The sequence below is a fragment of the Salvia splendens genome, chromosome 17 (assembly GCF_004379255.2).
Source record: "Salvia splendens isolate huo1 chromosome 17, SspV2, whole genome shotgun sequence".
In the NCBI taxonomy this organism is placed as follows: Eukaryota; Viridiplantae; Streptophyta; class Magnoliopsida; order Lamiales; family Lamiaceae; genus Salvia; species Salvia splendens.
In genome coordinates, this window is record NC_056048.1 from 5,117,353 (window position 1) to 5,188,194 (window position 70,842).

Genomic DNA, 70,842 nt, shown 5'->3' on the forward strand with positions numbered 1-70,842 from the left:
TAGTTTTCCCTGGAGAGGGCCGGAGTCCGTTATCCGTCATCCTCGGCCTGAACCGTTGGACGAGCTCGATGGCGAGCTCAACAAGATTCCCATAGTTAGGAAACAATACACGGAGTCTGAGCTCGTCAAGGGCGACGTCGTGTTCGACATCTCGTCTTCGGACGAAGAGGCCGAGGGTGAGGATTTCTCTTTATCTTTATGCTCTACTGCTTTAACGAAGAAAATCTGACTTTGCTTTCTTGCTTTTTGGCAGTGTACATGCTGAATAAGGCTAGCCGCAAATCTTCGGAGTCCAAGGAGCCGGAGAGGCCGAAAACCACCAGCTCGGCGTCTGATGCCGAGAGGACTCCGAAAAGGCAAAAAACCTCTTCGGATCCGAAGAAGCCGGAGTCGACTTCGGCAAAGGGGAAGGGGAAGGCCCAGAAGCCCCCGAGAGCGCCAGAGAAAGATGTGGTCTTGGCGCCTCCTTCGGAACATATCTGTGAGCCGTTTTTATGGCCCACGGACTTCGCCGAGGTGAATTCTCTTCTTGATTTTCTGGCCTTGCTTTTTTCCTGTATTTTTTGTGGCCCCTTTGTTGACTTTTTTCTTTATCCATTTTCAGAGGAACGATATGCTCTCCAAGCTCGTCGCCGTCGAACTCTCCAAAGCGTCCAATGACTATGCTGAGATGCAGAGGAAGTTGGCGGCTGCTTGTCATCGGGCCGAACAGGCTGAGGCTAACTTTGAGAAAGCCAGAGCTGCTAGGATTTCGGCCCAGGATGAAGCTCAGTTTGCCAAAAACCAGCTCGTCATCCAGCGAGAGCAGACGAAACGGAGGGATGCTGCCGCCGTGGCTGCCCAGGGGGAGGCTTTCCGTGTTTACACGGAGAAACTCTTTTTGAGCAGCCAGTTCTCGGCCTTTGTCGGTAGTCTGGTAAGGCTAATTACCGATAAGGGCGAGCAGGGGGCCGACGTCGTGCTGCCTCTGTACAGCCGAGAGATAGCAGCTCGGCTTCAGAATCTGCCGCTCCTTGAGGAGCTCGCTTCATCCTCGGTCCTGCTTTCTGCAGACCGAGTCCGGAGTTGTCGAGCTGATCGGGACGAGAACCTGGAGGCTATCTTTGCCTCCGTGGGACCCGTTTCACCCGCTTCGACTTACAACGGAGAGGGTGAGGCCGAGCCGCTGGAGCTGGAGGCCGAAGTCGAGCGGGCCGGGCATCCGGAGAAGGAAGCCGATCAGGAGGCGGAGGCGAGGCCGGCAGGAGGCGAGGCCGAGGCTGAGGTAGCTCAGGAGAAAGAAGCTGAACCAGACCAAGGAGCCGGAGACGAAGCTGGTGGAGTATGATTTCGTCTCCCTTCTCTTAGTCTAGTTTCTTCCTTGTAAAATGGCCTTGAAGCCCTCCTAGTGTAAAAATTTTCCTTGTGAATGAAAAATTCTCTACACTTGTCTTCGTATAGCTTTTCGTACTCGCCTTTATTCCTGTTGTATTTTACTATCTGCTCGGTACAGCTGCCGAACTAATATAGCTGCTTTGTACTCAAGGAGATGGAGATACTTCACTGGAAACGGCTGTACTCTTCGGCTTTAGACGAAGCTGAGAAAAGAGCTATAGCCGATCAGACGAAGAATGACGAGCTTCTGGCTCGTTTAGTGAAGCTGGAGGCCGATAATAAGGACTTAGAGTCCGATAAGAAGGATCTGGAGGCCGAGCTGAATACGACCATTGCTGAGAGGACTGCGTACGAGGATTACATCCGTGTGCGCGGGGGAGTGACCATATCAGATGTTCAGAGTCGAGTTGACGAACTGTGGGAGGAATATCATGTACTCCGGAGGAACAATGCGCTGGAGAGCTCGGCTTGCCAACAAGTTGTGAAATCATTGCGGCGCTGGGCTTCTCGGTACAACATTGTTCTTTCTCGGCGCCCCTCCATAGAAAGATTCCTTCGGCATATCGTGCCAACAGATGCTCGCACTCCAGATCAAACCTCTGGTTCCCTTGTTCAAAATCCTACTCCCAGTCAACAACGAACTCCGGAACAGCCGGAAACGTCAAGACGAGAACGGGCTCAGGAGCAACCGGAATCGTCAAGACAGGGACGGACTGAAATTCGCCGAGGAGTTGTGACTATGAGCGAGCAAGATCAGCAGATGCTTATTGCAGAGACTCTTCATCGCCGAGGTGTTAGGACTTCTCGGGCTCGGGGAAGAGGCGTTGGGTCGAGGATAGCATCTCGTCGACCTGCTTATTCTTCATCTGCTCGGAACAACCGAACTCGGCTTCCAGAGGATTTTGCAGATAGGTGGCTTAACTTCAGCAACCCTGGACAGTAGAATAGTCCTTTGTAATAGCGTAACGCCATTTTGTAGGGTAGCGGAGTTGTATGCCGAACAAGATTTGAAAAATGAAATTTTGTTTTCGCTTCTAACACTGTATTTACAGCTTAGCGAAAAAATTTCATCGTACTTGTCCTCGGTCTTATGAAGTAAACTTCTTTGACCGGACTTGGTCCTTGGTCTTATGAAGTAAACTTCTTTGACCGGACTCGTCTTTGGTCTGATGAAATAAACATCTTTGACCGGACTCGTCTTTGGTCTGATGAAATAAACATCTTTGACCGGACTCGTCTTTGGTCTGATGAAATAAACATCTTTGACCGGACTCGTCTTTGGTCTGATGAAATAAACATCTTTGACCGGACTCGTCTTTGGTCTGATGAAATAAACATCTTTGACCGGACTCGTCTTTGGTCTGATGAAATAAACATCTTTGACCGGACTTGGTTTGTGTTCTAATTTGGCGATTTGTCGCCGGGATCGAACTTTCCCTTGTCCTAATTCGGCGAGTTTTATCGCGTGGATCGGACTTTCCCAGTTAACCGAAGTGGTCTTATGCAGTAAACCTCTTTGACTAGACGTGGTCGTCCCCGGTCTTATGAGGTAAACTTCTTTGACCGAACTTGGTCGTCCTAATTCGGCGAGGTTTATCGCGTGGATCGGACTTTCCCTTATTGCAGTTCGTTTCAGACGAAGTGCTTATTTCTTAAGCCGAATTGTGGTCTTGTATCTTCCTGAGAAGCTTGGACTCACAATCGTTGGCTTATTGCAGTTCGTTTCAGACGAAGTGCTTGTTAAGCTGAATTGCGGTCTTGTATCCTCCTTGGAAGCTTGGACTCACAATCGTTGGCTTATTGCAGTTCGTTTCAGACGGACTGCTTGTTAAGCTGAATTGTGGTCTTATATCCTCCTTAGAAGCTTGGACTCACAATAGTCTTTAATAATCGATCTAAAAAGGGGATCAGTCTTTAAAGAACGATATACCTTGGTACCATTTGTAAGAGACGACAAGCACATAGAGACAAAACACATAGAAAAAAAATGAAAAAGATGAAAGAAAAAAACTTTAAACTTTTTATAAAACGACAAGTAAAAGGTACAAGTAAAAACAAACAAATAAAAACATGTACCCCTATGACCGAACTAGACACAAGACAGACTGACCGGACTTTGTCTCTTACAAGTGGAACTTCTTGAGGTTGGAGACGTGCCATGTTCGGGGTACTTGTTCTCCTGACATGTGAGTCAATTTATAAGACCCTTTGCCGAGGACTTCTGACACCCGATACGGACCCTCCCATGTGGGCTCGAGTTTGCCCAGCTTTTCTGCTCGGCTTACTTCGTTGTTTCTCAAGACGAGATCTCCCACTTGAAATTGAAGCTTTTTCACCCTTTGGTTATAATACCGGGCTACTTGCTCCTTATACTTGGCTGCTTTTATGCACGCCAATTCTCTTCTTTCTTCGGCGAGATCTAGTTCTGCTCTCAGTCCGTCGTCATTCATTTCTGAGGAGAAATTTAGAGATCGGGGACTGGGTACGCCGATCTCCACCGGAATTACGGCTTCAGTGCCGTACACCAGACTATACGGAGTTTCACCGTTGGAGGTTTTGGGTGTAGTTCGATAGGACCATAGGACTTGAGGGAGATTTTCTACCCATTGTCCTTTGGCTTGTTCTAACCGAGCTTTTAACCCTTTCACCAGAATCCGGTTCGTTACTTCCGTTTGTCCGTTTGCTTGGGGATGGGAGACCGAAGTGAACCGCTGTTGAATGTTCAGCTCTTGGCACCAATTCTTGAACGTCTTGTCGGTGAACTGAGTCCCATTATCCGAGATGAGGATGTGAGGTATGCCAAATCGGCACACTATGTTCTTCCAGACGAAGTCCAATGCCTTTGAGCTCGTTATCGTAGCTAATGGTTCAGCCTCCACCCACTTCGTGAAGTAGTCCACGGCAACGATAAGGAATTTCATTTGCCGAGGAGCTTGAGGAAGTGGTCCCACTATGTCTATGCCCCATTGCATGAAAGGCCAAGGGCTTTGCATAGTGTATAGATCGGTCTGCGGCATCCTTGGGACATTTGCATGAATTTGGCACTTCGTACACTTCTTGACGAGCTGCACTGCCTCTTGTACCATGGTTGGCCAATAATATCCCCATCTCAGAACTTTTTTAGCTAAAGCTCTGGCTCCGATGTGGCTACCGCACGATCCTTCATGAACTTCTCTGAGGATGTAGTCCGTCTCTTCTGGTCCTACGCACCGCAATAACGGCTGGAGGTAAGACTTTCTAAAGAGGACTCCTTCATGAAGTTCGTACCGAAGTGCTCGGCACGTGATCTTCCGAGCTTCTCTCTTATCCTCGGGCAATTGTCCTTGATCCAGATACTGCAAGATCGGCGTCATCCAGTTCGGCGAGCTGGATACTGAATGTACCTCGGCTTCATCAATGCTTCGATGCATTAATTCTTCCGCCTTTGAGCTCGGATCTGAGGCCAACTTACTTAAGGTATCTGCTCGGCTATTTTCCGCTCTGGGAATGCGGATTATCCGAAAATAGGAGAAACTTCGGCTGATGCTTTGCGCTTTGTCCAAATACTTCTTCATTCTCTCGTCACGAGCTTCACTTGTACCCAACATGTGATTTACTATGACTTGTGAATCACAATGGACTTTGAGAGATTTGACGAGCAGACTTTGCGCTAGCTGGAGTCCGGCCAGGAGGGCTTCGTACTCGGCTTCATTATTAGTAGTGGGGAATAGGAACCGAAGTGAGTAGGTTACCTCGTGTCCGTCGGGAGCGACAAGTAAAATACCAGCTCCACTTCCCATCTTGTTTGAAGCTCCATCTACGAATCTGCTCCAGCAGTCCGGCGGCTCTACTTCGAATTCCAAGGGCTGTGCTAGTTCGGCATTGGCAGAATCCTTCTGTTCGGCAATAACAGGAATTGCTTGATCGAACTTTGCCTCTGCAAGAAAATCTGCCAAGGCTTGTCCCTTGATGGCTTTCCGAGGTAGATATTCAATTGTGTGCTCTCCCAACTCTATAGCCCACTTGGCGATTCTGCCTGATGCTTCTGGTTTGGTCAACACTTGCCGAAGTGGCAGATCAGTTAAGACGCATACCTTGTGAGCATAGAAGTATGGCCGCAGTCTCCTTGCTGCATTTACTAATGCCAGAGCAATCTTTTCCAGAGGTTGATACCTGGTTTCTGGACCTCTTAATGCTCGGCTTGTAAAATAGATGGGAAGCTGCTTTAGGCCTTCTTCTCGTACAAGCACCGCGCTGATGGTTTGATCCGATGCCGCTAAGTATAAGAATATTACTTCGGCTTCGGTTGGAGCAGAGAGAAGAGGAAGCTCGGCTAGATAACTTTTGAGCTCGTCAAAGGCCTTTTTCTGCTCGGCTCCCCACTCGAACTTTGGTGCCTTTTTCAACACCTTGAAGAACGGCAGTTGCTTTTTCGGCTGCTTGGGAAAGGAATCGATTCAGTGCGGCTAGACATCCGGTTAGCCTTTGCACGTCATGTATGGACTTCGGCATTGCCATGTTCTGAACGACTTGAACTTTTGAGGGGTTTGCCTTGAGTCCGTCCTTTGAAACCCAACAACCCAGAAACTTTCCCGAATCTACCAAAAAGGTACACTTTTGGGGATTAAGTTTGAGGTTGGCTTTCTTGAGCACGTTGAGAGTGGACTTGAGGTTGTGTTCGTACTCCGAAGTGCTTTTGCTTTTGACGACTATATCGTCAACATACACTTCGACCTCCTTTCCAATCAGGTGCCGAAAAAGCTTGTCTACCATCCTTTGATAAGTGGCTCCGGCATTCTTTAAACCGAATGGCATCTTTTTATAAGCGAAAATGCCGAAATCAGTAATGAAGGCCGTTTTTGAAGCGTCAATCTCATCCATTAAAACTTGATGGTATCCTTTGTACAGATCAAGAAAATAAAAAATTTCAAAGCCTATCAAAGCTTCTACTTTTTTATCTATGTTCGGAAGGGGATAGCAATCTTTGGGACAGTGCTTATTTAGATCGGTGAAATCTATGCACATCCGCCATCCTCCTTCCTTTTTCTTGATCATGACAGGATTGGCCACCCACGAAGGATACTTCACTTCGAATAACACATCCGCCTTCAATAATTGACGGACTTCGTCATGGATGACTTGACTTCGTTCTGCCGCAAAGAGTCTTTGCTTCTGTTTTATCGGCCGGACTGAAGGATCAATATTTAACCGATGAGTGATTACCTCGGGGGGCACTCCGGTCATGTCCAACGGAGACCATGCAAAGACGTCTTTATACTCCTTGAGGAGCTGGATGGTTTTTTCCCGAAGTAGGGGCGTTCCCGCGAAGCCGATCTTAACCGTTCTGGATGGATCGTCTTCGTACAGCTGAACTGTCATCGAGTTCGGCTCCAGTATGACTTCGGTCATCGCCTCTGACTCCGGCTGCTGTGATTGCTATGCTTGGTGGTGCCGATCTGACTGCTCGGCACTTCTAAGCGCAATTTGCAGACATTCCTTTGCTCTCTTTTGGTCACCTCGGATGACCGCTATCCCTCCTTTAGTAGGGATCTTGATGGTGAGGTGATAGGTGGAGCAAACGGCCCGAACTGTGTTGAGCCAGTCTCTTCCCAGGATGACGTTGTACGGGGACCGAGCTTTCACCACGAAAAACTCAATCATCGTACTGGAGCTAGTAGGCGCTTTCCCCACCGTGATCGGAAGGCTGATAATACCTTCAGGGCGGGTGTCCTCCTGGGTGAAGCTCTTCAGGGGAAGCGGAGCCGGACTGAGCCGAGCTGGGTCCACTTCTAGTTTGTCGAAGCACTCTTTAAAAAGAATGCTAACCGACGCTCCTGTATCCACAAACACCCTGTGGATCAGTTTGTTTGCCACTCCGGCTTGGATGACAATGGCGTCTTGGTGAGGAGAGATGGCCGGGACGGGATCAGCAGCCGAGAACGTAATCACTTCGTCCTGCTTCAGCCTTTTATGCGTTGGCTCCTCTCGATTGGAGCCTCTGCGTTCTGACTTTAGGGACGACTTGGTCTTCCCGGCAGGGAGCGCGTCAATAGTCTGGATTACTCCATCATATTGCGGCTCGTCATCGTCTTCGGGATCCGGCTGCCTTTTCGGATCCTGAGGAGCGCAGTTCGCACCACTCTGCTTTTTATTCTTCTTTGGCTGCTTGCTTCGGTATTTTTTCAATGTCCCTGCCTTCACAAGAACATCGATACCTGCAGCCAAGTTTCTGCACTCCTCAGTATCGTGACCGTGGTCTTGATGGTAGGAGCAGTAGCTATCCTGTGGTCGGCGCGCAGCTGATTTCGTCATCCGCTTTGGCTTTTCGAATAGGTCAGAGTGCAGTTCGAAAATTTCCGCTCTCGGCTTGTTCAGCGGTACGAACTGGGCGGGCGGCTTCTCGGGATTGAGACGAGGTCCCAATCTGTCTTGCACCGGAGCCCTTTGAATTCTTTCAAATGGAGTCCGGCGAGGATGCCCCTGATCGCTATGATCGGGCTTCCTTCTGTCTCCTCGGGTCGATGAGCTGTCTAACGACCGTTTGCGACGGTCTGCCTCATCGGCCCGGGAGTACTGGTCCGCAATGTCCCACATTTCCTGAGCTGTCTGCGGACCGCACTCAACGAGCTTCCTGTAGAGAGCTCCGGGCAGGATTCCATTTTGGAATGCCGAGATGACAAGCAGATCGTTGAGATCGTCTACTTGCAGGCATTCTTTGTGGAATCTTGTCATAAAGTCGCTGATTTTTTCGTCGCGACCTTGACGAATGGAAAGCAGCTGAGCCGAAGTGATTCGGGCTTCCGCTTTCTGAAAGAACCTCCTGTGGAAGGCATCCATTAGATCTCGGTAAGATCTGATGCTGCCCTGGGGGAGGCTATCGAACCACCTTCTCGCGTTCCCGATGAGCAGCTCGGGAAACAGCTTGCACATGTGGACCTCGTTGAGACCCTGGTTCGCCATGTTATATTGATAGCGCCCCAAGAAATCGTGAGGGTCCACGAGCCCGTCGTAAGTCATCGACGGAGTTCGGTAGTTCTGTGGTAGGGGAGTTCGGGTGATGTCGTCCGAGAACGGAGTCTTCAGTGCTCCGTACACGGCGAATCCGATATCTCGTCGGTATGGAGGAGATTGAGTTCTCCTGTGATTCCGGTACCGAGGAGGAACAGGAATATGTCGGGGTTGAGGATTCTTCTTCCTGGAAGACACGGCACTACTGCGGTAGTGACTTTCTTGTGCGGAGGGAGAAGGAGAATCCGCCGATTTCGTCTCCGGCTGCTTTTGGCCTTTTCGCAGGAAGGTTAAGAATTCCTCCTACTTCGCCGCCAAAAACTGCTTGACAGCCTCATTCAAATCGGGCTGCTGGGAAGACTCAGTGGGACGATTTTTGGAGCGGCTTGTTCCTTCGCCATGAGAACTGGTGGTGGATTTATCCCTAGGCTGTTTTCCAGACCTATGGGATGGATTGGCTTCCTCCTGGTTCTCACGGGCAGGAATACGGGTACTCTGCGATCTGGTATGCATTTTTTGGGTGGAAAAAATGGATCAAAAATTCGCTTTATCACAAATTTTGTTCTCTGGTTCCCACAGACGGCGCCAGTGATGGATCCGCGAATTTCTGATGTTAGTAAATGCTGGTAGAGAATGAAGATTACGACACAAAGAATTTACGTGGTTCGATTTACTGAAGTAAATCTACGTCCACGGGAAGAAGGGAGGGCAAGATTGTATTGCTTGATCTGGGATTACAGCTTACAACACAGACTTGCTATATGGTATTTTATCTCTAGAGAGCTTAACCCTTTTCTATCTGATCTAAGTTCTATTTATACATTGAACTAAGGTCGTGGTTTGCAGCCCCACTAACAAGATCGTGGGTGAGCAATAACTGCTCAATAACTGCTTCGTACCACTAAATAGATCGTGGGTATAGCGGAGGTCGTGGAGGCCTTTCATGAGTCCACTAACTCCTAGTTCGGTCGAATGCTGAGACCGAACTGCTGGACTTTACCGATCAGCTCTTGCCGATCTGAGAGGAGAGCTTGACTGGTCGGCTTTTACCGAGCTGTAGGCTGAGTCCGAACTCTTTGGTCGTGCCGAACTCTTTGGTGCCGAACAGATACTCTTTCTTGGGCTCTGGGCTGATGGGCCGTCACTGTTATTGGGCTTGCCATTAGGGTTTAGTTCGTACCCCATCATTGTGTTATATCAATTCTCTACAAATTGTTAGTGTTATATCTGTAATATTATCTTCATTAGCAATTTAGCATACATAATATTGTGACATTAATTAATTTCATATTAATATGATCTAATTACGTATTTTCGTAACATTTTATCGATTTGTACAGCTAACGTACATTTGAACAAATTTTATTACTCGATTCGCCCATTATGAATCATTTCAATATGTCATTTTCGTCTATTCGTGAATAATTATCTTATTTTCTTTTAATTATTACTAAAAGTATTTCGCAATTCCAAAAAATCAAAATTTTAAAACATGTGAATTTAGCCAAAAATAAAATCAAATATAGGGGAAAAAATACAATTCACCAAATTAAAATTGCAACAAATGAGCATTAGTCGTTGAAATCATCGTCCATGGAGTGGCCGGGTTCAGCTAGAAGCAGGCGGCTTGTAGGGGCTCGGAGCAGGCCAGGGAGATGGTTGAGGCGACGACCAGGTAGCTTGTTGAGGCGACGACCAAGTAGCTTGGGCTGGTGATTGAGACGAGGGCGGGGGAGCTTGGGCTGGTGGTTGAGACGCCAAAGCATCGGATACGCTGTTCTTCTTTTTTTTTGCTGAAGAGACCCATTTTTGTGGCTTAGGTTTCTTTTCTTGCATGTATTTATAGGGGAAGGAATTGTGTTAATACGGAAATAATGTCAATATTTTGAAGATTATGGTAAGAGATACTGTGATTTAGTTATTGATTTAGTAATGTCAATGAGAAGGTTGGTTTTTAAGATTATAATTATTAGTGTTTTTTAAAAGTATAGAAACGATAGTATTACACATTTGAGGAAATGAATAGAAATATCGGAATTGTGTACACATTCGATGAAATGAATTTATACATTTGAGGAGGGGGGGGGGGGGGGGGGGAGAGATCGTACAATTGGTTATGGGATGTAGAAGTAATTTGAAAATATTCCACTTTGATGACCAAAAAGGTGGTACTAATAAACAATATTGTATTTTACATTATTTAAACATTTTATAAATATCATAAAAACTGAATTTAAAAAAGATTTTAAAATATCTTTTTATAAAAAGAAAAATTGATTTTTATAATTAAATGCTGAAAATTAAACGTTGCATCGTCCGTGGTATCGTTCGCGTCGCCCTCAGTGGGGCGGACGATGCGTGCTCCAACACCTATCGTCCGCGGACGAAGCATAGGGCGCGGACGATGCATCGGGCATCGTCCGTCCCACTGTGGATGCTCTGAAGAGATCTCAAAAATCGTGCACGACGTCATCAACCGCCAACACATAGTGAATTTCAACGCCGAAATTGTAACCGTCCCGGCAAGAGAGAAAGGGACGACGAAGAAAGCGATGACGAAGAAGTGATCGAATTGGAATTGGAAAGGGCTGTGGACAAAGTCCACACACACACTCCAGATTGCCCTAATTGTAGTAACCAAATTACTAAAGTAATTCTTCGAAGAAAGAAAAAGGCAAGCCCTCGTCCAGACAAGCCACTTGACCTATTGGGATGCTTGAGTTGCTTCAGCATATTCATACCTTCAGGTAATTAATAATGTGGCATTATAAATTAATACTATAGTCTTGATATTTTTTATTTAATTTATAGCATATGATTTGGGATTTAAGAAAATTAATGTGGGGTTTGTGTTTATTTGAAGCAGGGGATTGTTTGAATCCTTTTAGGTTGTTTAAATCCAAACCAAAATTGGAAAGTCACGAAATAGAAGATGGGCAGCCACCAATTTCTGTAGGGGGTACAACTGCTAATGCGGGAGGTACTTTTCTTCATATACATAATCATACGATCTTAGTCATCTACTATTACGATTGGTTAATCGGTCGATTTAGTTATTAATCAAATTGATTAGTCAATTACTCGGCTAAGAAATTCTTCCAGCCTAGGAATCACAATTGAAATGATTGGGCCAAAAATCTCGAGTTCGAGTCATCCATGGCACGGCCTTTAAATTTACATGTTTATTTACACATCAAAAAATTTTTGAACTGATTAGTCAGTTAAACGATATGCATGTCTACAGACCATTTTCAAAATGTGTGTATATAAATTTTAGGAAAGCCCTTTTAATGTTTCTCAGGGTCCAAACAAGGCCTACAAAGCCCAAACATTGGCCCATCAACTGCTAATGCAGCAGGTACAATTGGATGATACAAATTTAATGCAATCGATATTTTTCATTCACAACTTCTCGGTCTAAAATAATTAAAATTTTCCACTTTCATTTTTCCATAATTCATCTGATACAATTGGGTTTGAATTGATACATAGTTTTTTGATTCAAAGAATTGAAATGGTTATTGATGGGGTACGAACTAAACCCTAATGGCAAGCCCAATAACAGTGACGGCCCATCAGCCCAGAGCCCAAGAAAGAGTATCTGTTCGGCACCAAAGAGTTCGGCACGACCAAAGAGTTCGGACTCAGCCTACAGCTCGGTAAAAGCCGACCAGTCAAGCTCTCCTCTCAGATCGGCAAGAGCTGATCGGTAAAGTCCAGCAGTTCGGTCTCAGCATTCGACCGAACTAGGAGTTAGTGGACTCATGAAAGGCCTCCACGACCTCCACTATACCCACGATCTATTTAGTGGTACGAAGCAGTTATTGAGCAGTTATTGCTCACCCACGATCTTGTTAGTGGGGCTGCAAACCACGATCCTAGTTCAATGTATAAATAGGACTTAGATCAGATAGACAGGGTTAAGCTCTCTAGAGATAAAATACCATATAGCAAGTCTGTGTTGTAAGTTGTAATCCCAGATCAAGCAATACAATCTTGCCCTCCCTTCTTCCCGTGGACGTAGATTTACTTCAGTAAATCGAACCACGTAAATTCTTTGTGTCGTAGTCTTTATTCTCTACCAGCATTTACTAACATCAGAAATTCGCGGATCCATCACTGGCGTCGTCTGTGGGAAACAGAGAACAAAATTTGTGATAAAGCGAATTTTTGATCCATTTTTTCCACCCAAAAAATGCATACCAGATCGCAGAGTACCCGTATTCCTGCCCGTGAGAACCAGGAGGAAGCCAATCCATCCCACAGGTCTGGAAAACAGCCTAGGGATAAATCCACCACCAGTTCTCATGGCGAAGGAACAAGCCGCTCCAAAAATCGTCCCACTGAGTCTTCCCAGCAGCCCGATTTGAATGAGGCTGTCAAGCAGTTTTTGGCGGCGAAGCAGGAGGAATTCTTAACCTTCCTGCGAAAAAGCCAAAAGCAGCCGGAGACGAAAACGACGGATTCTCCTTCTCCCTCCGCACAAGAAAGTCACTACCGCAGTAGTGTCGCATCTCCCAGGAGAAAGAATCCCCGTCCCCAACATGTTCCAGTTCCTCCTCGGTACCGGAATCACAGGAGAACTCAATCTCCTCCATACCGACGAGATATCGGATTCGCCGTGTACGGAGCACTGAGGACTCCGTTCTCGGACGACATCACCCGAACTCCCCTACCACAGAACTACCGAACTCCGTCGATGACTTACGACGGGCTCGTGGACCCTCACGATTTCTTGGGGCGCTATCAATATAACATGGCGAACCAGGGTCTCAACGAGGTCCACATGTGCAAGCTGTTTCCCGAGCTGCTCATCGGGAACGCGAGAAGGTGGTTCGATAGCCTCCCCCAGGGCAGCATCAGATCTTACCGAGATCTAATGGATGCCTTCCACCGGAGGTTCTTTCAGAAAGCGGAAGCCCGAATCACTTCGGCGCAGCTGCTTTCCATTCGTCAAGGTCGCGACGAAAAAATCAGCGACTTTATGACAAGATTCCACAAGGAATGCCTGCAAGTAGACGATCTCAACGATCTGCTTGTCATCTCGGCATTCCAAAATGGAATCCTGCCCGGAGCTCTCTACAGGAAGCTCGTTGAGTGCGGTCCGCAGACAGCTCAGGAAATGTGGGACATTGCGGACCAGTACTCCCGGGCCGATGAGGCAGACCGTCGCAAACGGTCGTTAGACAGCTCATCGACCCGAGGAGACAGAAGGAAGCCCGATCATAGCGATCAGGGGCATCCTCGCCGGACTCCATTTGAAAGAATTCAAAGGGCTCCGGTGCAAGACAGATTGGGACCTCGTCTCAATCCCGAGAAGCCGCCCGCTCAGTTCGTACCGCTGAACAAGCCGAGAGCGGAAATTTTCGAACTGCACTCTGACCTATTCGAAAAGCCAAAGCGGATGACGAAATCAGCCGCGCGCCGACCACAGGATAGCTACTGCTCCTACCATCAAGACCACGGTCACGATACTGAGGAGTGCAGAAACTTGGCTGCAGGTATCGATGTTCTTGTGAGGGCAGGGACATTGAAAAAATACCAAAGCAAGCAGTCAAAGAAGAATAAGAAGCAGAGAGGTGCGAACTGCGATCCTCAGGATCCGAAAAGGCAGCCGGATCCCGAAGACGACGACGAGCCGCAATATGATGGAGTAATCCAGACTATTGACGCTCTCCCTGCCGGGAAGACCAAGTCGTCCCTAAAGTCAGAGCGCAGAGGCTCCAATCGAGAGGAGCCAACGCATAAAAGGCTGAAGCAGGACGAAGTGATTACGTTCTCGGATGCTGATCCCGTCCCGGCCATCTCTCCTCACCAAGACGCCATTGTCATCCAAGCCGGAGTGGCAAACAAACTGATCCACAGGGTGTTTGTGGATACAGGAGCGTCGGTTAGCATTCTTTTTAAAGAGTGCTTTGACAAACTAGAAGTGGACCCAGCTCGGCTCAGTCCGGCTCCGCTTCCCCTGAAGAGCTTCGCCCAGGAGGACACCCGCCCTGAAGGTATTATCAGCCTTCCGATCACGGTGGGGAAAGCGCCTACTAGCTCCAGTACGATGATTGAGTTTTTCGTGGTGAAAGCTCGGTCCCCGTACAACATCATCCTGGGAAGAGACTGGCTCAACACAGTTCGGGCCGTTTGCTCCACTTATCACCTCACCATCAAGATCCCTACTAAAGGAGGGATAGCGGTCATCCGAGGTGACCAAAAGAGAGCAAAGGAATGTCTGCAAATTGCGCTTAGAAGTGCCGAGCAGTCAGATCGGCACCACCAAGCATAGCAATCACAGCAGCCGGAGTCAGAGGCGATGACCGAAGTCATACCGGAGCCGAACTCGATGACAGTTCAGCTGTACGAAGACGATCCATCCAGAACGGTTAAGATCGGCTTCGCGGGAACGCCCCTACTTCGGGAAAAAACCATCCAGCTCCTCAAGGAGTATAAAGACGTCTTTGCATGGTCTCCGTTGGACATGACCGGAGTGCCCCCCGAGGTAATCACTCATCGGTTAAATATTGATCCTTCAGTCCGGCCGATAAAACAGAAGCAAAGACTCTTTGCGGCAGAACGAAGTCAAGTCATCCATGACGAAGTCCGTCAATTATTGAAGGCGGATGTGTTATTCGAAGTGAAGTATCCTTCGTGGGTGGCCAATCCTGTCATGATCAAGAAAAAGGAAGGAGGATGGCGGATGTGCATAGATTTCACCGATCTAAATAAGCACTGTCCCAAAGATTGCTATCCCCTTCCGAACATAGATAAAAAAGTAGAAGCTTTGATAGGCTTTGAAATTTTTTGTTTTCTTGATCTGTACAAAGGATACCATCAAGTTTTAATGGATGAGATTGACGCTTCAAAAACGGCCTTCATTACTGATTTCGGCATTTTCGCTTATAAAAAGATGCCATTCGGTTTAAAGAATGCCGGAGCCACTTATCAAAGGATGGTAGACAAGCTTTTTCGGCACCTGATTGGAAAGGAGGTCGAAGTGTATGTTGACGATATAGTCGTCAAAAGCAAAAGCACTTCGGAGTACGAGCACAACCTCAAGTCCACTCTCAACGTGCTCAAGAAAGCCAACCTCAAACTTAATCCCCAAAAGTGTACCTTTTTGGTAGATTCGGGAAAGTTTCTGGGTTGTTGGGTTTCAAAGGACGGACTCAAGGCAAACCCCTCAAAAGTTCAAGTCGTTCAGAACATGGCAATGCCGAAGTCCATACATGACGTGCAAAGGCTAACCGGATGTCTAGCCGCACTGAATCGATTCCTTTCCCAAGCAGCCGAAAAGCAACTGCCGTTCTTCAAGGTGTTGAAAAAGGCACCAAAGTTCGAGTGGGGAGCCGAGCAGAAAAAGGTCTTTGACGAGCTCAAAAGTTATCTAGCCGAGCTTCCTATTCTCTCTGCTCCAACCGAAGCCGAAGTAATATTCTTATACTTAGCGGCATCGGATCAAACCATCAGCGCGGTGCTTGTACGAGAAGAAGGCCTAAAGCAGCTTCCCATCTATTTTACAAGCCGAGCATTACGAGGTCCAGAAACCAGGTATCAACCTCTGGAAAAGATTGCTCTAGCATTAGTAAATGCAGCAAGGAGACTGCGGCCATACTTCTATGCTCACAAGGTATGCGTCTTAACTGATCTGCCACTTCGGCAAGTGTTGACCAAACCAGAAGCATCAGGCAGAATCGCCAAGTGGGCTATAGAGTTGGGAGAGCACACAATTGAATATCTACCTCGGAAAGCCATCAAGGGACAAGCCTTGGCAGATTTTCTTGCAGAAGCAAAGTTCGATCAAGCAATTCCTGTTATTGCCGAACAGAAGAATTCTGCCAATGCCGAACTAGCACAGCCCTTGGAATCCGAAGTAGAGCCGCCGGACTGCTGGAGCGGATTCGTAGATGGAGCTTCAAACAAGATGGGAAGTGGAGCTGGTATTCTACTTGTCGCTCCCGACGGACACGAGGTAACCTACTCACTTCGGTTCCTATTCCCCACTACTAATAATGAAGCCGAGTACGAAGCCCTCCTGGCCGGACTCCAGTTAGCGCAAAGTCTGCTCGTCAAATCTCTCAAAGTCCATTGTGATTCACAAGTCATAGTAAATCACATGTTGGGTACAAGTGAAGCTCGTGACGAGAGAATGAAGAAGTATTTGGACAAAGCGCAAAGCATCAGCCGAAGTTTCTCCTATTTTCGGATAATCCGCATTCCCAGAGCGGAAAATAGCCGAGCAGATACCTTGAGTAAGTTGGCCTCAGATCCGAGCTCAAAGGCGGAAGAATTAATGCATCGAAGCATTGATGAAGCCGAGGTACATTCAGTATCCAGCTCGCCGAACTGGATGACGCCGATCTTGCAGTATCTGGATCAAGGACAATTGCCCGAGGATAAGAGAGAAGCTCGGAAGATCACGTGCCGAGCACTTCGGTACGAACTTCATGAAGGAGTCCTCTTTAGAAAGTCTTACCTCCAGCCGTTATTGCGGTGCGTAGGACCAGAAGAGACGGACTACATCCTCAGAGAAGTCCATGAAGGATCGTGCGGTAGCCACATCGGAGCCAGAGCTTTAGCTAAAAAAGTTCTGAGATGGGGATATTATTGGCCAACCATGGTACAAGAGGCAGTGCAGCTCGTCAAGAAGTGTACGAAGTGCCAAATTCATGCAAATGTCCCAAGGATGCCGCAGACCGATCTATACACTATGCAAAGCCCTTGGCCTTTCATGCAATGGGGCATAGACATAGTGGGACCGCTTCCTCAAGCTCCTCGGCAAATGAAATTCCTTATCGTTGCCGTGGACTACTTCACGAAGTGGGTGGAGGCTGAACCATTAGCTACGATAACGAGCTCAAAGGCATTGGACTTCGTCTGGAAGAACATAGTGTGCCGATTTGGCATACCCCACATCCTCATCTCGGATAATGGGACTCAGTTCACCGACAAGACGTTCAAGAATTGGTGCCAAGAGCTGAACATTCAACAGCGGTTCACTTCGGTCTCCCATCCCCAAGCAAACGGACAAACGGAAGTAACGAACCGGATTCTGGTGAAAGGGTTAAAAGCTCGGTTAGAACAAGCCAAAGGACAATGGGTAGAAAATCTCCCTCAAGTCCTGTGGTCCTACCGAACTACACCCAAAACCTCCAACGGTGAAACTCCGTATAGTCTGGTGTACGGCACTGAAGCCGTAATTCCGGTGGAGATCGGCGTACCCAGTCCCCGAACTCTAAATTTCTCCCCAGAAATGAATGACGACGGACTGAGAGCAGAACTAGATCTCGCCGAAGAAAGAAGAGAATTGGCGTGCATAAAAGCAGCCAAGTATAAGGAGCAAGTAGCCCGGTATTATAACCAAAGGGTGAAAAAGCTTCAATTTCAAGTGGGAGATCTCGTCTTGAGAAACAACGAAGTAAGCCGAGCAGAAAAGCTGGGCAAACTCGAACCCACATGGGAGGGTCCATATCGGGTGTCAGAAGTCCTCGGCAAAGGGTCTTATAAATTGACTCACATGTCAGGAGAACAAGTACCCCGAACATGGCACGTCTCCAACCTCAAGAAGTTCCACTTGTAAGAGACAAAGTCCGGTCAGTCTGTCTTGTGTCTAGTTCGGTCATAGGGGTACATGTTTTTATTTGTTTGTTTTTTACTTGTACCTTTTACTTGTCGTTTTATAAAAAGTTTAAAGTTTTTTTCTTTCATCTTTTTCATTTTTTCTCTATGTGTTTTGTCTCTATGTGCTTGTCGTCTCTTACAAATGGTACCAAGGTATATCGTTCTTTAAAGACTGATCCCCTTTTTAGATCGATTATAAAAGACTATTGTGAGTCCAAGCTTCCAAGGAGGATACAAGACCGCAATTCAGCTTAACAAGCAGTCCGTCTGAAACGAACTGCAATAAGCCAACGATTGTGAGTCCAAGCTTCCAAGGAAGATACAAGACCACAATTCGGCTTAAGAAATAAGCACTTCGTCTGAAACGAACTGCAATAAGGGAAAGTCCGATCCACGCGATAAACCTCGCCGAATTAGGACGACCAAGTTCGGTCAAAGAAGTTTACCTCATAAGACCGAGGACGACCATGTCTAGTCAAAGAGGTTTACTGCATAAGACCACTTCGGTTAACTGGGAAAGTCCGATCCACGCGATAAAACTCGCCGAATTAGGACAAGGGAAAGTTCGATCCCGGCGACAAAAATCGCCAAATTAGAACACAAACCAAGTCCGGTCAAAGAAGTTTCCTTCATAAGATCAAAGACGAGTCCGGTCAAAGAAGCTTACTTCAAAGTCCAAATACGAGTCCGATCAAAGAAGCTCACTTCATAAGACCGATGACGAGCACGATGAAATTGTTTCGCAGAACTGTAAGCAAGCAGCGATAAAAGCGAAAGGAAAAAATTTCATTTATTAAATCTCGTTCGGCAGACAATTCAGCTCCCCTACGAGAAGGCATTACGCCATTACAAAGGACTATTCTACTGTCCTCGGTTGCTAAAGTTAAGCCACCTATCTGCAAAATCCTCTGGAAGCCGAGTTCGGTTGTTCCGAGCAGATGAAGAATAAGCAGGTCGACGAGATACTATCCTCGACCCCACACCTCTTCCGCGAGCCCCAGAAGCTCTAACCCCTCGGCGATGAAGAGTCTCTGCAATAAGCATCTGCTGATCTTGCTCGCTCATAGTCACAACTCCTCGGCGAATTTCAGTCCGTCCCTGTCTTGACGATTCCGGTTGCTCCTGAGCCCGTTCTCGTCTTGACGTTTCCGGCTGTTCCGGAGTTCGTTGTTGACTGGGAGTAGGATTTTGAACAAGGGAACCAGAGGCTTGATCTGGAGTGCGAGCATCTGTTGGCGGGAAATGCCTAAGGAATCTCCCGATTGAGGGACGCCGGGAAAGAATGATGTCGTACCGAGAAGCCCAGCGCCGCAATGATTTCACAACTTGTTGGCAAGCCGAGCTCTCCAGCGCATTGTTCCTCCGGAGTACATGATATTCCTCCCACAGTTCGTCAACTCGACTCTGAACATCTGATATGGTCACTCCCCCGCGCACACGGATGTAATCCTCGTACGCAGTCCTCTCAGCAATGGTCGTATTCAGCTCGGCCTCCAGATCCTTCTTATCGGACTCTAAGTCCTTATTATCGGCCTCCAGCTTCACTAAACGAGCCAGAAGCTCGTCATTCTTCGTCTGATCGGCTATAGCTCTTTTCTCAGCTTCGTCTAAAGCCGAAGAGTACAGCCGTTTCCAGTGAAGTATCTCCATCTCCTTGAGTACAAAGCAGCTATATTAGTTCGGCAGCTGTACCGAGCAGATAGTAAAATACAACAGGAATAAAGGCGAGTACGAAAAGCTATACGAAGACAAGTGTAGAGAATTTTTCATTCACAAGGAAAATTTTTTACACTAGGAGGGCTTCAAGGCCATTTTACAAGGAAGAAACTAGACTAAGAGAAGGGAGACGAAATCATACTCCGCCAGCTTCGTCTCCGGCTCCTTGGTCTGGTTCAGCTTCTTTCTCCTGAGCTACCTCAGCCTCGGCCTCGCATCCTGCCGGCCTCGCCTCCGCCTCCTGATCGGCTTCCTTCTCCGGATGCCCGGCCCGCTCGACTTCAGCCTCCCGCTCCAGCGGCTCGGCCTCACCCTCTCCGTTGTAAGTCGAAGCGGGTGAAACGGGTCCCACGGAGGCAAAGATAGCCTCCAGGTTCTCGTCCCGATCAGCTCGACAACTCCGGACTCGGTCTGCAGAAAGCAGGACCGAAGATGAAGCGAGCTCCTCAAGGAGCGGCAGATTCTGAAGCCGAGCTGCTATCTCTCGGCTGTACAGAGGCAGCACGACGTCGGCCCCCTGCTCGCCCTTATCGGTAATTAGCCTTACCAGACTACCGACAAAGGCCGAGAACTGGCCGCTCAAAAAGAGTTTCTCCGTGTAAACACGGAGAGCCTCCCCCTGGGCAGCCACGGCGGCAGCCTCCTTCTGAGCCTCCCGGTGCTTCGTCTGCTCTTGCAGGATGATGAGCTGGTTTTTGGCTGACCGGGCTTCATCCTGAGCCGAGATCCTAGCAGCTCGGGCCCTCTCAAATTTGGCCTCAGCCTGTTCGGCCAGACTACGAGCAAGATGCAACTCCTTCTGCATCTCCTCGTAGTCGTGGGATGCTTTGGAGAGCTCCACGGAGACGAGCTTGGCTCTCTGAAGATGAACAAGGAAAAAACTCAACACAATGGCCATCAAAAAATGTGGAAAAGAAGCCAAGTCAGAAAGCGTACCTCCACAAAATTCATCGGCCATTGAAAAGGCTCAGGGACGTGTTCCGGGATGTCTGCAACCACCTCGGAGATGACCAGGTCTTTCCCCGGCACTCTTGGGGACTCATGAAATTTCCCCTTCCCTTTAGCCGAACACGACTCCGGCACTTTCGGATCCGAAGAAGAGGTTTTTTGCCTCTTCGGATTCTTCTCGGCTTCAGACGCCGAGCGAGGGGCTCTCTGCCTCTCCGGCTCCACAAGCTCGGAGGACTTTCGGATAGCCTTATTCAGCATGTACACTGCCAAAAAGCAAGAAAGCAAAGTCAGATTTTCTTCGTTAAAGCAGTAGAGCATAAAGATAAAGAGAAATCCTCACCCTCGGCCTCTTCGTCCGAAGACGAGATGTCGAACACGACGTCGCCCTTGACGAGCTCAGACTCCGTGTATTGTTTCCTAACTATGGGAATCTTGTTGAGCTCGCCATCGAGCTCGTCCAACGGTTCAGGCCGAGGATGACGGATAACCGACTTCAGCCCTCTCCAGGGAAAACTAGGAGCCGCGGTCCTATCATAATAGAAGAAGCGGTTTTGCCACTTCGGCCACTTCGTTTTACAAAAGGCCCTAAAGGGCTGTACAGGGGTCAAGTAAAACCAAGACCCCTTCCTCTTAAATTGAAAGAATTTAAGGATCGCCTTCAAAGACAAATCCCTTCCTAACTTACGGAGTTCGGCAGCGAAGGCCGACAAGTGCCTCCAAGAGTTCGGAGTCACCTGGCCTAAAGGAAGCTGAAAAAAATCTAGTAAATCTATAAAGGCAGAAGGGAGGGGGAAACGAAGCCCGCATTCTAAGCAGGCCTCGTACACGGTGGCGTAACCCTCCGGCGGGGAGTCAGCCCTATGATCACCGTCAGGTACCACCGCCTTCCCCCCAGGAAAAAAGTATTTTTCGGGTAGGGACATCACAGTATCCTTACTCAAAATACTATGGAAATACTCTACGGTCTTCTCCCCGGACTCTTTCCGGCCAGAAGACCCCTTACCGCCTCTCCTACCGCTACCCGACTCCGAAGAAGAAATAGAAGCCATTTTCCTTACTTTTTGAAGGTGAAGAAAGTCTGAAGAAGCTCTTGAAAGCGGAAGAAAATTTCTCGAGAAAGAGAGAGTATAGAAGACGCAACAGCAAAAGTGTTCAAATGAGGAAGAAAGAGCATATTTATCAGATTCGGGAAAGATTTCGAGATCGTTGCGCTGTTTCGAATCCCACCTTTTCAGGATTCAACGGCCGGATTTTACTGTCGCATTTAATGCAGGCACGCGCAAGGCACGTCCCCTGACGTCAGCCTCCCCCTTACCGTTATCCAGAATGCCGAAGTGACTCACCTCGCCGAAGTGATTCACTTCGCTTTTCGGGGGGGGTAGTGATGGGGTACGAACTAAACCCTAATGGCAAGCCCAATAACAGTGACGGCCCATCAGCCCAGAGCCCAAGAAAGAGTATCTGTTCGGCACCAAAGAGTTCGGCACGACCAAAGAGTTCGGACTCAGCCTACAGCTCGGTAAAAGCCGACCAGTCAAGCTCTCCTCTCAGATCGGCAAGAGCTGATCGGTAAAGTCCAGCAGTTCGGTCTCAGCATTCGACCGAACTAGGAGTTAGTGGACTCATGAAAGGCCTCCACGACCTCCACTATACCCACGATCTATTTAGTGGTACGAAGCAGTTATTGAGCAGTTATTGCTCACCCACGATCTTGTTAGTGGGGCTGCAAACCACGATCCTAGTTCAATGTATAAATAGGACTTAGATCAGATAGACAGGGTTAAGCTCTCTAGAGATAAAATACCATATAGCAAGTCTGTGTTGTAAGCTGTAATCCCAGATCAAGCAATACAATCTTGCCCTCCCTTCTTCCCGTGGACGTAGATTTACTTCAGTAAATCGAACCACGTAAATTCTTTGTGTCGTAGTCTTTATTCTCTACCAGCATTTACTAACATCAGAAATTCGCGGATCCATCAGTTATTTAATTTATAGGAACCGGGCATCGTTTAAATCCGTTTTATTACTTTGGATACAATTACAAAGCCCCAAAAATTGAATTTGAGCAGCCATCAAATGATATCGATGGTAGTACAACTACTAATGCACCAGGTATCAATCTTGGCGTGACATATTATATGCAATTCCATACACATGTACTTTAAGAAATATAATCATAATTATTGTTTTTGCTTTTAATTATCAGGGATTTAGGAGAAGCAAAACCAGAGCATAATCCACGTGATGTGATGATTGATATTAAAGATGGACCAGGTGAAAATTTCATTCACAATATACTTGTTAGTTGTTAGGTTTGTTGCCATGGTAGAAAATAATCGCTTGTGAAAATTTCATTCACAATATACTTGTTAGTTGTTAGGTTTGTTGCCATGGTAGAAAATATCTAGCGATTAGTAGTATACTAGTATATTACTTTATTTCAAAAATAGCAAAATAACATGATAATTTTTTTAAAATAGACTTGGTAGGAGGAAGACCTGCTCTACAGGAACCATTAATTTTCGAAGCGGTTGGAGGTTGGCCTCCTTTACAAAAACCATTAATTTTAGAAGCAGTTGGAGGTCAGTCTCATTTACAAAAACCGTTAATTTCAGAAGCAGTTGGAGGCCGACCTCCTTTACAACAACCACTAATTCCAGAAATGATTGGAGGGCGGTCTGCTTTACAACAACCACTAATTTCTGGCGGTCGGCGCTCTAGATCGCTTGAGTTTTGGAAATGCATCGTGTATGGAGGTCTGATCTAGTCAATCGCAAGCCTAAGCATAGTCTCTTCTACAGCCGCTTCAGACGCCAATACACGTACGTGTTTCCATCGATTTTGCATAGAAAAATCATTATGAAATATGTAGCATAGAAATGTATTTCAACTCTAATGGATTATGTCTCTATGCTAGTGAACGTCGTCGTCATTGGATTGGCAACCCTACTTAGTGGCCTCATCGCATTTGGTTGCAACGTAAGTAAACTTATATATTCCATTTAAAATATTTATGACATGTTTGGTTTGAATGATAAGACATGATTAATATATAAAATTAAAAAACCAAATAAAATAAAAAAAAATATTTAATCATGCTAATCACAATTATCAGTTTATCACATCCATCAAATCAAACATCCCAAAATCTTTATAAAATACTAAATCAAATGAGTCAAATTATTTTCCTTCTAAAGATCATATTATATATAGTCTCATTTAATGAATATTTATGCGTCTGCCCTTGCCTACAGCTTGTGGAGTTACGAAATGACAACTAAGTACCAAGAATTACTTGGTCAGAGAGGGCACTTTCTTTTCCACTCGACGTTTGCCATTCTTTCCTACATCATTTTTGGGCTCGTGACGCCCGTTACCTACGGCTTCGCCTTCCATGACAGCGACGACAAGGACTACAAGATGCTCGCAGTAGCTGCTGCTGGTTTTGGTTGCATATTCGTCCTCACAATTGCCAAGGCTTATGTGAAAGGGATAGACAGATTTGGAGGCTATGTTAAGACAATATTGTACTATGTTACTATGGCAGTGAGTGCATCTGGTGTCGCATATGCTACAGGAGATTTGTTCGGAAAGCTTTTGGATGATCTTGGCTGGTTTCAACCGGCTCAAGTTGATGCTTCTCGAGTTTCTTCGTGGGCCTCGTACTGATCACCAGGGCCGGAAACAGAAAAAAATTTAAGTGCGGTTTATGTTTTTAATTTTTTGAGTTTGAGATTCCAAGAAGAGAATTTGCTTACTATTTCTTGTGATGATTGTCGATTGATGCTATTGTAATAAAATTTTCCTTGCTAAATCATAAATTTTTTGTTAAACTTTTGAGCATTCTCATGACTTTTTATCTATGTGAATCAAATTTAATCATAATTTTACTATTTCTGAATACGTTGTATCACTAAACAAAGAGTAAATCCTAATTATAAATCGAAATTGCGGTCCTAGGAGAAAGTTCACATGGTGAATGTAAATGCCCGAATTGCGATGATGAGTTGGAATTGTTTACAACGCCGAAAACGTTTTCACTTTAAGTCTAGCTAAATTACAACGTTGAAGGATCGATAATTTGTTTAGTTCAGAAAATCTAGCTTCTATACCATTACCTTTACCTATTTCAAAAAAAATGTAAGTACTAGTTTCATGGACAATTATGAATTATAATAAAGTTATTATTTAATTGGATGATTGGAAAGTCACCCAGACAAGAAATCAAGTTATTCTATAAATGCAAATTTTAGCAAAATAAATTCGTTTATACAAAATACAGAGTTTTTCCTATCAAAATTCCAAAAACGAAATCCCAATCTAGTCCGGCGATGGAGAGCGGCGGCGATGTAGAAGCCGGCTTCGCCAAGCTTCAAGGCGAAGATTTCGAATACTTCATGCAAACCTACTCCATAATCCTCGGCCGCAATTCGAAAAATTCGGCCGTCGACGTCGACCTCTCCTCCCTCGGCGGCGGGATGAACATAAGCCGCCGCCACGCCCGCATCTTCTACGACTTCCAACGCCGTCGTTTCGCGCTCGAGGTCCTCGGCCGGAACGGATGCTACGTCGAGGGCGTCCTCCACGTCCCCGGCCACCCTCCGATCAAGCTCGATTCGCAGGATCGTCTCGAGATCGGCGACAAGGAATTCTACTTTTTGCTGCCCGTCAGGAGCATATTGGGCGGGCCAATTGGCCCGAGAAACCACGGGAACGTTTATCAAACAGGTTATGTGCAGCAGCAGAATTTGGGGAATCAGCCGCCGCCGCCGCTGCCTGGCGGTGGGGGAGGGTGGGGTGAGTATGATGGGGAAGGTAGTGAGGATGAGGAGGAGGAGGAAGAAGAAGAGGATGAGGAGGATTGTGGGGAGGATGCTTCGTCGAGTGGGAAGAGAATGAGAGGTGATGGAGGCGGAGGTTATAGGTATGGTTCAGGTGAGCTAATTTTAGGGTTTGGTTTGATTGAATTGGAGTTTTGTTTGTTGAGGTGGATACTTTTTGTTGATGTTTATTTCTTTGAATTTTGTTAATTGGGCTCCTGGTTATGAGTTTGTGAGTGTAGCTTCTGCTTACTGAGGTAGTAATGTTCCGATTTTATTATAAACTTTTGCTGGTGATTTGATGCTCAGTTTGCTATACATTCATCTGTAGACCTTGGTGAAAGTAGGATATGATTTTGACAGTTGAAGAGATGTTAATTGAAAAAACTGACAGCTGTTTTGTTTGGGGGTCTATTCTATCGGCTTCGTTTAGTGAATTTTCTGAATAGTATGGCATTTGTTGTTGAGACTGTTTGGTAGTTAGGCTTATTAGTATAGTTGCGTAGGGTGGATTTTCAGCAGTACTTGTCCAGTATTGCCCAATTTAGCTGGGTTTTCGTGAAGTATGATGACCTTTGCTCGTCTCCATTATTTTGTATGTTTAGGATTGCATTGATAGTTGTTTGAATTGGAGTTGTGTTTGTTGAGGGCTTTTTGTTGATGTCTGTTTCTTTGAATGTTGGTGTATTTTATTTTGTTAATTGGGCTCCTAATCGTAAATATGTGAGTGTAGTTTTGGCTGCTGGGATAGAAATGTTTTGATTTTGCTATATCTTGTTTGCAACACATTCATTATCTTGAGTACAGGTAGACACTGGTAAAATAAGCTTTGATTTTGGCAGTTAAAACCCAATTTAATTGAAAAACAGACAGCAGTTTGGTTTGAGGGGCAAATCTATCAGCTTCCTATAGCGAATTTACTGAATAGTAGGGCATTCTGATACCATTTTTATGTAGTGTTTCGTTGTTGAGGCTCTTCGGTACTTGAACTGACTAGATTACAGTGCATAGGAAGAATTATCAGTTATTCCATATCTTTATTGAGGTAGAAAGTTTTGATTTTGCTATATGTTCTTGCTAATAATTTGAATCTCAGTTTGCAATACATTCATCTTCTTGATCAGATGTAGACACTGGTGAAAGTAAGCTTTATAATTGAAAAAACTGATAGCAGTTTGGTTTGAGGGTTTGATTCTATCTGGTTCCTTTTGTGAATTCACGGTATGGCCTTCTGATACTGTTTTTGGTGTAGTGTTTCGTTGTTGAGGCTGTTTGTTACTTGAACTGACTCGTTTAGTTGTAGAGAATGAATTTTCAGTTATAACATTGTCCTGTATTGCTCAATTTAGCTAGCATGATGACCTTTGCTCGTCTCTGCAATTTTTCCATGTTTGGGATGGCATCTGTAGGTGTTTGTGATATCAGAATTAGGGGAGTCGTGGAACTGCGTTTATGATCAGTGAACATTGCTTACACGGAACGTCCTATATGAAAACCTTCCTACAATATGATTTTATAGCTCGGTTAATTTATTTGCACCATAGGTAATGCTTAATACGGAATATGGATGATCTTGCAGATAAGCAGGCTGATGTGAGAACACGTGTTGATAGAGAAGCTGATAACCAACAGCTTCTTCAGTTACAAGAAAACGACGTCGTGTCTTCAGTGGCCTCATTGCTGTCTGATTTATGTGGTCCTGGAGACTGGATGCCGATGGAGAAACTACATTCCGAGGTGAACTGTTTTTCTTACATAGCTGTTTGTTTTATGCAAGCCGGCTATAGTTCTAATATTTCACTATCAGCTGTCATGATTTCATGCTAGGATTCCTAGTGTACTATAATCTTGTGGATAATGGAGATTTTAGCATGTGCCGTTTTGTCCATTTGTTAAGACGAACTTATATTAAAGCACCAAACCCGACCCTTGAGATGGCATTGTATGAATTGTAGATTCCAACTGCTAGGATGATCATGATTTCGTGCGAACGGGATCAAGGGTAGTCGATGCATAAGTTAATTATATTCGAGGCATCTTGGTGCATGTTTAATGATGAATTTGGATTGATTAGGATTAGTCATATACTGTTCTTTTTTCTACATTTGGTCCTTTCACATTATGCATTATCCATGTTTTGTTCCAAAACTTGATATTGCTCTTAATCACGGGGTGGGTCATCACCAACCTTTGCTGTGACTCAATCTGCAGCTCGTGGAGCAATTCAGCTACGTCTGGCATCACAGCCGTGTAAGGAAGTATCTCACTCCCGAGGATCATTCTGGTCAAGAATCCCAAGGAAAGCCGTGGTTTGGATTGCTGGCCCTGCTGAAGAAATATCCCGAACACTTTGTCTTCAACACGAGATCCAAGGGGCGAGTTGTGCTGGAATTCGTCTCGCTAATCTCCTGAGTAGTTACGCAGGAAACACCAGAAGATATTATATACACGCACGAGCAGATGTCTAAACTCCTATTATTTGGTTCAGATTCAACAGAAAATAATATTAATGGATTTTAGTTTTTTGATATGGAAATCCCATGTAGAAAGATTGGATCTTCTTATATTTTGGTCGATTGATTGCATTGGACGATGCCAAAGATTTACTGTAAATAAGTGATGTGGATCTTGATGAAATAAAACTAAACTTATGCAAATTTGATCAGTTTATTTCCTTGTATTGGTATTAACCGTAATAAATGTGTGCATAAATAGTTGGGCGGCAATTTTAATTTTAACACCATACTCAACTTTTCTCTCTCCCAAATTCAATGACCTAATCAATTTCTGATTTTAAAATATAGAAAAGCCAAATTAAATTAGGGTTTTATTTTATTTTTATATAAGAATGCCACGCTCCCTCCCACTATGTATCATATTTAGAAAAGGTAAGTCATAAATCTTATAAATAGGTTCCCGATTCCATAGGAGAGTCAGTACCGGTACTGTGATTTGTGGAGAGAATATAGAGAGTCGAAATAGGAGAGTCCAAATTCTTTGCGGTGAAAATTGCTAGAGATCGAGAATAAAGGGAGAGAGATGGTGTGAATTTGTGTGATCTCTCTCAATCCATCCAAGAATGAAGCAAGATTTGTTCGCATACTTGCCATCAGAAATCTGCATCGATATCCTATTGAGACTCTCTCTTGAAAACACTGCAATTTGCAAGTGCGTTTGCAAACCATGGCTAAATCTCATCGAGAGTCACTATTTTCTCGAGTCCCATATTTCTAAATCCCCTCCAACCCTAGTAGTCTCCATACCTGATCCTAATTCAAATTGGTTCACTCTTTTCAATTTAGAAGACAAGCGCAAGGGCAAGCCCAAGAACAATGCAATCACCAAGTTTGATTTCCCCCAAGCCACAACGATTCAGGGTTCCGCCAATGGTTTGCTTCTTCTCAAACACCATTCTATCGATCTTCTTTACATATGCAATCCCATCACCCGTGAATTTGTTGAGATATTAGGCCCTGGAGAAGGTTGTTATGGATTTGGAGTGAGCAGAATAAGCGGACAACATAAGGTTGTCCATCTTAACCCTAAACACGGATGTCATGTGTACACTCTTGAGTCTGGATCTTCGTGGAGACGCGTTAAATCTGCTGCCCCTCGTTTGATAGCTGTTTGAGCACAAATATAGAAGTCTCCCAATTAATCTTCTATATTTTGAAGACTCTTTCATTACTTCTCCTGCATCTTGTCCCAGCTGCTTTGAGGGATCCATAGGGACTGAAGATGGCTTGCAGCCTAGCAAACCAGCATCTCTCAATAGATCCATAGCGTATTTCCTCTGAGATACAAGAATACCATCTTTGCTTCTAGCAATTTCCAATCCCAGAAAATATTTAGGGATGCCTAAGTCTTTGAACTTAAAATGTTGAGCCAAAAATTCCATGAAACTTTCAATCTTCTTTCTGTCATCTGTGGCTACCAAAATATCATCTACATAGACCACTATGCCAAAGAAACATGCATTATCTTTCTTAAAGAAGAATGTATGGTCTGCGGTTGACTATTGAAGCCCAAATCCACTCAAAACTTCAGACAGCTTTAGGTACCATTGTCTCGAGGCTTGCTTGAGACCATATAAAGATTTCTTAAGTCTACAAACAAGTTTGGTCCCTGGTTCACAGTCGACCCCCTCAACAGACAGCCCAGGAGGTATGTTCATGTAAATCTCATCTTCTAAGTCTCCATACAGAAAAGCATTGTTTATATCAAGATGGCAGAGTTCCCAATTATTTATAGCTGCTAGTGCAAGCATAAACTTCACAGTAGTGAGTTTAGCTACAGGGGAAAAAGTGTCCAAAAAGTCTACACCTTCCAATTGTGTATAACCTTTGGCAACTAGCCTTGCCTTATATCTTTCTACTGTTCCATCAGCATGGAATTTCACCTTGAAAACCCATTTACAATCGATGGGTTCTTTCCCAGGTGGAAGAGTTGTGATATACCAAGTGCCTGTCTTATTTAGAGCACTCAACTCATCTTGAATAGCTATATGCCATTCTGGAATTGGAGCTACCTGAGAATAGTTGGATGGCTCAAATACTGCAGTCATCAGAATGACATATCGAAGGTATGTTGGGGATAGTTTTTATAAGGAGAAGTAAGAGGAAATTGGGGAGTATTTGAAGAAACTGAGTTACATAAGTAATCAGTTGGATGAGCTGGTGGTGTTGTTAGTCTGCCAGCTCTAGTAGTGGTGGAAGAAGGAGGTTGTTGGTGAGATTCTGAAGAAGATGGGAAGGGAGTATTTGATGAAGAAGGATCTTTATTTTGTGCGGCTGAAATATCTAGTGAGGCTGAGTTTGGAGAGTTTGGAAAACTGGATACAGTGAGGTGAGAAAAGGGAAAGATGTTCTCATGAAAAACAACATTGCGAGTGATAATCTCTTGCATGCTGTCAATTTCAAGAAGTTTGTACCCTTTATATCCAGATGGATACCCCAGAAATATACACTTTGAGGCTCTTGGTGAAAACTTGGTTCTATCTCTATTAAGAGTTGATGCATAACACAAGCAGCCAAATACTTTCAAATGAAAAAATGAGGGTTCTTTATTGTATAGGATATGGAAAGGAGTGGTGTTATGAGGGAGAACAGATGATGTGGTTCTATTTATCAAGTATGCTGCAGTAAGAATGCAATCTCCCCAGAAATTATTAGGTAAATGAGATTGGAAAAGGAGACTTCTTGCAACATTTAGAAGGTGTTGGTGTTTCCTTTTCACTCGAGCATTTTGTTGTGAAGTTTCCACACAAGAATGTTGGTGAATTGTTCCAAAAGGGGTGTATATGGAGGGTATAAGGAATTCTGGGGCATTATCAGTTCTGAGCATTTTAATCTTCTTATTGAACTGAGTATGAACTGTGTTAAAGAATTGGAGAAGAATATCTTTAACATCAGATTTGTGTTTCATGAGAAAGGTCCAAACAAATCTAGAGGCATCATCAACAATGGTGAAAAAATAGGTATAACCTTGTGATGTGCAAGGATTAAAAGGACCCCAAACATCACAATGTATCAAATCAAAGGGTGTATCTGCTATAGAATTAGATGATGTGAAACTGAGGTGTTTTTGTTTGGCCATGGGACAGATATCACAAACGATAGGTTTTTATTAGGCAAATGCAAAGTATCAGAAATACATTTGAGTTTATTTATGGAATGATGGCCTAGTCTCATATGCCAAGTTTCAACAGAGACAACTGCATTAACAGCAGATACAGAAACAGAAGGAATAGTACCAGCATCAACAATGAGAGTGTAAAGATTTCCAACTCATTTACCCTTCCCAATCAAAGTCCCTTGTGAAGTTTCCTGGATTGTGAGTGAATCATGAGTAAAATTCACAACACAAGGCAAAGAAGATGTTAAGGAGCTGACTGAGATAAGATTGAAAGTGAAAGAAGGTACACAAAGGACAGAGGAAAGAGTTATTGAAGAAGTGAGGTGAATTGTGCCTATGTGTGTCACAGTGGCTGTTTCACCATTAGGCTGATTCACAAAGGTCTCACTAACAGGTGAAGATGAATCAAACATGGATAGATTGCAACATACATGGTGTGTAGCACCAGTATCAATTAGCCAAGAATTAGGAGCAGCAATATTAGCAACAAAAGGAGTAAATGAGAATGTACCAGCAAAGCGAGGTGGTTGTGGAGAAGGAATTTGAGGTGAGGAGATAGGTGTGGCAGAGATATTTTCTTGTGGAGCCGAAATGGTTTGAGGAGAGGAAGATGTGCCAAGCTGAGACTGCAGTAAAGCCATGAGTTGTTGGCATTGCTCCATAGTTGAATGTATAGAACCTGGTGTAACAGATGAATTTGCAGCAGTGTTAGTAAACTGTTTTTCACTATAATCAGTGATGTTATCCTCCACCAAATTCACTGATTTAGGTTGCATAGAGTCTCTGAACGTAGGCTTTCCTCTGCCTCTTCCAAAACTTGGTGAAAAACCATGTAGAACAAAACAACGATCAATGGTGTGATTGGTTTTACCACAATGAGTGCATAATCTTCCTCTGCCATAGGAGGAAGAAGCCGCATTTGCAGCAAACAATTGTTCACTTGAAGAATGAGAAGGAGAAATATAGGCTTGATCAATATTCCTTTGCCTCTCCTCATGCACAACCATAGAAAACACCTTCGACAAAGATGGCAAAGGCACCATAGAGAGGATAGCAGATCTAATTTGAGAGAATGATAAATTGAGACCAATGAGGAATTGCATTGTGCAATCTTGCTCTTGAGCAGTTTGCCATCGCCGAGCACTATTGCATCGCCAAGTCGAGCATGTATACCAAGCGATCGGTAGAAAATGCTTAAATTCATCCCAAACTATTCTTAGATTGGTAAAATATGAGCTAACATCGTTCTGACCTTGAGTGAGGTTCATGATCTGCTGTCGAAGTTGATAGGATCTAGCTGAATCAGATTGAGAGAATCGATCATGTAGATCTAGCCAGATTTCATAAGCATTCTCCAGGTACATTATGCTTGAGCAGATCTGTGGTGAAATAGAGTTTTGAAGCCATGAAACTATCATGCTGTTACATCGAATCCAAGCCGTAAGAAGAAGGTGATCATCATCCGGTCGGAGAAGAGTACCGTTGACAAAAGGCAGTTTATTCTTAGCTAGAAGAGTTGTAGTCACAGATCTACTCCAGTTGATGTAGTTTGATCCGGTTAAAACTTGAGATACCAGTTGCAAATTTGGATTGTCGCTTGGATGTAGATAGTATGGACTTGAACTGTCCTCCAAAGTAGAGTGGTTGGATGATCCGCTGCTTCCGGCATTGCCGGAGTTACCGGTGTTGCCGCCATTGCCGCGAGCCATCACAGAAAACCAGAGATAAAATGCGGAAGCTAAAAAGTATTCACTGATACCATGTAGAATTTGTAAAAACAAACTTATATCAAATCAATTCTCAATATAGAGAAGATAGAAAAGATAGAAAGATATTTTTATTGATTGAAAATATATGAAAGTTACAGAGAAAGAAAGCTAGCTACTTATTTATACTATGGCTCATTGAGCTAAGTTCTAGCTACGGTGCATGTAGGTGCATGAGGGTGATCACATGCGATCATCTCTCGTTTAACTATCAACTAAGTAACTAATTGCCAGCTCACAACTGAATTCCTTCTTCTTATTTCTTCTGATCTTCTTCACTTCATTGTCTTCATGCAACGGCTCTTTTCTTCTCTTCACTTTCAACAGTCTTGTCAAAATTGGTTCGTATGACAAATTGAAGTATGATAGTTACTATATCAATTCTATTATTCTCATTCCAAATTTTCTCTCCCTCAGAAGAAATTTAGGTATGCAGAATGTAATAGTATCATTTTAGTTTCTACATTTTTTTATCCTCGTCATGGACTTGCAACTCTTTTTTATGTTTACTGTTTTTATTGACTTAAATGATATTAGGATTTTAGTGTTTGGATATGACCCAAACCCCATATAGAAAGATTGTTCTTTTCTTATATTTTGGTTGAAATGAATGACTGGACAATGCAGTATTCTGCTAAAGATTTATTGCAATTATTGTGATGCAGTAAACTGTTTTTATGCAGATTTCATCAGTTTGTTTATTTGTATTGGTTTCATGAATTGATTTTAAACTTTTTAACTGAAATAAATGCGTATAGATAGTTGGGCTGTAACTTGGGTTTCAATTTTATATTAACACATGAGTTAAATTCAATCATAAACTTGAGCTAGATATAAGGCTACAACCTTAAGGACTTGCTACGTAAGTTGGTAACGCCTAAATATGGAACTTATATGTAGGGATATCAATCTAGCCCGAAACCCACGGGTCGATCCGAATAACCCGGTAAAATTATAGGGTTAGGGCAGGAAAATCGCAACCCAGATACAGAATAGGGCTACATGGGCTGACCGAATAGCCCGCACCCAAATAGCCTGATAACCCAAGTGGATTGGCCCGAACCCGAGCGGATTAGCCCAATTGACATCCCTACTTATATGATTAATGATTATTTCCAAGTGTTTGATATCAGAGCCCGCAGCTTTTTCCTATCATGTAAGTTTATGTTATCCTCTATTGTCCATCTAAGCCCGCAGTTTTTTCCTCAAAATACAAGGACATGTATCTCACAAATTTGGTCAGATAGCATTTCTATCTCATTTGTTGTCTGCCAGAACGAAAAAATCCTCATCTGAGCTTATCTTGACACGAAGCATGCATTTCTTATCTTACTTTGCAAATCTTCTTATACCCATCTTTCTTATCAAACGAGCCCTAATTAAATTACAATAAATTAATCAGAACAATTATTTTTATTTGTTAGCATTTTATTCATCATTATCTGTGTTAAAAAAATACTAACAATTTTTTTATATTTTCTAATTTTTCTCCTATTATTTTTCGAATTTAAATAGAGATTTTCTGATTTTTCTCCGATAAATAATTTCAATCCAAACATATATTTTTTTTGTGAATTGATCTAGTTTAGCTCATTTCTAAATTATACTAGTACTTATTTAGTTTTCTAGAATCTAGATAACAACTGATCTTTTTGATTATATAATTTCCTTATATAAGTTATTGTTTTTTAAAATTCCATTCTCTCTAAAATTTATATTTAAATTTTAAACAGATTCAGAAAACCTTATTGCTAGAAAATCTCAACCAAGTGGAGTAGAAAATTAATTTAAATTTGTTTTTTTTTCGTATTTCACCGCACAACCAAAAAGATAATCAATTTACCTTTCAAACTACTTCGGTTTATGAATATATGAGTTTGAATATTAATTTCTATATTTATTTTTTTAAAATTAAAGAGAATGGATTTTTTAATAAAAATTTATTAAATATTATATAAACATAAGGAAATTACATAATAAAAAAGATTTTTTATCTAAATATTATCATAGAAATAACATTATTTTACAATCTACCAAATTCAAGGTAATATCCGCTCGTCTATTACCTTCTTACTATGTACATACAATTTTTACGACAATGAGCTTGAATATCTGGTTTCTGATTTTGAATTATAGAAAAGCTTAAACTGTAATCTAAATTAATTGTTTACTTTTTTTATATAAGTATTTTTAGTCCGATGTCATACTCCCAATATCTATCGAGGTTAATCTTTTTTGAGCAATATTAATTAGTACAGTACAGTACTATACAGTAAAAAAAATTAACTTAATTAAATTGGACTAACTGGATTAGGAATCTCTTGTGAAGTCATAAATCCTATTTATATGAGTATAAGGCAAGTCATAAATCTTATAAATAGGACACCAATTCCATAGGAGAGTCCAAATTTTCGAGGTGGTGTGCATTTGATAGAGAAGAATGAAACAAGATTTGTTCACATACCTACCATCGGAAATCGATATTTTATTGAGACTCTCTCTCGAAAACATTGCAATTTGCAAATGTGTCTGCAAATCATGGCTCGATCTTATTGAGAGTGATTATTTTTTCAAGTCTCATCTTTCTAAATCCGCCCCCGCCCTAGTGGTCTCGATGCCAACTGGAATTTCAAATTGGTTCAATGTTTTCGAATTGGAAGACAAGCCCAAGCAGGATCCAATCATTAAGTTTGATTTCCCTCAAGTATCAACAATACAAGGTTCTTCCAATGGTTTGCTTCTTCTAAAAAAATCCTTTTATGGATCATCTTTACGTATGTAATCCTATCACCCGTGAAGCAATCGTGCTCCGCGGCGTCTTACTTGCCGTCAACAAGATTGTTATGGAGATGGAGTGAGCAGAATAAGCGGACAACATAAAGTTGTCTATCTTAACCCTAACCACAGATGTCATGTATACACTCTTGAATCTGGATCTTCGTGGAGACATGTTGAAGCTGCTGCTACCCCCTTGTTTGACTGTAGTTTGAGCTCCGTTGGTGCATTGGTTAGTGGCAATCTCCATTGGTTGGTTTCAAATAAGAAGGAGATTCCTTATATTTGTTGCTTTGATCTCGAAGCAGAATGTTTTAGCACCCTTTCTCCACCCCTTGAATGTTATTACAAAGGAATAACTTCTCCCAAGGGAATGTTGTATACTTTGGGGGATTGCTTGTGTTTTTGTAATGATGAACCCAACGATAGTCTTGAAAGTATTGGTATGTATGGCATAATGAAGGGTAATAGTTACTATATCAACGCCCTTCTTGTTACTCCAAATTTTCTCTCACTCAAAAGAAACTTGGGTATGCACAACGTATTCATATCATTTTAGTTAGTACATTTTTTATGTCCTCAATGGTGGCGTTCGGTTAGAAGGATAAAATAATAATGAGATTCAATATAGGATAAGATAAGATGGGTCTTGTCTTGGACTAAATTAGTATTACTAAATTTTATATTGATGTTTGGTTGAAGAGACTATGTCTTGGACTAAATTAGTATTACTAATTTAGTAATACTAATTTATGAAAGATCATGAAACTACATAACATAATCACTGTTGGAGGAAAAACTCAAAATCATAAAAATAGAATGGAAAATTAAGGATTAATACAAATACAGAACATAAAGCATAATTATACCACAAGCATTACTACTTATTTAATTTTATTTAATTTTCACCACCTCCTCCAACACCATTCCCCAAACATACAGTATTTAATTTCATTTAATTAACATTACCCATTTCCCCAAAAAATTTCACAACCCTTCTTCTCATCCGAGGAAACAATCCACATCCACATAAATAAATCGATCAAAATAATCGGCTGCATAGCTGGTGGTGCACGGCGGAGTGAAGCAGAAGTGGGAGAGAAGAGAGATGCGACAATTTTAGTCGTAGGGGGTTGGGCCCAGATGAATAATCGCGAGATTAGGGTGAAAATAGTCAGAAGAGATGGGCAACGACGCTGGCCGACGGGCCGAGAGATAACTTTGTCACAGTAACCGAACATCGGATAATCCGGTGACTGAGATTGAGTCTGGGTGTAGTACCGGCATCCGAACGGGCACTGAGTGAACTACGCAAATGGTCCCTGAACTATGTCTTTTGCACGCCAATGGTCCCTGAACTTTAAAAATATCGTAGATAGTCCCTGAACTAAGGGATAATCACATTTATTGTACTTTTTCACTATTCATCATAATTTTACGACCAAAATGCCCCCAAGGCATGAATGACATTTTTGGACTTTCATATCTAGGTACTAAATTTGAAAGAGATAAAGAAAATATCAAATTTAGTACCTGGGGCGATGGTGGGGTCGGCCGACCCCACTCGACCCCACCTGGATCCGCCACTGTTTTAGCGTATGTGTGTGCAATGTGTGTATTTTAGTGTATGTGTGTGCAATGTGTGTGTACTGCGTGTGCAAAATTTGTGTTTACAGTGTGTGCAATGTGTTTAGACAGAGTGTGTGTATGTGTGCGCAATGTGTGCAAAATGTGTGTGCAATGTGTGCAACGTGTGTGGGCGCGCGCATTGTGTGCAAAATGTGTGTGTGTGTATGTGTGTGTAATGTGTGTGCAACTTGTGTGTGTAAAATGTGTGCAGTGTATGTTGTGTGCATGCAATGTGTGTGTGCAATGTCTGTTGTGTGCATGCAATGTGTGTGTGTGTTTGTGTGTAGCGTATGGGTGCATCAACTTTATAACTATTTGAAATTTCAATTTATCAAATTTTGATATGAAATTCAAATTGTTAAAATAGGAGGAATTATAATTTACTTTTAAATCTAAATATTTTATAATGCCAAACATTAGATTTGGAACTAAAGGTTCCAATTTCAATTACACATGCATGCTCAATTCCATGATACCATACAGAATCTTAGAAAATTTCCAAAGCTTAACTTCATTCCAAATGAATATTAGCTCAAAATATTAAACAAATGTCATTATAGTCAGTGGCGGATCCAGAAATTTTAGAGTGGAGAATCCAAATCACAACACAAGAATAATTAAAAATTTAAAAATAAGGCAAGAAAATGTATATTATAGCATCATGATTCAAACATAGATTACTCAAAAAGAAGATTTAAAAACCAACTAAAATGCCAGGTGCACTAAGCAGATTATATGTTGGGGATTCCATTAATCCCAATAAAACCATATAGGTTCGCCACTGATTATAGTTATCAAAGACTACATAGTATAACTTAGGTTGCCAATAAACCCCTTACACGGACTCATGAAAATGATATAGTACAAAATCACTATCAAAATAAAGAATAGACATTCTTTAATTGATTTCTAAACTAAACTATATATCTTGTGTGCCAGTCTCATCATAATTGTTAAACTATATTAAAGTAACGTACTAACTATCAATTTTCTTTATAAAAAAAATAATGTTATAAATCGGAGAAAGACAAGCCCAGAAAGCAACAAAGTAGCAAGTTTTACAACAATTATTCAAATTGAAATTAATCATTAATTGTTACCAACCTCTTAAGTTTAGTTTATATCATACCAACAGTACATTCTGAGGGTGCAACCTCTTGCTCGGTGGTTGGGTTCCATGGCTCATCAAGTGAATTACAAATTTATCAGACATACATTTGGGGAAAAAATCGATTTTAACAATTTATTTTCCCATGATTTACACTTCTTATGAAAAACAATTTTTGTTTATTAATATATTTTTAAAACTTACTCCGTATAATAGATCATAAAATTTCAATGACCCAAATGGTGCTTTTGAGTAAAAGGGAAAAATACGAAATTAGAGGCATTACATAACAAAATATTCCTAACTCATATAGCATATATATGGAGTACATAATTAAACCTTTTTATATGACATCTAATGGTCCCATAATCCAAATGTCCTCTAATTTTAAGCCAAGATTGGTGAGCAAGTTTGGCCAGACGACCGAAAGGTTGATTGATTTAATGTTTAGTTGCTCAATCAAAGATAATGAATTGATATATACTAGTTATCTGTCCACCGAAGATGATTCATTTTCCTTTTTAGTCTGTTCAACCTAAAATGACTCATTAGAAACCTATTTATCTCTACTTTACTACATCTTTCTTACTTTATTCTTTTTATCTAACACACAAAATAAAAATTGCATAAAATCTCGTGCCATCAAAGAAAGAGGTTATTTTCCTTGGGACGGAGGGAGCTTCATTTATAATTGAAGACATTCATTTCATTGTATTCACATTTTCATTTATTTCGATACATTAATTATAAATTGGATATTAAATTCTCAACTTTTTTTCATTGTTAAATGGGGGGTTTATTTGAAGGTGGAGATTCTGGAGAAAGAAAAATGCGTTAATCTTTTGTTGGAAAAATTAACGTGTCACCAAATATATAAACGGAATTTTCTATAAAAACAGCTAATATGATTAATGAGAGTAATCATATTTTGGGACAGCTATCATCCTGAGGTCGCCTATTGATTAAAGTGAATCACGTTGAAACTAAACTAAAAGATTGTGAAGTTCATATTTCATCAAAATTTATAAATCAAATTATCAAACTCATAAATTAAAACTACAATACATTATACACATGAGAAAAAAATCGTTTTATTAACCTAATACTCAATCCACTGCAAATAAAAAACTAAAATCATTTGCCTTTTAACAGAAACATAAAGTCTATATTCAATTAAAAAATACGAGACCATTATCAACACATTTAGCGCGTCTTAGGTTTTTTTGTCATCTAATTCCTTTTTCAATCCATTCTAATTTTTTTAATTTTATTCTTCACAACAATCTTCCAACTAAATAATTTAGTCGTCATTATCACATATAGTTCCTACCAATGTTATCAAATAGCGGATATGGCGGCGTCTGGCACTATGGAATGGCGTTCTGTGGTGGAAATGCCATAGCAACATGGCGCTGCCATAGCACCGCCATATCCGCCATTTGACAACATTGCGTGTGTACTGCATTTAGGAATGAGGCATTATGCAAGAAACATGGATGTTAGAGTTGTATTTTATGCTTTATTAGTTGTTTTAAGAGTTTTAGATGTTATATTTTTGTTATTTTCCAATTTTTGAATTATATATAAATAATAAGTATTATTTTATTTATTTAATTATTGACCGTCATATCCGCCATACTAATACGCCATATCCCTGTGGTGGTTTTTAGGCGAACCGCCATAAGCCGCCATACGAGATTGATAACACGGGTTCCTAATATATCATTCAGGTTGGTGTTAATCTCATACTAATATATTACTCGCAGTTGGTTGGCAATGCAAGAATGTAGTATGTCATTTTTGGTGAGGTAACTTAGTAATTGAGTCGCTAAATATTAGGTTGTGAGTTGCAATTAGCCACTTTCTTGAGTCAAATTTGGGACAATTTAGTTATAATCGATAATTGGTGAACCTAATGGGTAATGGCATTTCTCACTTGGGGCTATGGTGTGAAATTGGGGTCCAATCTTAATATATCACCTTTTTTTATCCAAAGAATTGCGGATGGCTTGCTACTTCTCCACATGTCGATCTTCAATACTCGACCACGGATCTTCTGACCGGTTCCCGAACCATATTTCGATATCATTGTGTGTTGATCTCACCAGAACACTAGGAATCGAATAAAGAAGACAGAAATTCTCACGGATGAGAGCTGAAAAATTCGATCCCTACACTGTGATGTGATGGACGAAAATTTCAAATAAAATATGATGTGTTTCTGTCTCTCCTTTATTCTCCTACTTATATTTAGTTCATATTGGGCCAAGAAAGGGATCTATAGAAGGTTTTGGATATGACATCCCCCAATTAGCTTAGGACTACTTAAATTGAACCCACGGTTTAATACAAGCTTATATTGGAATATTATTTGCAGCCACTACAGAAATAATATTGCACTGTCCATCCAAATCTGAAATTACGAGTAATCCGGGTTTCTATTTTAAATTAAATGTTTATTTCTCGCACTTAATATAGAAATGTCCATTAATTAATTATTGTCTGCTATGGACGAAAATTGATTAACTTCTTATTAATTCCAAGAGTGGACTTAGCACTAGGGGTGTGCATTCGGGTTTCGGTTCGGTTTTTTGTCAAAACCGAACCAAAACCGAAAAACCGAATTTAGTTCAAAATCCAAACTGAACCGAACCCGAAAAACCGAAAAACCGAAACCGAAAAACTGAAAACCAAACTTAAAAACCCGAACAAAACCGAAAAAACCGAAAAACCCGAAAAAATAAATATAATATTAATATATATACGTGTGTAATTTATTTTATTTTATATATACTAATAGAATATTTATATATAATATAAAATTAATAATAGATATAATATAGTAGAATTTATTAAAAGAATATACTATATATTATATATAATATAATATATTAAATTAATAGAATATATATATAATTCGGTTATTCGGTTTTTCGGTTTTTTCTTTGCCCGAACCGAACCGAAAAACCGAAATTTTTGTATTTTCAAAACCGAACCGAAAAACCAAAATAACCGAATTTCAAAATTTCGGTTTGGTTCTTTTCGGATATTCGGTTTCCGGTTTTGTTGCTCACCCCTACTTAGCAGGAAACCCTTATTTATTATTCATAGAGTAATTAAACTTCAACTAGCTAGGTTCCGAATAATAAAACCTTGTTTCACGCTCCTCTTGAAGACATTATCAAACGAGACTCCCTTCGCGTGCGTTTCTACATAATAGCAATCCTAGCACCGCTAGATATTAATCACCACCACCCAATATATCAGGCTTATTGGGTTACGAAAAACCCGCACCATTTGATAAGTCAAAGTAGTGCATAATCAATATCGTATGCTCAACCGGTCTAATAAAACAAAGACTTTTTCTTTGTTCAGAACTGACTGTGTTACCTTAAAGTGGACGACGCCCACAACCGGTCTACTAAAACAAAGACTTAGACTTTGTTAAGTTTCTTATACATTTAAACATGTAATAAAACAACCATTAAATGTAAAACATAACAACATTATGACAAAAATAATCCGTTTTATTCCTTGGAAAATAAAATAAGAGTTATTACAGTATCTAATCACTCGAAAGGTGATTTATAATATACAAAACTGTAACACTTAAATGTTGTTTGAGCTAAAACTTTTGGAAAATGTGACTGAACAAAATAATACTGAGTATTAATAATTTATTTAAAACAAAAGAAAAAAACACACATGGCCTAATTTTTTTATCCATGGTAATCCACCTCAAGAAGACAAGAACACACAACTTAATTAACTTGATTGACTGTATCGAAATTAAAATTGATTGACCTTAAAGTTGTGCATGTCAAGAAGGCCCGTGAAAGTTTTGGCTGAAAATATTTTGAATATATCCATGTTCTAATATATGAGCATATAAATCTTTAGAAAATATTTATTGATTTTTCAGTGTCATTCGAATAAGTATGTGTAAAGATTTTTTTTAAAAAGTTCTAGTTAGTAAATAATTTCTATTAATTAAACGTGTTGGAAAGATCTATGCCACTAATTTAAGAAGTTTTCAACTATAAGGTTTACAGCATGCTAACTAGAACCACAATTTCTAAAGTTTTCATTTCTTTCCAAACATGGCTTCAATGTTTTAAAAACCGGAATAAGTGAAACGAAAAAGCTATCGGTTCACGGTTCAACTGATTAGACTGATCGAACTACTAGTTGAACCGGAATATTGTAGCAATAATATATTCATACATATTAAATACCAAAAATTATAGTACTATGTATTTTTAAATAAAATTGGTTTCAAAATTAAAATCTAAATACTTATCATACCATAATCCCTGATTCATTGATAAGGCATATTTCATGCATCGGTTAAGGGGTAAAATGTATGCTACTTGATCAGTTTAACGCGTAAAGCGAGTGTTAATTGTGTAGGAATGCCGCTTGACCAAGGGCAACAAGGCCAACTGATCAAGCTGGAGCAGAAGGCGAAAAAGGACAAAAATCAGGTGGAATGATCAAGGGGGGTGATCAAGCAGTTAGTCGGGGGGACCACTGCGTTCTAGAAGAAAGACACGTGAGGCTGATGCACTGGATGACGATCATCAATCGGTTATCAAGGACGACATTCTAGAAGGGGACACGTGCTGATACGTAAGACGCAAGGACGAAGCCGATAATCATTCTGTTATTGAGGAACGACGTCATTCTAGAAGAAAGGCACGTATCAATCGATGAGACGCTCAATTCCAGCAAGGACGAATATTCGCTGCCAAAGACGTTACCCCAACTGGAGATTGTTGCGACGAGCTTATAAATAGAGGATGTGTCACCATAATGAGGAGCTTCCTTTTTACCTTTTTCTATCTTCGCTTTATCTTTTTCCTTCTGTTCCAGTTTAGTTTAGTTTTCCAGTTCTAAAGATAGCTTAGTCAGAGAAATGGTTAGTTAGAAGAGAGCGACTGAAGGGAGCGCGACAGAGTACTCAATATCTGTTCTGCGCCGTCTAAAGTTTCCGATCGGGGATTTCTCGGCTTTACTCGCTTTCTTATTTTCCAGTTTTAGTTGTTTAAGTTTGATTCCTCGTAGTTAAAGAATCGATCTTTTGTATTCCGCATGATCACAGTACTGTTTTGGAGTTCTGAGTATAAAATCGGAGTTGTTTTGTTTTCGTCATCTTGTTCACTGTTCCAGTTTAGTTTCACTTTTAAGTCTCTGATCCAGTGTTTCATTATGTTGAATGTCAAGGTGTTTTCGCAGTTTCGTACCATGCCTAGGTAGCTAAGTCTTTATTCCGGCCTGTCGTTTACTTGATCCGTATTTGTTGTCAGTATGATGAGTTACTTGATCTAGTAGTTAGTTTACATTCTGCCTAGGGTAATCCATTAGTTTTTAAACTCCCAACTTAAAGCATGGCAGCAGCCGACCCCTGTTCACTATTCACACACTCAACGCACCGGTTTCTCTGTGGGATCGACCCCGTACTTGCCGCTTTACTGTTAAAGTAGTGCGAGTTTGGGAGGTATAAATATATATTTGCGGTGGGAACGAGAGAGACGTCTTGATCAAGTGACAACGACATTTGCTAACTGATTCACCTGATAGGTTATCTTCCATATAACTTGATCCACCTGCGCGTTTCCGATCTTTTCCGTCTACCCACCATTCATACATATAGAAATCCAAAAATTAATATATACTATAACCCTATTTTGAATTCTCATACGCCGCCGCCACCACTCCTATCTCATTTAGAGATGCCCACGGTTCCGGAACCGGTGGTTATGGTTCGGAACCGCCGGTTCCGGTTTTTGGAAATTGTTGAACCAGAACCGAACCGCGAGGGTGTTTCGCGGTTACGGTTACGGTTCGGAACCGCCAGTTTTTCGGCGATTTTTTTTACAGTTTTTCACGGTTCCGAACCGTCGGTTTCCGACGGTTTTTTGCGGTTCTGGTCTAGAACCGCCCGGAACCGGCGGTTCCGACACTGTTTCAGTTTCGAAATTTTGGAACCTGAACAGAACCACGGTTCCAAAAGTGACGGTTTCGGTTCGATTTAAATCTCACGGTTCCGGTTCGGAACCGGAACCGCCGGTTACGGTTCCTCGATTAACCGCCCGAACCAAAAACCTTGGGCATCCTAATATCATTTAGAAAACCGCACAGCTTCCTCCTCGGTTAGACAGTCTGCGTTTATGGAATCTTCTTTTAATTTCTTAATATCTCACCCAATGTAGTGTTTTCACCGCCTTCATGTGTCACTTTATTGTGCCTCACTTTGCTTGTAGTCGTCATCTAGCAAAAAAGTTGACTGTTAATAAAAAAAATTTGGGGACAGTGAAAAAGAATCGGGTAACTATGCAGACCGATCCAACCGACCAACATTTTCTGGCCCAACCGGCCGGTTTCTCCAGTCTAAAACAGCTCAATCTGTCGAATGTTTTAATGCCCAAAGTATTTTTTGACGGTTTTAACAGCTCAACCTCCATTACACGCTTCTCTGCATCCTGCGTTTACGATCTCATTGTAATCTAATAGATGCTACACAGAGACAACGTAAGTGATGCAATGAGATGCTAATATAATTAAGGGAATGAGGGATGAAAGGACTACTGATACTAGTGAGTGATGAAATAATATTTGTAGATGCTGATTTTTCATTTTAAGTGGTGGGTCATATGTGATAGAATGTGTAAATAAGAACCAAGTATTTTGCAGGTGATATGTAGTGGGTCATATGTGAAACATTGTTTATTTTAGAAGATATTATTCCTTTTTTAAAAAATGAACTTTGAAAATAGCTTGAGTTTTATTATAAAATTAATAAAGTAAGAAAGAGTTTAATGTAAAATTGATAAAGCAAGAAAGAGGTTAAGATAAAATGGATAAAGTAAGAGAAGACTAGAAAAAATAGTAAATTTTGTATTATTGGATTATATGGTGCATTTTCTAAAATGGAAAGTTCCTACTTGTAGAAAACATACCGAAAAGGAAAGAATTTTTATTTTTAAGAAACGAATAGAGTATAATATAATGATCTCTAACAAACACATGCATTAATCGATTAGATGTGATAATTCCTTTTAATTACAAATTAATTGCTTTATAAGTACTTAAAACTTACAAACTGTGTTTATACACGAGTCCTGATATTATTTGTGAAAAACAAATTTAAACACAAACAATTAAAATTGAACAAAACATAAAATCAACTTAAGGAATTGATTTGGGCGTGATGGTGATAATGATGACAATGAATCACGTCAAATTGAACTCAAAAACCGTAGCCAACCATAAAACATTCAGATCCATTATAATTTAATTATTTGAAAAGAAATTGATACATAAAACTTTTCATGATACAACTAAAATAAACAGAAATTCCTAGGCTCTAGCGAAGAACATTTGCGCTTCATAATATTTATCTAAAACTATGTTATGCAGAGGATGAACAGGTTCTACCATATTGGAATAAGGCCCCATTACATCTCTAGACAGAGGTGGAGAATCGGCATCTCTTTCGTTGCAGTGTTGGCAGACGGAGAGTCCGCTGAGAACGTAGCACGTATGGTAGTGATCTCTCCGCTTCCCCGGCTTGTCTCTGAAACCTGCTTCCTCCTGCACAACACATACTCATCATATAAAAAGACCCATTTCAGAGTAGTTTGTTTCTTGTTTCTTCTATCGGGTGCCATACAAGAGGTCGTAAATATGATCAGAAATGGAGCCTCTCGTTGAAGTGTAGGGACATGAAAATTAATACTGGTATAGGTTAAACATGAGGCCTTGAACTGGGAGTGTGTTGTTTTCCCATATGATGGTTGGTATTCAGCTAGACGTATTTTATTAACAGATTGTTTTCGTGTTGCAAACAAGGCAACTATCTCTACATAGTAGAGGATCGAAGAATACCTGCGTGCAGAGAAGAATGTATTGCTGCAACGCCATGCTATTGAAAAGAGGTTTCATGCCTGTGGGCCTTTTGATAAAATCATAACCATTATTCAACCCCATTGCAGCAGAAGTACTGACGCTTTCTGTATCAATAGGAATGAAGAGTGTCACAGATGGAAAGAGTAGGGGTTTAGCCAGTTAAAATCTTGATTTAAATATATACAGCGAAAGAAAGCCCTGCTGGACTACAAAACAAGTCATTTATGGAAATGAAAACACAGAATTAGCCAGCATCCAAGCTTCTGAGTACCTCCTTTTGTGGGTTCAGAGATGTCTGCTGGCGAAGAAGACCCCTCGGATACTTCTTCTCCATCATTGTCCGAAGACTCATTGCCACTTTCTGTACTGCAGCCGAGCTCAAAGGTATCTGGAAGGCCCAGTTGTTTATTTACCGTTACATGTAGTCTTTGAATTATTGCAGCCACAGCTCCCTGTTTAGATTACAATCATTTACTGTATAATGTATACACCATTGCTTGTATATAGTTTATAATGTAATGTTTAAATTTATCGGCATGGTTTAATTACTCTGAATCTTTAGCTTACCTGCCAAAAAGAGTAGCATCCATCAACCAACTTGTTTGTTCTGCCTTGAAACCCACCTTCTATTCCTTGCCTGAACACCACCCAGTTCTGAAATATGATTGGTAAAAAATCTCTTACTTGCACGTATAGCTAATAATTAACCAAAGATAGTAAAGAAAACTCCAACGAGTCCTCAGGTCACTGTGATGCATAATCCAAGTCAAAGCTTTCCTGTTCAGTTTTTTTTCTGTGTCTATGCTGAGATTTCCTTTCTCTTTCAAGGCTAATTTACTTAGTTATTTGTTCATTCCCTGTAATGTCTAGCTTAAAATTCTTTACAAAATGTTTTCTATTTTCAAATATTTACATTTTATTTTTATAGCTTGGGAAGGGGAAGGGGAGGGGGAGAAAACAAGAATATGGTGTAGATCAGACTTTCATGCTGAAGATGATGCATTTAGATAATTTTACAAGTGTACAAATTCAGGAAAAACAGGGTTTCTATGTCCATCCTAAATGAGATAAAGAAACTCACAAGCAATCCAGGCAAGTTCAAACGATCAGCCTCGTTGATCAATACCATTGCAGCCAAACCACAAAATGTATGCCTGAAGGAGCATGATCAGAGTGAGAGAGCTTCCTTTATTAACAAGCATCCAAAAACAGAGCTTGCATATATAAACCTAGAATCGGATGAGTATGAATCATTTGTTGAGAAAGGTACTTACCCACCATGAGCTTCTGAGAAAGGCTCACCAGCTATACCACCTTCATAAGTCTGGCAACTATAAAAGGTGGCAACGTGTATATCTTCAGTAAATCTTCACATAAACAAATCTTTGGTGCAGTGTGTATTGTGTATGTGTGCGTGTGCGTTTGCGTTTGCGTTTGTGTTTGTGTTTGCTGTGCTTGTGTGTGATATGATATCAATGGAAAGATCCATCATGATATATTACAGATCTTGTCTCCATCATTATCTTTTATTTAATCATCTGGATTTCCTTTGATTTTTGTTTTCAATTTGCTTTCCGAGATTAGTTTGAGTAGTTAGTATTTGATATGATTTTGATTTGTTTACTTGCTTATCTTTAAGTTGATTTTTTTCCTAGTTGAGAGGTTTGTAGGAGTCCTATAAATAGCTTATCTTTGAAAGAGCTAGATACCTCATAAAATGAAGTGTTTAGGACGGTATCAACTGTAGGCCTCTTTTGAGGATTATTAGGTCTCTTCGGGGGATTGTTCTTTGAGTTTTAATTCAACTTTTCGTATTTTGCTTTCCTATGTTCTCATTATTTTTGTGTTGAACTGCCTTTACTCCATAACTGTGTATGTTGTGAGTGTGCAATCTTACATTCTAGAAAATATATAAACCAATGTACACACAACAACACTGCATGATGCATAAGGTGGCGGGAACATATATTAAGCATACAAACAAGTAAAACGAACCTTACGATGTAGTCTCCTACATTTTGTATTAGCCTATCATCCAAAATGTTAAGAACACTGGCCACCTAAATAAAACAAGAAACAGAATATGAGAAAATAACTAAAACGGGTCAGAATTAAGCAATCAAGCCTTGGTGAAAAATGCTTAATGATATTCAACAATGTTATGCAAATGCAACAGCAACAACAAATGGAATCCCAACTAGCCAATCAGCTAGGCATAGTTTGATTAGGATTTAAACCCCACAAGGTCAGAATAAATTAAGTAAAGGACCCAATAAATATGCTAACCAGCTAAGCACCAAAGACAGAGATGCTGTCAAAACTATGCTGGAAATGTTTTCTATTGAACTGTAAAGTAAAGACTTATTATATTACTACAAGATTATTAGTTCCTATCTCTGCTATATTGGTTACTTATACAGAACAAAATGTAAAATGCAAAGTTAAATTTGCATCTCAGTCCAAGGAAAAGTGAAAGGGTCACCACTAGTGAGGCCATCTAACAGCAAGAGTCAAATCACTAAGGAAATAAAGGGCATCTCATAGCATTCTTGAAAGATTGTTCGAGTGATTGAGCATTTCAACGGTAATTATCAAGATTATTTTCAAGTTTTTAACTTACAGATATTGCAGTGTAGCAAGCCCGGACATCAACTTCTCCACCATCATGCATTCTGAGAGGAATTACTTTTAGACATACACAGAGACATAACACATAATGCAACGAAACGAATGAACTTTTGTACTCATAAACAGAGACATGACACATGATGTAGTGGCCAAGCAGGATACCCATGCATCTGACACTGGTCAGCAAATGTAACATACTGAAGCTCTATTGTAATGTTTGGATACGGAACAACAGTACTTAATATATAAATACACTCCTCTCCATTCAAAGAAACTACTATCAAAAAGCACTCAGGGGAACACTGTGCAGTACCTGAAGCCACCACTTGCAACTTTCATTCGCAACAGAAAATCATACAGCTTTTCTCTGCAAATATAAAATGATTGTAATGTAAAAACAATAGACATGGTATGCAATAAAGAGTCCAAAAAAAAGGTTGGCACCTATTTATTGATGATAGAGAATTCTGACCCCCCACGGTAATAAGTGCATTAACTGCAGCATAAGTTGTTGCAAGATGAGGCATCTGACAGTAGTAGGAAACAATCAATTAGTAACATGACAAGAATGGCAATAAGTTTCATTATAATCCTATCCTTAACCTGAGCTGCAAGTCTACCTGATTTTGGAAGATACTAGCCTATATTAATTCTTAAAATGGAAAAAACTCAAAACATAAGATATCCTACCTGACCTGGTCCACCACCATATCCACCATCTTGGTCCTGTATAAGACGTTAGCCAAATCTGAATCAGAAAAGTTGGACTGGAGATCTAGAAAAATAATAATGGTACTAAACAAAATTGATCACAGAAGTTAAAGTTTACAACATTGAACAACCAGCTCCTGTCTAAACACACAATTGAATACCTAGAGTAAAAAAATCAGAAGATTTTAAACATGCAGTGAAAGAAATGAGGAAATTCTGAGCTACTAGAATAGACTGGGGGAAGCATGACAGGGTCAAGAATAAAGCCTACATCCTTAAGGCAATTATACTAAAAGCCCAAGCCACATATGGCATGCAAATTGTGATTCTTTTTTCTGTCTGCGGTTCACATTTTAATTGATAAGGAGCTTTTAGATTCCGCCAAGAGAAAAATCATAATTTTATCTTCAAAATCTTTCAAATATAATCAAAATGCCCAACTTTCTGTCTCATTAGTTCAATAGCATTATTCTATTACATATTATGTCCGAAATAAGAGGGTTTCCAGAACTAGAAAGTGAGAAGTCAGTCATTTACTAGCATTCCACAATAAAAGAAACAGTTGCTACTCTGAGCAATATCGCTATGATCCTGAAAACAGTACTGAATCAAATCAAATCTAACCTGGCATCTGCTAAGAAAATCAATAAAGCCATTTTCCAATTTGTCGTCGACACAATCCCCCAACAAAGCAATCGATTGTATGATCCAATAGCAGAGCCAGGGTCGGCTACATATCAAAAAAATCAAAACTTTAGCATACTATTCTTCAGAAAATAACAAATTTAGCAAAGCCCAAGGTCGACTACGTATCAGAAAATCATAACTTTAGCGCGATTAACTTCATAGCAAAACTGATCAAATAGCATAACTAACTGTACAATCTACAATAAAACAATCATAATCACAATTTGTTGCCACAAGACCTGCAGTTTTATATTTAAATCAAGTAATAACGAACACAAACGTAGCACTGAAAACAAATTAAAAAGGCAGGCATACAAAATTCGAAAATAACTGTACTGAAAGATGAAGAAAGAGCGTACTTAGCATCCAAAACACAGAAGTTACGGCCGAGCTGCTTCAGACTTTCAGTAAGATACTCAATGTGATTCTCGCGCAGAACCTCGAACCTACAAATCACGTGTCAACATACACACGAAATCAGATTGAATTCAAGTAAGGAACTTCAGGTATTGATTTCAATCAATAATTTGAATTTTCGATACAGAAACCCTAGCTGTAAGGAGTAGTGGGGAACTCACTTGATAGATTGAGCATGGGGAGGAAGGCGATAGACAATATCGTAAAGTCGGAAACATTGATTCTGTACCATCCATTGATCTTCCTGTGATGTAGTTCCCTTCATCAAATTCTCCCTCGCCATCAGTGGTGGCGGCGGTGCTCTGTTGCGGTGTTGATGCTGCAGTTTGAGTTTGGCCGTTTTAAATATACTCTCTTCACACTTTTCATTTTAGGCTATAAATTTGACATTGATTTTTTAGCGTAATTAAATTAAAATTTTAAGTGTAATGAAACATCACTTGAGCTCTTAACTTAATTTAACATATTAATTAAATGCATTAATTTTAACTTAAACTATAATAAGTGTAAAGAGTGTGTGACGAGCAGAAAAACAATACTGCAAGTAACATGGGACGGAGAGAGTATTATTTTTAATTAAAAATAAGTATGAATTGGAGAAAATTTTATGCAATTTAATCAATTTTTAGTAATTCCATAACTTTAAAAGGTAGTAAGTAATACTGTAAATTATATGGCTTGCTCAATTGTTTTAGATTAAAGTAGGCAAAACACATCCTTAAATCCTTGTACTTTGATCGTCTATTTCAATAGATCTTTATACAATTTTTTCGTTTTAATAAGTCCTTATATTTTTATATTCGATATATTTCAGTCCTTATTTAACGGAACCGTTACCTTTTCCGTTATAAAATAACACATCATATATTAATTATTTATTCCACCTAATATCCTAATTGAAAAATATCAACATAACATAAATATTATTAAAAAAAGACAAAAATAAAACCTAAAAAATTCCAAAACTTTAAAAGAATTTTATGGATTTATATCATTGGAACTAAATATTAAATTAATTAATATTCAAACTTGAATCAAATAACCTACGCATATATCACTCTTCTTTAAGGAGTTACAACTCTTATAATCAAACAACAAATTTCTTCGTCTTTGTGAACCATTTTAGGTTTTATTTTTAAATTATTTGTTTTTGTCTTTTTTTATATTTATGTTATGTTGATATTTTTCAACTAAGATATTAGGTGGAATATATTTAAATAATTAATACATAATGTGTTATTTTATAACGGAAAAATTAATGATTCCGTTAAATAAGAATTGAAATATATCGAATATAAAAGTAAAAGGACTTATTAAAACGGAAAAATTGTATAAGGATCTATTGAAATAAACAATCTAAGTACAAGGACTTAATGATGTGTTTTGCCATTAAAGTAAGATAAATTGAAGAAGGAAAATTATTCAATTTAGTTAATTTTTAGTAAATTCACAATTTTAATTAATACTTTCCATATACTGTACATGTTTCTGGTATATTTATAATCATTTAAAATTTGAAATTAAAGTATTCAAAAATTTTAAGATTATTTAAAACTTGCTATAATTATAGCTTACATGATACTCTTATGACTAATTTGATACATTCGCAATATACAATAAATTCAATATGAAATAGTTGGATGGCAATCTGAGTAGAAATTAAGACGATTGTGATTGGTGTCTTAAAGCAAAACATTGCATTCAAATTGCAAGTTGTCAATTTTGCCACGACTTAGTTTTTAGCGCTTTGGCATCAATAAGATTATCCTTTAATTTACATAATAAACAGACAAACACATAAATGATGATAAGTTTGTAATGTCTTTTAGTTGGTTTTTATATAGCACGTGAAATAGCCTTAAAGTGATGCAATAAATCATTTTAAATTATTCTAGATAAGTGTAGATTAAAACACACACATTTGAATCATTAATATACTAGTAGATTGAAAAAATGTACAGATAATTATGAGTAGATAATTTTTTTATTTTTTTATATATAGACATAATAATGTGCAGATTATCGCTCTTGTCGCTTGGCCCATTGCTCATCGTGAATTCATCAGTGGCGGCCATACATAGCCTTGTTGCAGGCCCGGCCCTGGGGGGTCGAGCAGTGCCCCCGCCCCGGGCCCCCAAAACGCTGGGACCTCCAAAATCCAAATACATACATGAGTATATACATGCTATTGGGCCAGGTCCAAACTTTTAAGGTAATAATATAAATTGTATGCTATAAATATTGTCTTGGATGTATTGAAGTGTTTTATTACTACTGTTGTTATTGTTACTATTAGTTTATAGTATTATTATGGGGCCCCTCTTTTAGTTCTGCACCGGGCCAATAAAAACTCAGGACCGGGCCTGCCTTGTTGGATAAATTCTTAAATTTTTATTTAAATTTTTTATGATTTACATCTAAGAACGCTTTTGACTGAACAAAGAGGTTGTGCGATTCAATTTGATTTCTAAAACAGAAACCCCCTAGTTAACCCAAGTAATTTTATGCTCCAACCACATAATATGATCGATTATATTTTGAATTGATTTAAAATTATATTCGTATTCATCCGTTGTAGTATTTCTTTTTTGGTCATCATATTATAGTTGAACATTTTATCCTTTTAACAAAATTCAACACACACAATGTCGCTTACTTTATTGTATTTTACTTTCTCAAACTTTAATCTATTATTCATTATCTATTTTATTCTTTTCAATTTAATTAATTAATTATTTTTTAAAATTTTTATATCCAAAAGAAACTACGGATAATAACTACTTTTCCATTCAATTAAAAATGATTAGTATTCGCTTTTGGAGTTTCCACCTAAACTGATTTGTTTCATTTTAAGTAAAAATAACAACAATTTTATCCTTATCCTATCTTTATCTATCAACTTTAATTTATCTAAATTAAACTTACAAATGGAGGAGTATTATTTTCTTAAATCTTGTGGCTAAAAGAAATGGTATTTTATTAGGACTTATCAATACCAATAAGATCTAAATATTTCAAAAAGACAATTCCTTTATTTTATTAGTGCTGAGTTGTACTCTTTTATTTTTTAACAAAATTCAACATATTTAATATTTTTATTTTATTCATTTTAGTAATTTAATTTCGCATAATTTATTCATCATTCTCAAAGAAATATTATGAGATTAGGCCATTCGCAATGGCGCCTAGCGCCGGCGCTAGACGGTCCATTGCAACCGCCCAGCGGATTTCGGAAATAAAAACCGCCGAGCGCTGCAATAGCGCACCGCCGAGCGCCCGGATCGCCTAGCGCACCGCCGAGCGGAATTTTTAATTTTTTTTGTATTTTCAAAACACTATATATACGCGGTTTGCACGTCATTTTCATTCGCACCACTTGTTTTAATGAGTATTCGCTCTATCTTAATTTCTGTATAAGATCAACACCGAGAAATGAGTAATGCCGGTGGTAGTAGTGGTGGTAGTGGTGGGGATGCTGAGGAGTACGATCGTATAATGAACGAAAGGCTAGAGGCCTATACGAACCGTGAGATTGATCAATGGATGCAGAGGGCCTTGCAGCCGGCGGTACCTCGACCTCGCCCAATGGTCCACCGCCGACAAGTGATTGATCGTGATCACGTAGCTGCACATCAGCGCCTATACGAAGACTACTTCGCAGAGGAGCCGCGGTTCAACGCCAACCATTTCAGGCGCCGTTTTAGGATGAGCAGGGCCATGTTTATGCGTATTGTTAACGCTTTGGAGCATCGATATCTGTATTTCCGCTTCAGGCACGATGCGGCTGCCAGACCCGGCCACACACCTATTCAAAAGTGCAATATGGCAATCCGGCAGTTGGCCTACGGAGGCGCGGCAGACATGTGGGACGAGTACCTCCACATCGGTGAGACGACTGCCCTTGAATGTATGAAGTATTTTTGTCTAGGCGTGATTGAAATATTCAGTGATCAATACCTTCGAAGCCCTACCCCCGAAGACTGCTAGGATCTTTTGCGGATGCACGGGGAACAGCATGGGTTCCCGGGGATGTTAGGCAACATAGATTGTATGCATTGGGAGTGGAAGAACTGTCCCGCTGCCTGGAAGGGGTTCTACACGACCGGCTACAAGGGAAAGAATCCCACGATGATCCTCGAGGCCGTAGCTGATTACCTGCTGTGGATTTGGCATGCGTATTTTGGGATAGCCGGTTCGAACAACGACCTCAACGTCCTCAACTCGTCGTCCCTTTTCAACGAGCAGTGTCAGGGCGTCGGTCTATGGCTACTATTTGGCGGATGGGATATACCCTAGGTGGCCCGTCTTTGTGAAGACGATCCGATGCGCATCAGATGAGAGGAAGGCCTACTTTGCGGCACGGCAGGAGTCGGCGCGCAAGGACGTGGAGCGCGCATTTGGTGTGCTCCAGTCTCGATGGGCGGCAGTTAGGGGTCCAACCCGTTTGTGGCATATCGACTGCATTGCTGATATAATGTACGCATGTATTATCATGCACAACATGATTGTCGAAGATGAAGGTGTACAACTGACTAGTTGGACCAACGACGATAATGAAGCCGGTCCAAGCCACGGCGTGGCCGCCCCCAACGTACGGAGTGGGGTACCTCACGATGAAGACGGCCGCCTCCAAGCACATGCCGACATGCCCCAAACGAAGGCTCATATTCGACTCCAAAAGGATTTAATTGAAGAGTTATGGGCGCGGAGGACTGCACGACATTAGTTTTTTTGTTAATTATGTAATTTTTTTAAATAATGTACTTTTTTAAATTTTAATAATATTATTGAATTTTCTTGTATCTGTGTCGTAAATTTAATTCCATATTTTGTGTGATTACTAACTATTTGTTTTATATAATTTTGAGTGATGTGGTTAGGCTATGGCTGAGCTATTTGCTTGTTTTACTGATGTGGCAGAAGGATTTTTAATGCTGATAATGTGGTAGAAGAAATTTATAGCTAGACTATGGCTGTGCTATTCATTTTGTGGAGGGCCTTAATGGTACATTTGTAAGTTGTAACTGACATTTCAAGGCAAACGTCCATTATTGACTTATTGCCCACCTTTCCAACTCGCTATGTATAAAGTCAGCTACTCTCACTCACTCCTCGCTCATCTCTTCTCTCCCGTTCGCCACCATACGGTGCTCTCTGATCACTCTCTGTTTCTCTCCGATAGTTTCAGATCTGAACATCTGAGATGGCTTTGAAACGCGTCGGTTCCTCTGCAGTTCGCGCGCTTACCTCCTCAGCTGCCTCTTCAGCTTTCACCAGACACCTCCACGTAAGCTGATCTCTCCAAATTTAAGATCATTTTATGATATCGCTTTTCCCACTCTATTCAATAATTCCATGGAAAAATTGTGCTAGCTAATCTCGTGTTCGTGAACGATTTCTTTTGAATTTTAATTTTCCTCTTTTATGATTTTATCCTAATTAATCGTGGGAAAATTAAACATTTTCTTTTCGCTTGGAAGATAATTGTATAGAGTATAACGAAGACTCTTTGGAGTTTGGACATTGACACTTCACGCTATTTGTGTGTACCTTGACGACGACGTATTTTGTCATATTATGGCGTGGCAACTTCAGCCAATAACTATAAGTCTGCTCCTTAGTTTGGCGTGCCCATTCTATCTAATTTAACGTTTTTTGAGGTGATATGTTTATTTTTTTATGGAGTATTTATTTTAAATAAGAGAATATAATAGATTCAATATTTCAATTGTTCTTTTGTAAAAGAAAATTTAGGGGTTTGGTTTCATTGTGATTTCTTCGATTTCGATCCATTGGATTTTATTTTTGCGTGATTATAATTATTACTACTACTACTACTACTATTTCTATTTCAAATACTAGTATATGTTTAATCTCAATCGTTGTAAGCCTTTTAGTAGTAGTAAAAAATAACACGGCATTGAATGTTGGTGGGTCAGGTGCTTTACCTTTAATTAGGTGATGGCAATTACATTACAGAAAATAAATCAATTTAAGGGATTAAAATTTATTGGGATGCATCATCCCCCAATTAATTTGTGCCCCACTTAATTGCCACATCAAATTTCATTCCCAATTTTGTTTATTTATTACTCTTGAGTTTTATTTCACTTTGGTTAATTATGATTGATAACATCCAATATATTTTTTAGTTAAACTCTTACTAGCTTTTAATTTTCAAATGCTGGGGTTGATCTTATTATAATTTTTAATTATTAAAATAATTACTGTTATGTTGTACTCCTTCCGTATAGTAGTACAAACGAGGCACACAATCAATGTGGTGGTGGTGACAACATGGATAAATGTCCATTGATATCCTAGAATCCAACAAACTAACAAAGTCACTAACATTAATTTACTAGGTAATAATGTCTTGAGAAGTTTTCAGCTTGATCATGTCATGTGTGTTATGTCTGCACAGGCTTCTCCTGGCAGCAAGAAAATTGTGGGCGTCTTCTACAAGGCAAACGAGTATGCTTCGTTGAATCCGAATTTCCTAGGCTGTGCTGAGAATGCATTGGGCATACGCGAATGGCTCGAATCCCAGGGTCACCAGTACATAGTTACCCCGGACAAAGATGGCCCTAACTGCGGTAACCAACAACCTTAAACTCGTCGAAAACATTATGTCTTGGTTCCAACATTATGGTGAAATGTCTTTGTTTTAGAAGTGGATTCATGTGATAGAATATGACATGGCATTTTGTTTCTGGTGTCTGAATGTCTGAAAATGCAGAGCTCGACAAGCATATACCCGACCTGCACGTGCTGATTTCGACTCCCTTCCACCCTGCATATGTAACCGCGGAGAGAATCAAGAAGGCGAAGAACCTGCAGCTTCTGCTGACCGCTGGCATTGGCTCGGACCACATTGATCTCAAGGCTGCTGCTGAAGCTGGGCTGACAGTGGCTGAAGTCACCGGGAGCAACACTGTCTCTGTTGCTGAAGACGAACTCATGAGGATCCTCATCCTCGTCCGGAACTACCTGCCTGGATACCACCAGGTCATCAGTGGCGAATGGGACGTCGCTGCCATTGCTCATCGAGCCTATGACCTCGAAGGCAAGACTGTTGGAACGGTTGGAGCTGGGCGAATAGGCCGGCTTTTGCTCCAGAGGCTGATGCCTTTCAACTGCAATCTCCTCTACCATGATCGCCTCCAGATGGATCCGAAGCTCGAGAGTGAGATAGGAGCTACGTTCGAGGAGGATCTTGATGCAATGCTGCCCAAGTGTGACATCATTGTCATCAACACTCCTCTCACTGAGAAAACTAAGTGAGTTTGATTCATCTCATTTCTTGATTTTGCTTTGTAGAAAACTTCATGATGAATCTTCTCTTATCTTTTGTAGAGGAATGTTTGACAAAGAAAAGATAGCAAAGCTGAAGAAGGGTGTTCTGATTGTGAACAACGCTAGAGGTGCGATCATGGACACTCAAGCAGTTGTCGATGCTTGTTCGAGTGGCCACATTGGAGGTACAAGAAGTAGCCATTTACACTGGTTTCAATTCTCTCTTTACACTGATGTTGGATATATGTTAATTTACCGGTTAATTTATATCAGGTTATAGCGGGGATGTTTGGTACCCACAGCCAGCTCCGAAGGATCATCCGTGGAGGTACATGCCAAACCAGGCCATGACCCCTCATATATCCGGGACTACAATAGATGCACAGGTAAGATACTATTCGTGATCTCGTACATATATTTTATTCCAAAGCGTTGCTAAACTACAATGGTCGTGGGGATGCAGCTACGCTACGCTGCTGGAACGAAGGACATGTTGGATAGGTATTTCAAGGGTGAGGATTTTCCAGCACAGAATTACATCGTCAAGGACGGAGAACTGGCGAGCCAGTACCGGTAGACGAGGCTGCCTGCCTTCGTTTGTGCAACGTTGCTGTTCCTGTTAATGAATAAACTCTTTGTGCAGTAGAGATTCTTCATATGTAGAAGAACGCGTGTCTCTACCTTTGAACTTTTTTGAGTTTTTCCCTACAATGTTGTAACGCATCATAACTTATTATCAATATTATTAAAATATGAAGTCCTCAAAATTTACTTCTAAATCAAAATTTTCGTTTACGTTGTTTTGGATATGAGTTGAATTCAGTTATATGGCATACATCAATCACCTAACCTACTAGAGTGGAACAGAGGCTCCTTCTTGTCATTTCATTCCATTCCTCGTGTGAATAGTAATCTCCTGCTACACCTGACCACTTAGTTAATACTAATAATTAATTCACTTTTAATCTATTGATCGATCTGTATGCCATAGGCGGCTTTTCTTTTTAGGACAGACAAGACACCACAATCTAGTTTTACTTTATAAATACTACTTTTTATTTATTAAAAAAATATATTTTTCTCCACATTGATTAAATCCAGTTGTATCAGGCCATCCACAACGCTGTCTTTATACTGTCTCTTAAACCGTCTCTTAACTACTATTTGAGCACTATTTGAGGGCCCCACTGTCCTTTTTTCCTCCATCTCTTAACTAAGAGACGGAACCTGCAACGCTCCGTCTCTTAACCGTCTCTATACCGTCTCTTAATTACTATTCATTCAATTTAATTTATAATTTTTTTTAAAACCCAATTCAATTTAAACAAACACACTTTATTAAAATTAAAACAATATTACAACTTAACATTAAAAAAAACGAAGACATAATTAAAATTCTAAAAAAATAAAAATGACATAATTTAATCTTCTCCGCCAAAGTTTTCCCAAATGTGCTCAATTAGATCCTCTTGGAGTTGGGTGTGGGCGCTAGAGTCGCGTGTATTCGTCGAATGTGTCTCCGATGTGCAGGTATTCGTCGAATATGTCGGCCGTTTGTCCAGTCGCAAGCTGCCGGATGGCTGCAGTACATTTCTGCAGCGTCGTGTGGCTGGGACGACCGACCGCGTCGAACCCTTCTCGGAAGAACTCCTCCCTGGCCGCCAAAGTATTCGCTATGTGGAGAAATAGCGGTTTCCGCATGCGGAAACGGCGACGGAAATAGGTATCTCCCCAAATCGGGTTATCGCAGAAGTAGTCGCGTACTAACCGTGCGGCGGCTTCCTCCCGGTTCCGATTGATGTACTTCCGGGAGCGTCGTGGGGGTGGTGCGGCTTCCTCCGCCTCTCGTCGTCGATCTTCTTCGAGTGATTGTTCCATTAATTGGCGCATTTGCTCAAAAGGATCCATTTGTTTGAGTTGATTGAATATGGAAATTGGAGTGATAGAGAGGATTTGAGAGGAATAGATGTGTGTTTGTGTTTGAAATGAGTATGAAATAGAATTATTTATAGAGTAAAAAATTAAAAATTTAAAAAATGAAAATAAATATTTAACGGTAATATTACCGTTTGAAAAAAAAAATTTTTTTATTAAAAATCGATTTTTTTAAAAAAAATTAATTATTGCGTCATCAGTGACGACGCCCACTCGCTGGCCCGCGAGTGGGCGTCACGCACGCATGGGGACGTGCCACGTGTCCCTGGCGCGTGGCGAGACAGCTCGTCTCGTGTCTCTCCGAGACGAGCTACGCGACGAGACGGTCGCGAGCTGGAGACGAGATGGGCGCTGCAATGCGTCTCGCGGGGGTCTCGTCTCTCCGAGACGAGACGCGAGCCCGGCGCGAGACGCGTTGTGGATGGTCTCAATCTTCATCCATTAAAAACACATCTAACATTGACCACTATTTTCTTAAAATGTGTTCCATCAAATATTAATGATTGAATCAAGTGAAAACATAACGATCGTAAAAAGTAAAAACCATTCTTTCTTAAATCTCAATTGATTCTTAAAATTTCAAGGCATATTTGAAGACATTGAACTTTTCGCTCATAAAATTTTGTGAGTATTCTTTTACCAATTATAATCCTATCTTTGTCATACAATTCATTTGTTCTCTACTCATTTTGATTATGGTTCTTTTCGAATCATTCATAAATTTTTTATAAATCAATACTTCAGTGTGCACCTATAAAACATCTATTTTTACAAATATCAATTTAAAATGTTGTTACGAATATCTTAGAATAATTGTTGTAGAAGTGAATAGCAAATTAGTACTAGTATTTGTCATTTGCCAAGCCGTTCTCCCAAAAGTATCAAGCTAGTATAATTTCATTTTTAAAAAAACAAAATAATGATTAATGGAGTAAAAAATTAAGAATCTACACTTCAACCCGACCCGAATTTCCTCACTTTCGCGGTCGTATGGTTCTAGGGTTTAAGGTCCGAGGTTTTTGAAATCCACCTCGCAACCATGGCTTCCTGCGCTAGAAATCTGGTGCAACGATCTTCCAACACTGCAAAAACGCTTCTGTTCCGCAGCCAATCATCGCATTCCGTTCCTGCCGGAGCACCGAAACTCAGTGGATTCGCATCTACGTCACCTCGCCCCCGTCCCTTCTTCTCCTCCACCTCCAGGTTCGCTTGAAAATTTCTCATCGTATTTGATAGTTAAGCGATTATGTGTTGAATAGAGTTGGAATTTGGTGAATGCTTAGGCTGCCGGTGGAGCTAGGGTGTGGAGAGTCGTTGATGCCCCTCCATTCTGCGACGGCGTCGGCATTGCTGAAGTCGATGCTCTCTTCCAAAGTTGGGCGCTGGGGTTATCTCTCAGAAGGTACTGCATTGGAATCGTTGTTATTTTCGGTTTCGAATTGTTTGGGATTTCATTTCTATGCTTGATTTTTTTGGCTTCCTACTGATATGTTTGTACAAATATAATGTGTATGGATGTGGAATTATTCATTTAAGACTATACATGCACAGAAAGGTAGATTGTTTGGATTGAGCTTTGATGATTGTGTTGTAGAAGGTTTATTTTCTGCTCTTGAAGAGATTTTAGAATTTATTGCATCAACTAGCAATTGGCATCTGAACCAAAACTGCTAATCTTTGAGAACAGAGGCTTGCAACTTCTAATATACAACCTTCAAAGTTTTCTTGCTTGAAAGTGTGGGGTAACTGTTAGTTTATTTTGAGAATAAGCAACTTATGGTATAGGAATATGACCTTACGAACTGTCGAAATAGAAGTGACTGCCAATTGATTGAAAAAGCAATAGCAAATAGGAAGAGATTTTCTGATCCTTCATTTCCTTGTTTTGATTCATCATTCATTCTAAAGTATGAGTTTCAATCTAAGTAAGGCCTTTGTGACTGACTGATTAGTGGTTACCAGTATTAGCTTCTACCTTGAATGTTAGTTTTTGTTGGAAAGAGCTTTTAATGGTAAAAGCAGTCGAGAAATGTCTATTAAGATGCAATCAGATTAATACACTCATGATAAGTATATTCGTTTTGACGGATCATGGATATGGTATATGCTTTTGTTATCTCATTCAGCTATATTCAAGATTTGGATCATGACTCATTAGGATGTGATCTTTCTCTAGCAAAATGCAATCAGAATAGTGCACTCACGAAAAGTATATTCTTTTTGATGGATCAATATAGATGCTTTTGCTATCACAGTCAGCTTTATTCAAGAATTTGGATCACTAGCGTATGATTCTTTCTCTTTTACTTCCTATCAGGCTTCGCAACACCACTATAACAGGACCTGTAATGAAGAGTTTGGGAAGACCACTGCAGCTAATTCAATCATCTTTAAACTTTAAAATAAATGTATCACCAAAATGGTTGTGCTGTTGCTAGAATATACTTGCTCCTTAAATTTGTAAAATGTGGTTTTTTTATGTTACACCGTAGGAGGTGATTTTTGTTCGTCATTTTGATGCGCTCATTATCCTAGACATGCTTACTGGGTGGCCTGTCTTTTGAGATTCAAAGTGTATTGATACTTATGCGACCATTTTGGAAGGGGAAACTGGACATGTAAGCCACCATATATTCAGGAATAGTTTTTTCTTGTGTTTTCTTTCTTCATTTTACTGTCTCCTTTTGTTCAAGGATCATTGCGTATGGTTTGAAGGATGATTGTGGCAGTTCTACGTTTGCTTTTCTTGATCCAAGTCATATAGCTTCTCGTTTTGTGATGAGTTTGTGAGATCGACTAAGTAGAGTTGTTTTGTTTTTTGGCCATCGTTTGTTTCCTTGGGCTCGTTTCTTTGATAAATACATTAGGGAAAAGATACTAATGTAGCCCAATAAAAATATTTTCCTTCTAATTTAATCCATTATTTGACTATTTGCACACACATTGACACATACCTAATGATATGGGATGGTTAGGTATACATCTTTAAGTACTGATGCTTGTTACATTTGTTGATTATAAATCCATTCTATTTATATGATTGTGTTAGTTCTATTACTTTCTCCCCAACTTTTTCTTGCTTTGTTCTGGAATTTCATGTTTAGATGCCGTATATGAAGCACAATTATCACCACCATTTTGGTGCTTTAATAACTGATTTTTGTTTCTGGCTTATGAAAAAGAGCGTCGATTTTCCCTCTAGTGTTGAGGGAATTTACCCTACATAAGGTAATACATAAAGAGTGGACAACATCATTTGTTCACATATTCGTTCATTTTATACTACTCCTAACTTCTAAAAGCTGGCTAAAAATATTATTAGTAATTATTATGTTGTCTATTTGATGAACTCTTAACTATTGAAACATGAAATGATTGAAATTTTTTAATAATGTAGTAGCTTATTTTTTGGTGTATATTGCTTATTTTAGAATATCCGTAGCATCTTTTCTCAAAAAAGGTTAAAGATTAGTAGTTCTATAGGCTATGGTTAGATATTGAACAAAATAATGTGTGGTTCCGACCAATTTGCCTAATAAATTGATGACAATAGGTTTGATTTTTTCACTTTTTAAGTTCAAAAATCAAGTTCCTTCGACGACAAAAGGTACCATTGTTTTTGTTTCTTATTAGTATTATCTATACATATATAAATGGGGAATTTTGGAGATATTTACAAGAATGTCATTTTAGTAGAAAAATTATATTAATCTAATTAAAACTGTTTTTAATGAATTTGTAGAGTTTCAGTTATTCACGAATATTAGACAATGTCAAATAGATCGCCCATTTTTTTTTCTCATTGATAACACATTTTATACATGATTGCATGTTAATTACAACAAAAATAACTCCCATCATTAATGTGCATTTTAATGCACAATATTCACCCCGTACGTTTACAATCAAATCATAGGGAGTGAGAGAGGTGCCAATCAATTATAACAAATAATATTAGATTAAATTCAGTAAGAATACGAAAAGCTATCCGTTTTCTATAAATTTGACTTGTACAAGGATGATTTACTGAAATGGAAATACGAAATTTGATTCGACTTTGTTCTACAAAATAATTGAGTTCTACCAAGCAAAGAAGCTTGAAGAATTGATGGAAATTCATTCTTGCTAGGGGCAACTTCAACAATACTTCAATTCATTGTTGAGATTGAATTAGCTCCAAACATTCTGCAAAAGGTATCCTATTTCAATTTTTTTGCTATTTTTGTACAATATCTATGTTTATTATGTTGAACTATAGCACTAATCTCAAATATGTTTTTTTTTCTAATGTTGCAAATTTCATTTACACTATTGCTTCTTTGTTTGTTGAATAGAGAAAGGGAGAGAAGTACCTGATTGAGCTGGCGACGAGTAAAGCTTGGATAGGAAGATGTTTGTTGTCTAATAAAAAAAACACATAAATATTTGACGAAGAAGATGAGAATGGAAGCTTTTTTTGCTAGGTTATATCGGCTAATAAAGTTATCGAATATTCACATATGCACAGATGAGTTAGAATTATAAATGTGTATAATTGTATAATTAGTGGCTGATTATATGAATAGATTCCTTCTTGTAAATATAAGTAATGTTAGAGGCGTCTTTAAGCACTTTCTTGATATGAGCATATAAACAGATTTACAGCCAATATCCAGGTAAAAAAACCTATACTATCAGTAAGAATTATCAAGTCGGCCGACCCAATGTAAGATATCGAATACAGATCTAAAACCCCCAAAATAGAATAAGTGATCAACAAAGTAAAATTGAACTGGGGCGAAGGGAAAATTTTTATTGATATTTTGGCTCATTTGTTGGTCATGATGAGTATATTTTAAAGTTGAGGGTTTATGATTTAGGTTTCAAGGTTTGGGTTTTTAGTGTATAGGGTCACTATATTGCAATGAAATGAAGCTTGACTAGGAAGTGTCTCACTAGTGCAATCTTAAATTATAGCTTTTGATAAACGATATCTTAAATCTCATTAGGAGAAGTGGTAATTATACATTATTTAGGTTTTTTTTTGTTTTGTGTGATGTAAATTTGCTTTATTTTTTAGTTTGTTGTATATATTTATGATTTTAAATTTCGAATGATAATATTATTTATCATTGTATAAAATTATTTAATAATGTAAAATACATGTTATAAAAATAAAATGTATCGTGCATCACACTTATTTGTTTGGTTTAATATTATTATTAATAACAACTATACTAATGTTAAATTATGTATAATTCAAAAGTAAAAAATCTAATAATAAGTTAATTGAAGATATATCATGCAAAATACAGTAAAATGATTTAAGTATTTACATGAAAAATATTTGTGCCTCAAATAATAAATCAATTGATGATATACTTTGCATTATACAAAGTAATAAAACATCTAATAATAAGTTAATTGAAGATATATCATGCAAAATACAGTAAAATGATTTAAATATTTACATGAAAAATATTTGTGCATCAAATAATAAATCAATTGATGATATACATTTCAAAATTAATCTTATCACATTTAAAATATTAAGATCCTAAGAGAACTCACCTCACATCATCTCACCTCATCTCATCCTTTATATTTTGTACTAATAGTATTAGTAAATATGTATAAAATTAATAAAAATACATATTCAGAATGTGATCTAATAATATATATGCTACATAATTATTTGATATTATATAGATTTTGAATGAAAATATAATTGCATCAGCACTATTACAGGGAAATGACCTTCCTTAAATTACTTTCTTTTTTGACATGATTTTTATATCTATTTTCTATTCATATAACCTAATAATTATATCCTCCATGAGATTAAAATTGTGTTTTTAAACAAACTGAGTTAGGACATGTGCAACAGAGCAACAAACTCGTTCTGCAATTAATGACATCAAATATATACGTAGATCATTAGAATTATTTATAGTAACATATATTCTAAATAAAAACTTGTGTGCGCACATCCACACTAGCTAGGTTCTAGGTTGGTTCCAAACATGGAATTGACGAAATTGTGATCAGTCGACAGCATATAAGTTCCAGTTTGGGACTGGTAACCAATAGTTTTGTTTAGCCAATTTTTACTGGTTTGTTCTTGGATTTTCAACTATTTTCACCAACAACTAATTTTCTAACTCATTTCAATTAGGCTTGTCAAAGTCGGATCGGATGGTTTGTATTCAATTAGTTTTAAAATTAAAACTACAAAGCTAGTTTCGGCCTAAATTGATGATTTGTATTCAACGGCCAAAGCCCACCCCTATTCTAAGTGGACACATTAAAGATTTTATGATATATTAGTGAAGATGGTTTGTATTTAACAAGACATCCCTATTCTAGGTGGACACATTAAAGATTTTATGATATTAGTGAAGATGGTTTGTATTTAAAAAGGCATCCATATTCTTAAGTGGACAAGTTGAAGATTTTGAGATATCAATGAAGAATCTTGATTTGGGAAATAACTATGATAAATGATAATGCAATGAGATTGCATTGCCATCATGTATTACTCCACTTGATATTATTGTTTAAAATGTGATATTATAAAGAGTAAATGCCAAAATTGGTCCTGAACATAAGTTCATTTTATGATTTTGGTCATATACTTTATTTTTTTGAATTTTTGCATCCTGAACATTTCAACACGGATCACAATTGGTCATACACTAACAATTCAGTCAATTTTTAAACAGTTTTAACCCGAATGGGACTGTTAAAACCATCAAAATCGAGTTAAAACCGTTTTTTTTAAAACTAAATTGCATAGCTTTTAATTTTCAATCAGTAAAGTGAGATTAAAGAGTGGCTACAACAGAAGTTTGAATTATATCATGTCTTCACAACTTAAATTAAACGAAATAAAGTACTATCATAATATGCGTGTGTTGATTCAATGATAAAGTGATTAATATTTAGGCTAAAAATTTAGAGTTTAAGTTTACCTTTATATATTCTCTAAAATCTTTTCACGTTACAATGGACTATAAATTCAATAATTCGAAAAAATCAGCACAAATCACATCGCATATAACTAAACTAATCTTACTGTGATAGTATGTGAAATTAATATTTTCCCAAATCCCAACTGATAAAACTTCCACACAATCCTAAGAGCACCAGCAACGCGTCTCGCGGGTGTCTCTTATCTCATCCCTCCGAGACTAGACGGATGCAAGACGCGTTGCAGCGTCCCATCTCGTTACCATCCCGCCTAGACGCCCGTCCCACCGAGACGGATGGCGAGTCGTCTCGCTACGCGCCCGCGACACGTGGCGCGCGCTAGCGCTAAGCGTGACGCCCACTCGCCGGCCCGCGAGTGGGCTTCGTCACGCTGACGCAATAAATTATTTTTTTTAAAAAAAATTCAAATTTAATTAATTTTTTAAAAAAAAACGGTAATAATACCGTTCAACGGTCATTTTAAAAAAAAATTATTTTATTTTTCTTTTTTTATTCTATAAATGCTCCTCTTTCACACACACAAACACACATCTATTCTTCTAAAATCATCTCTCTTTCCTCTCCAATTTTCATCTCAAACCATCTCTTTTATTCTTCTCCCAAATTTAATCCATTCATGGATCCATTTGAGCAAATGCGTCGAATAATGGAAGAATCGCTTGAATAAGATCGACGTAGGGAGGCGGAGGAAGCCGCGCCGCCCCAACGACGATCCCGGATTTACATCCATCGTAACCGGGAGGAAGCCGCCGCAAGGTTAGTCCGCGACTACTTCTGTGAGAACCCGGTATGAGGAGATATCTACTTCCGTCGCCGTTTTCCCATGCGGAAACCGCTATTTTTGCACATCGCAAATACATTGACAGCCCGGGAAGAGTTCTTCCAAGAAGGCGATGTCGTTGGCCGTCCCAGTCACACGACGCTGCAGAAATGTACTACAGCAATCCGTCAGCTTGCTACTGGACAAACGACGGATTTGTTCGACGAATACCTCCACATTGGAGAAAACACTGGGAGAATGTGCTTGATGAACTTCTGCAAAGGCATCCGGGCAGCCTTCACTGACGAATTTCTCCGGAAGCCAAGCACGGCAGATTGTCAGTTTCTGCTCCACCTTCACGAAGAAGTGCACGGATTCCCCGGGATGCTTGGTAGCGTCGATTGCATGCATTGGCAATGGAAGAATTGCCCTGTGGCGTGGAGGGGGTCATACACGAGCGGTCACAAAGGCACACACCCCACCGTTATATTCGAGGCAGTTGCCGACTACCGGCTATGGATTTGGCATGCGTACTTCGAGGTCCCCGGATTGAACAACGACGTCAACGTGCTCAACCAATCCGACCTCTTCGCCGAAGTTTTGGATGGTAAAGCGCCGGCCATCAACTTCATCGCTAACGAAAATGAGGTACTATCTTGCCAACGGCATCTACCCGAAGTGGCCAACCTTCGTGAAGACGTTCAACAGGCCAGTGAACGAAAAACAGACTCTTTTTGCGCAGAAGCAGGAGGCTGCTCGAAAGGATGTGGAGAGGGCGTTCGAGATTCTCCAAGCGCGCTTCAACATTATCATGTATACGTGCATAATCTTGCACAACATGATTGTCGCCGACGAAGGACCTGAGGCGGGAAATTGGTTTGACCCAGAAACCCCGGGAAGCTCTACCGCAAGTAGTCCGCCTCGCAGTGGAGTGCATCCGTCTATACAAGATCGGTTGTCTATTCAGGTAAGGACACGTGATTCTACCGCCCACGCCCAACTCCAAGATGATCTAATGGAGCACATTTGGGCAAAATTTGGCAACCGGTAGACGCAAATGATCTTTCTTCTGCTTCTTTGAGCTTTGGGATTTTGAATTTAGAGAGAGTGAGTGGAAGAAATAAAATTATGTATTTTTCATATTTTTAGGATTTTTAATTATATATTTTTTAATTTTTTAAGAATTTTAAGTTGTAATTTTATTTTATTTAATGAAGTGTGTTTTTTTAATTGAATTTGTTGGAAATAAAAATAAAAAATGAAATTGAATGAATAGTTAAGGGATGAGATGTTTAAAAGACGGATAAGAGATGGACGGTTGCAGGTTCAGTCTCTTAGTTAAGAGATGGAGTGAAAAGTACCATAGGGCCCATGAATAGTTAAGAGATAAAACGGTTAAGAGACGAATAACCGACAGCATGATAGATGATAAAAGTTGCTTTCACTAACTAATCCAACACAAATACCCAAACGACATCGCATTTGCGCTTGCCGGAGAAATGGCGGAGGAAGACGTCCACGTCGGCGGCGGATTCGTGAGGGCGGATCAGATAGATCTGAAGAGCCTCGACGAGCAGCTCCAGCGCCATCTCAGCAAAGCTCTCACCATGGAGACGAAGAAGCAGGAGAATGGAGGGAATCAGCATCGTCAGCACGATGAATTGAGGGAGATTCCGGTGAAGCACGGCTGGGAAATCGACGCCTCCAAGCTCGTCATCAAATCGGTGCTGGCGCGCGGCACTTTTGGCAGCGTTCACCGCGGCGTTTACGACGGACAGGATGTTGCAGGTATATGTATTGATTTCTTTTAATTTTATGAACTCAGGCAAATGAGATCTCAATCTGCTGGCTGTTCGTGATTTTGTATGAGAATTTAGGCTGATTTCTGTGTTGTTTTCAATTTCAGTTTCCCCTTTTTTTGAAGTTGGTGAAAATAGGTTTTGGATAGCCATTGCTTGGAGTTCAACAAATCTGCTAACTCTGCATTCCATGTGTTTGTTAATTTGTCCCAATATCAGTAGGCATAAAACTTGTAGCAATTCTGGTCATTTTTTTTTCATAGACAGTTACAGGGCTGTTCATGTCAAAACTTTTGATGAATAGTAGAATTATGAAGAAAACAATTTTTGCCCTCAAATTCTTGATAATTCATACACCACCATTTATAGAAAAAACTTGATATTGAAGGAAAGATAAAACTTATTATGCAATGGTTGAACTGCATAGTTCAGACTAATTTGGAGCTGCTACTTAGTTTTTATCCCGTGTCCCTTTACTGATCTTAGTTGTTGAGTGTTGACCTGACTGGCTCCAAGTCTGTATCCCAATTTCTCGTCTCATTTGAAGTTCTAAGGCTTGAGGGTGAGAGCATTGGATTCATTTTATTTGCACTAGTAACAATTGATTTCTTCTATCTCCAGTAAAACTTCTTGACTGGGGTGAAGAAGGCCACAGAACACAGGCTGAAGTATCTTCCCTACGAGCAGCTTTCGCGCAAGAAGTTGCTGTATGGCACAAGCTTGATCATCCGAATGTAACAAAGGTAGCTATTTGCATCTTAAAATGTTTGATCATTGCTTGTCCTTTTATATTCTATTACAAATTGCTCGTATCTCTATTAAGATGAGGTGTTGGCCTCTGTGTAAGAACAAACTCAATATGCCTTTTGCTGTTTGGGATTCGCATCTTAAGCATTAATTTAGAACTATCCACTTTATGATGTTTTTTCGAGTATACCAAGATTTCTTCATTCCTTGGTGCTGAATCACATTTGTAGTTTGTTGGAGCTTCGTTGGGTGCATCAGAGTTGAACATACAAAAAGACGGCGGCCATCTGGGAATGCCGCGGAATGTCTGCTGTGTCGTGGTCGAATATCTACCTGGAGGTACCCTTAAAAATTTCCTCATTAGAAATTCAAGGGCGAAACTTGCTTTCAAAGTTGTTATTCAACTAGCTTTGGATCTTGCACGAGGGTAAGACTTCGCCTTGATCTAAATGTGATATATATTGATTTTATATTTTCTGGGATTATTACAATCACTTAACTATCCATGCCAAATTTTCACAGGTTAAGCTATCTTCACTCTAAGAAGATTGTGCACAGGGATGTGAAAACAGAGAACATGCTTCTTGACAAGAACCGAACGATCAAAATCGCT

At 40.1% G+C, this 70,842-nt stretch overlaps 6 protein-coding genes across 6 annotated transcripts in view; 5 read left to right on the top strand and 1 right to left on the bottom strand.

Moving 5' to 3' along the window:
* Nucleotides 1-24,881: 24,881 nt before the first annotated feature.
* On the top strand, nucleotides 24,882-28,140 carry LOC121773324 (FHA domain-containing protein FHA2-like). The gene is made up of 3 exons (XM_042170154.1): nucleotides 24,882-25,575; nucleotides 27,040-27,197; nucleotides 27,672-28,140. Exons 1-3 carry the CDS (start codon nucleotides 24,972-24,974, stop codon nucleotides 27,870-27,872), a joined length of 963 nt encoding a protein of 320 aa, XP_042026088.1. The 5' UTR covers nucleotides 24,882-24,971; the 3' UTR covers nucleotides 27,873-28,140.
* Nucleotides 28,141-28,539: 399 nt separating this feature from the next.
* LOC121774205 (putative F-box protein At3g52320) lies at nucleotides 28,540-29,091 on the top strand. Its single transcript, XM_042171118.1, has one exon. The coding sequence runs from the start codon at nucleotides 28,540-28,542 to the stop codon at nucleotides 29,089-29,091; it is 552 nt and encodes a 183-aa protein (XP_042027052.1).
* A 16,545-nt stretch (nucleotides 29,092-45,636) lies between these two features.
* On the bottom strand, nucleotides 45,637-51,045 carry LOC121775168 (protein farnesyltransferase subunit beta-like). The gene is made up of 14 exons (XM_042172173.1): nucleotides 50,885-51,045; nucleotides 50,666-50,752; nucleotides 50,244-50,349; nucleotides 49,599-49,634; nucleotides 49,353-49,435; nucleotides 49,222-49,275; nucleotides 48,901-48,952; nucleotides 48,276-48,340; nucleotides 47,555-47,611; nucleotides 47,362-47,434; nucleotides 46,848-46,934; nucleotides 46,552-46,732; nucleotides 46,260-46,384; nucleotides 45,637-45,965 (listed from the first exon to the last, which is right to left on the bottom strand). The coding sequence occupies exons 1-14, from the start codon at nucleotides 51,004-51,006 to the stop codon at nucleotides 45,732-45,734; spliced, it is 1,362 nt and encodes a 453-aa protein (XP_042028107.1). The 5' UTR covers nucleotides 51,007-51,045; the 3' UTR covers nucleotides 45,637-45,731.
* Nucleotides 51,046-55,808: 4,763 nt separating this feature from the next.
* LOC121775038 (formate dehydrogenase, mitochondrial-like) lies at nucleotides 55,809-58,798 on the top strand. Its single transcript, XM_042171993.1, has 6 exons — nucleotides 55,809-56,010; nucleotides 57,148-57,319; nucleotides 57,463-58,003; nucleotides 58,080-58,204; nucleotides 58,293-58,405; nucleotides 58,483-58,798. Exons 1-6 carry the CDS (start codon nucleotides 55,927-55,929, stop codon nucleotides 58,594-58,596), a joined length of 1,149 nt encoding a protein of 382 aa, XP_042027927.1. The 5' UTR covers nucleotides 55,809-55,926; the 3' UTR covers nucleotides 58,597-58,798.
* A 2,095-nt stretch (nucleotides 58,799-60,893) lies between these two features.
* Nucleotides 60,894-62,623, top strand: LOC121773760 (protein NUCLEAR FUSION DEFECTIVE 6, mitochondrial-like). Its single transcript, XM_042170680.1, has 3 exons — nucleotides 60,894-61,157; nucleotides 61,238-61,356; nucleotides 62,272-62,623. The coding sequence occupies exons 1-3, from the start codon at nucleotides 60,994-60,996 to the stop codon at nucleotides 62,289-62,291; spliced, it is 303 nt and encodes a 100-aa protein (XP_042026614.1). The 5' UTR covers nucleotides 60,894-60,993; the 3' UTR covers nucleotides 62,292-62,623.
* Nucleotides 62,624-69,134: 6,511 nt separating this feature from the next.
* Nucleotides 69,135-70,842, top strand: part of LOC121774952 (serine/threonine-protein kinase STY13-like) — a 2,445-nt gene continuing 737 nt past the window's right edge. The window contains exons 1-4 of the mRNA XM_042171871.1: nucleotides 69,135-69,471; nucleotides 70,104-70,225; nucleotides 70,460-70,656; nucleotides 70,752-70,842. The exon at nucleotides 70,752-70,842 is cut by the window's right edge and continues 84 nt beyond it. Coding sequence (XP_042027805.1) covers nucleotides 69,183-69,471; nucleotides 70,104-70,225; nucleotides 70,460-70,656; nucleotides 70,752-70,842 — 699 coding nt within the window. The 5' untranslated portion in view covers nucleotides 69,135-69,182. The remainder of the gene's footprint in view (nucleotides 69,472-70,103; nucleotides 70,226-70,459; nucleotides 70,657-70,751) is intronic.

What these genes read in the sequence shown, in the direction of transcription:
- LOC121774205 (XM_042171118.1), top strand. Translation starts at nt 28,540, where the DNA reads ATGAAGCAAGATTTGTTCGCATACTTGCCATCAGAAATCTGCATCGAT.
- LOC121773760 (XM_042170680.1), top strand. Translation starts at nt 60,994, where the DNA reads ATGGCTTCCTGCGCTAGAAATCTGGTGCAACGATCTTCCAACACTGCA. An exon ending in TTCTTCTCCTCCACCTCCAG is followed by an intron (nt 61,158 to 61,237) that starts GTTCGCTTGAAA and finishes GTGAATGCTTAG; the next exon opens with GCTGCCGGTGGAGCTAGGGT. An exon ending in CTGGGGTTATCTCTCAGAAG is followed by an intron (nt 61,357 to 62,271) that starts GTACTGCATTGG and finishes ACTTCCTATCAG; the next exon opens with GCTTCGCAACACCACTATAA.
- LOC121775168 (XM_042172173.1), bottom strand. Translation starts at nt 51,006, where the DNA reads ATGGCGAGGGAGAATTTGATGAAGGGAACTACATCACAGGAAGATCAA. An exon ending in TCTCTATCATCAATAAATAG is followed by an intron (nt 49,276 to 49,352) that starts GTGCCAACCTTT and finishes TTATATTTGCAG; the next exon opens with AGAAAAGCTGTATGATTTTC. An exon ending in GTAGGAGACTACATCGTAAG is followed by an intron (nt 47,612 to 48,275) that starts GTTCGTTTTACT and finishes CACCTTTTATAG; the next exon opens with TTGCCAGACTTATGAAGGTG.
- LOC121773324 (XM_042170154.1), top strand. Translation starts at nt 24,972, where the DNA reads ATGGAGAGCGGCGGCGATGTAGAAGCCGGCTTCGCCAAGCTTCAAGGC. An exon ending in AGGTTATAGGTATGGTTCAG is followed by an intron (nt 25,576 to 27,039) that starts GTGAGCTAATTT and finishes ATGATCTTGCAG; the next exon opens with ATAAGCAGGCTGATGTGAGA. An exon ending in TGGAGAAACTACATTCCGAG is followed by an intron (nt 27,198 to 27,671) that starts GTGAACTGTTTT and finishes CTCAATCTGCAG; the next exon opens with CTCGTGGAGCAATTCAGCTA.
- LOC121775038 (XM_042171993.1), top strand. Translation starts at nt 55,927, where the DNA reads ATGGCTTTGAAACGCGTCGGTTCCTCTGCAGTTCGCGCGCTTACCTCC. An exon ending in CTTTCACCAGACACCTCCAC is followed by an intron (nt 56,011 to 57,147) that starts GTAAGCTGATCT and finishes ATGTCTGCACAG; the next exon opens with GCTTCTCCTGGCAGCAAGAA. An exon ending in CAAAGATGGCCCTAACTGCG is followed by an intron (nt 57,320 to 57,462) that starts GTAACCAACAAC and finishes CTGAAAATGCAG; the next exon opens with AGCTCGACAAGCATATACCC.